This window comes from Vombatus ursinus, unplaced genomic scaffold (genome assembly GCF_900497805.2).
Source record: "Vombatus ursinus unplaced genomic scaffold, bare-nosed wombat genome assembly UNPS02014941.1, whole genome shotgun sequence".
In the NCBI taxonomy this organism is placed as follows: Eukaryota; Metazoa; Chordata; class Mammalia; order Diprotodontia; family Vombatidae; genus Vombatus; species Vombatus ursinus.
This window is the reverse complement of record NW_020954719.1, coordinates 5,435,722-5,505,848: the sequence shown is the minus strand read 5'-3', so window position 1 is coordinate 5,505,848 and position 70,127 is coordinate 5,435,722. Positions and strand designations below refer to the sequence as shown.

At 42.8% G+C, this 70,127-nt stretch overlaps 1 protein-coding gene and 1 pseudogene across 1 annotated transcript; both read left to right on the top strand.

The window, feature by feature from the left end:
- Positions 1-9,794: 9,794 nt before the first annotated feature.
- On the top strand, positions 9,795-56,728 carry COL2A1 (collagen type II alpha 1 chain). The gene is made up of 54 exons (XM_027844419.1): positions 9,795-9,888; positions 14,319-14,525; positions 16,062-16,078; positions 16,324-16,356; positions 16,474-16,506; positions 16,610-16,663; positions 16,818-16,919; positions 17,842-17,919; positions 18,640-18,684; positions 18,797-18,850; positions 19,951-20,004; positions 21,045-21,098; positions 21,554-21,607; positions 21,751-21,804; positions 22,169-22,213; positions 22,315-22,368; positions 28,282-28,326; positions 28,723-28,776; positions 32,939-33,037; positions 34,421-34,465; positions 35,072-35,170; positions 35,530-35,583; positions 37,312-37,419; positions 37,857-37,910; positions 38,058-38,156; positions 38,820-38,873; positions 39,412-39,510; positions 39,997-40,050; positions 40,774-40,827; positions 41,256-41,309; positions 41,594-41,647; positions 41,990-42,034; positions 42,474-42,572; positions 42,845-42,952; positions 44,044-44,097; positions 44,462-44,515; positions 44,866-44,919; positions 45,900-45,953; positions 46,686-46,793; positions 47,626-47,679; positions 48,445-48,498; positions 49,618-49,779; positions 50,117-50,224; positions 50,715-50,822; positions 51,538-51,591; positions 51,956-52,063; positions 52,420-52,473; positions 52,599-52,706; positions 52,984-53,037; positions 53,709-53,816; positions 54,194-54,482; positions 55,086-55,273; positions 55,619-55,861; positions 56,582-56,728. Exons 1-54 carry the CDS (start codon positions 9,795-9,797, stop codon positions 56,726-56,728), a joined length of 4,473 nt encoding a protein of 1,490 aa, XP_027700220.1.
- Positions 56,729-62,028: 5,300 nt separating this feature from the next.
- Positions 62,029-63,186, top strand: LOC114029706 (annotated as a pseudogene).
- The last annotated feature ends 6,941 nt before the right edge of the window (positions 63,187-70,127 follow it).

Below are 70,127 nucleotides of genomic sequence, written 5' to 3'. Positions count from 1 at the left end.
TGGCTCACTTTATCTGTTAAAAGGGGTAATAATAGCACCTACCTGACAGGGTTATTGTGAGGATCAAATGAGATAATGATTGTAAAGTGCTTAACATAGTGCCTGAAACATAGTAAATACCATAAGAATGTTAGCTATTATTATGACAGTTAGGCAGCACAGTGGATAGATTGCTGGATCTGGAGTCAGGAAGATCTAAGTTCAAATCCAGCCTCAGATATTTAATAGCTGTGGGACCCTGGACAAGTTACTTAACCTCTGTTTGCCATGTGTTCCTCAACTGTAAAATGGGAATTATAATAGCATCTTGGGTCAAATGAGACAACATTTGTAAAACATTTAGCACAATGCCTAGCACTTGGTAGGTGCCATATACGTGCTTCTTCTTCTTCTTCTTCTTCTTCTTTTTCTTTTTCTTCTTCTTCTTCTTCTTCTTCTTCTTCTTCTTCTTCTTTTCTTCTTCTCCTTCTCCTTCTTCTTCTATATATTTTTATTACTAATTTTATTATTTATTATTAAATTATTATTATTATTATTGTACTTCTCTCAAAGCCTATTGATATGGGGTTCTTCTTATTGGTGGAGATGAATGTCTTCCCCTGCATGAAGGTTGAGGCAGAGTTGGTTAGAAGGGAAGAGCTCCAAGCCTTCTTAAATTCTCTTCAGGACTCTTCAAGCTTCAAGTTGCTTTGGGTACTTCTGGCTTTCAGCTTCAAGAGGGAAGATAGAAGAGAGCAACCCCACTTCAGATTGTTGAAGAAAAAGACTCTGGGAAGACTGTGAGAAGAGTTAGCAGTCTCCATCCTTGTCCCTAGCTTGCTGCACTAGAGACTGCGGAGTTTTCTCTAGGGTAAGAGCTAGAACTCTCTTGATTGAGTTGAGTTACCTCACTCCCAATGCGAGAGCTCCTTCATTCTGTATTGTCTGTTATATTCTCCTATGTGTAACCTTCTTTGATTTCTGTTTTGCCATGAGTTGACCAAATAGATTTCTTTGCTATTTGCTATGTGTGTTCATCGTGCAACTGATATTTGTTGGAAAAGGGGCCAAGCTTTGAATATAGAGCTTGGGATCCCCAATTTCTCCCAATTATGATAAAGAGGTAACAACTTAGATTAAACCGTATCATATTCTCTACCAGCAGTGAGGAACATGGCCTTCTAGGTCCTTGGGTGTGGCCTTTTGGGTGAGTCCAAGTTTTACAGAACAAATCTTTTTATTAAGGGGATTTGTTCTGTGAAGTTTGGATTTAGTCAAAGAACTGCACTTGAAGACCTAGAGGGCCATATGTGGCCTTGAGGCCACAGGTTCCTCATATCTGTACCTAGACTGATAATATTTAAGGGAGCAGATAGATATAATTCTAGCCCAGTTACCTCTTCTCTCTGAGAAGAGCAAGATAGTGTCTGGCTCCTATTTCCACTCGTGATAAGAATTAAAGCCTCCCTTGTTAAAGAGGCTAGAGATGTCTATTCTGCCTTCCTTGGAACCACACAGCAATACTCCTGGCCACACATAGGGCCACTCCTGACATTATTATTATTGACAATCATAATAATAATTTAATTTATTTGGTATATAAGATAGTTGTGGAATCACTAGATTGCAGGGTATGAATAGTTTATTGAATTTTGGTCAATAGTTTCAAATTTGTTTCTAGAATGGTTGGACCATTTCACAGCTCTATCAAGAGTCATTATTTTATGTATATTTTTGCCATCTTTGCCAATCTAATGGATGTGATGTAAAACCTAATAGTTGTTTTAATTTGCATTTCTCTTATTACTAATGATTTGGGATATTTTTATTTGGTTGCTGATGTCTTGCATTTCTGCTTTTGAGAATGGTCTGTTTATATGCTTTGACTGTACTAATGGTAGATGGTTCTTATTCTTATATATTTATGGGAAATACTTCAAAAAATTTTCCAGTTAAATTAATTCTTACCACAAGCTCCCAATTAACTCTAGGATCAGATAAGAAAAATTTTGTTTGGCAAAGTCCTTCATAACCAAACCTCTCCTACCTTTCCGGTCTTTTTATGCCTTATTTCCCAACAAGTACTTTTCAATCTAGTGAAACTGGCCTCCTGGCTATTCTGTGAGTGATACATTCCATTTTTTGGCTTTGGGCATTTTCTTTGACTATCCCCCATGCCTGGAATTCTCTCCTTCCTCCTTTTGGACTATTGACCTCCCTTGTATCCTTTATGCCCCAACTAATATCTCATCTTTTAATGGATTCCCTAATCCCTCTTAATTCTAGTGCCTTCCCCTTTTAATTATTTCCTATTTACCTTATGTGTAGTTTTTTTGTATATATTTATGTGTTGTCTCTACCATCAGAATGTGAGCTCCTTGAGGGTAGGCATAGTCTTTTTCCTCTTTTCATATCTTGGATTCTTAGCACAGTGACCAGTACAAGGTAGGTATTTAATAAGTATTGATTGGTTGTTGGAGTAAATTTTTTAAAGAAATAATGTAGTCAAAACTGTCCCATTTTATCTCTTTTTATCTTATCCTTTATATGGCTATGAATTCTTTCCCTATCCATGGGCATGATAGCTTTCTCTTTCCCTGATCTTCTAACTTATTTACCACATGACCTTTGATATCGAGACCATATATTGATTTGCAGTTTATTTTGGTATATTGCAGTAGATGTCAGTTTAAACCTAATTTCTTTCAGACTGCTTTCTAGCTTTTCCAGCAGCTTTTGTCAAATGATGAGTCTTTATTTCATTAGTTGAAGTCTTTGAATTTATCAAACACTATGCTGCTATCAAACACTATGTTTGCTTCTGGACTTTGTAGTATAGTTTGAGATCTGGTAATGCCAAGTCCTATTTTATCCTATTTTTTTTTTTCATTTCCCTTGAGATTGTTGTTCTTTTCTTTCTAAAGATGAATTTTATTTTATTTTTCTACTCCCATGAAGCAGTTTGGTATGGCACAGCATCTATGAATTAAATAGGGATAATCACAGCACCTACCTTCCAGGGTTATTGTGAAGATCAAAGGAAATAATTTTTGTAAAGTGCTTTGTAAACCTCAAAGTGCAATATAGGTGCTATTATTGTTGTTATTATATATATGTAAATATACATATGCATATACATAAATGGACCAATCAACATTTCTCCATTTGTTTATGGCTGTTTTACTTCTGCAGAGGCAGCGTGACAGAGAGATAGCCTCAGCACCCGGAATGACTGGGTTCAAGTCCCACCTGTCACACATATCCACTGCATGACCTTATTCAAATCACTTAACACTTTAGTGCTCTAAATGTCTCTATAAATCTATAAGCTGCTGAGCAGATGCCAACATATACTGGTAGAGGGAATTTCCTTATTAGTGAGCTCCCTATATCAGTAAAATCATAGGTCCAGTCCCCAATCCAATCCCTTGTTCTATAAAGTGTTTTGTAGTTGTAGTCACAAAGTTCTTATGTGTGTCTTGGTAGAGGAATTATCAGATATTTTACATGTTCTTTAGCTATTTTAAATAGAATACTTTTTTCTGTTTTCTTTCTGCTGAGATTTACTGGTCATATACTGATGATTTTTATGAATTTATTTTATACCATCCTACTTTAGTGAAGTTATTATTTCAGTTAATTTTAGTTGGCTCTCTAGAAAAAGTGATGATTTTGTTTGTTTGTTTTTTTTGACAAATTGATTCCTTCAGTTTTTTTCTTATTTTTTTTGCTAAAAAATGAATACAATTTTAAAACATTTTTAAAGTGTTGAGTTCCAAATTCATCTCTCCTTTCTTCCTTCTCTTCCCCCCTCCCTGATATACGTGTGCAATCATGTGAAATATTTCCATATTAGTCATTTTGTACAAGAAGACTCAAATAAAAAAAGGATGAAAGACAGAGAGTGAAAAATAGCATTAAAGCTAGTATTTTTAGAACTATATCAAAAATGGTGCTAACAATGGACTTTCTTGCTTTATCCCTGATTTTATTGATGCTTCTCTAGCATTTCTCCATTATAGATAAAGCTAGTTCTTGATTTGATAGATAATGCTTACCATATAAATGAATTATCCATTTATTTTATGTTTTTAGTGTTTTTAACATAAAAGCACCATTTATTTTATTTTTTAGGCAATTGGGGTTAAGTGACTTGCCCAGGGTCACACAGCTAGTAGGTGTCAAGTGTTTGGTCTGAGGCCAGATTTGAACTCAGGTCCTCCTGACTTCAGGGCCAGTGCTCTATCCATTGTGCAACCTAGCTGCCCCCATTTATTTTATTAAAAAGTTTATTTTTTGACTCTATTAATACAAGCATGTGATTTTTATTGTCTTATTAATGTGGTTCATTCTGTTTATTATTTCTCAAACATTGAACTAACTATTCCTGTCAAAAATCTAATAAACCCCAAAACATAATCTTTTAAATATATTATTGTAATCTTTTTCCAATATTTTTATATTTGAATAATTTTGTGTTGATATGGTTTATAGTTTTATTTCTCTGTTTCATCTTTTCCTAGTTTAGATATCAGCATAACATCTGTCTCATAGAAAGAAGTTGGTAGGATCTTTTCATTACTATTGCAAAGAATTTTTGTGATATTGAAATTAGTTGTTCTTTCACAATTTGTAAGAATTCACTTCTAAATCCATCTCATCTTTTTATGAGGTGGAGAGGTGAAAAGTCCTTTATGGCTGGTGTGATAGAAGTGACATCCATCTTATTTCTTCTTAACTTATGAATTCTCCTTTAAAAATTTTTGATATTGGTAATTTGGTTTTCTTTTTTTAATCAAATTAGCTAATAGTTTATCAGTTTAATTAAAAAAACAGTTCCTACTTTTATTTATAAGTTCAATTATTTTAAATATCTCCAATTTTATTACTTCTTTGATTTTCATAATTTCTGTTTTTCTGTTTGGTTACAGTGTTTTGATTTATTCTTTTTTCCATCTTTTTAGTTGCATGCTCAGTTCATTAACTTGTTCTTTTCCTTCTTTCATGTATGTGTATTTAGAGATATCAGTTTTTCCAAAGATTAGCCTGAATTCCAAGGGTTTTGGTAGATTGCCTCATTGTTGTAGTTTTCTTTAATAAAATTATGTGTTGTTTGTATAATTTGTTATTTGATCCACCAATTCTTTAGGATTAATTTTTTTAGTCTCCATTTAAGCTTGCATCCTTTCTTTAACTGACCTTTGATTGTATTGATTATAAATAAATAGATTACATTTCTGAGTGATTATTATTTTATTAAATGGTGGTCAGTAATTTCTGTTGGGTTTTTTTGCATTTGTGTAAGATGTTTTTATGATATAGGACATGGTCATGAAAAGCTTATATCTATATCAAAATATGTGTGTGTACATATAATATACACACATACATATGTGTGTATATTATACACACATCTTATTTACATTGAGTAATTATATATCATATCTAGCTTTTCTAAAATTCTCATTTACTTTGTTAGATTTTCCTAAGTCTGAAAGAAGTATATTGAGATAACCAATTATTACAACTTAATTTTCTATTTTCTCCCATAATTTAGTTATATTTTCCTTCAAGTACTTAGATACTATACTATTCAGTGCATATGTGTGTATATATGTATATATACATATATGTATATGTGTGTGTATCATTGATCATATTATGGGGCCTTTAAGCATGATATAATTTTACTGCTTATTCACTGATTGATAGGTTCTTGAGCAAACACGATGAAAGTAGTATTTTAGGAAGGTCACAACTCTAAATGTAAATAATTCCACAGGGCACCTTGGCTCCCCTAGATTGTGAGCTCCTTGAAAGCAAGGACTGTCTTTTGTCTTTCTTTGTGGCCTTGGTACTTAGCACAGTGCTTGGCACTTAATAAGTTCTTAACAAATGGTGGCTGCTGGGGTCAATTTGTTCAATTTGTCCACAAGAACAGATTGTTAAATTTTCAGTGTGTGCATTTAAACCTTGGAAATTGGCAAGCACTACAAATCAAGGCTTTATTTGTTGGTTTGTTAATTGTCTAGACTTAAGAAAGTGATAGAGAAAATGTTAATAATGCAGATTCAGTTTAAAGTGTATTATGCATAGTCTTCTCTTCCCTGACCTCCCCTCCAAGTTGGTAGTTAAGCATTTATCAACATGCCTTTGCCTTTGATTCCTACCTAGTTCAGGGCCAGCTTTATACGTAGTTTTTGAATCAGTTCCTTCATAATGAGGTGATGCTGTTAAACTTTGCCTTTTCTTAATGAGAGCTTCATGTTTAATGTCAGAGTAAGGCTAAACACCCTCATTTCCTACAGATTCTGATTGGTTAGAGCCAAATACCTGAATGGCTAAGTGTGGGTGTGGCCTTCCCATTTCTTTTCTATAGCCGGTTACTGATCTAAAGACATAGTGGCCATGGATTGTATCTCCTCCCTGAGAGTCAGTGTAATATAGAAAAAAGTGTGGTAGGGCTAAAGGCAGAAGACCTTGAGGAAAAATGTTGGCTCCAATATCTATCAACTTTGTGAGTGACCATAAATGCATCATTTAATGTATCTGAATCTCTGTTTTGTCATCTCTAAAATGGGGATATTAATACTTGCATGAGCTACCTCATAGGGATTTTTTCAAGGAAGGCACTTTGTAAATATTAACATGCTACAAAAATGTGACTTGCTTGGTATTTTTTTCCTGTTATTTGGGGCTGTAGAGACTGGGGTGGGACTCATTACAGTTTTGCATTTGATCATATACAGTCATATATTTAAGTTTTTAAGGGGTGAATGGCATACTATAAATATAGAAATTTTACCTTAGTCATTCACGACTAGGACTACTAAAAAAAAAAAAAAGTCAGAGGAAAACACAAGTAGATCATTAAAGCATTCCTGAATTAAGTCTACTCAGAGGAAGCCGAGTAATGTCGAGTGAGTGCTGCCAGTCTATCCTTCAATTGCTACATTGTCTATTTTCAGTACAACCAGAGGTTTGAGAGAACTGTGGGTATTGACGAGCTGCCATATTTGGGGTGGGCTCACCTCTTGGAATGTCTTTCTTTCCTCACTTTATCACTATTTTTAAATTTGTGAAGTGGGAGGAAAGGAGAGTTTTTCCTTTATATCCTACCTGCACATCTGTTTTCCAAGAAGCCTGTGTCCACATGATGCTGAAACATCAAAAAAAAAAAAAAAAGAAAAGAAAATGAAAATCGTAAATCAAAAAGTAATTTCAGGACACCAAGCAACTACTTTGATCCATTTCATTGACTGGACCTTATTTCTATGCAATGTGCATGTGTTACATTTCTGTTTTTTATTTCTGCTGTTGGATCATAAATGAAGTAATATGTCTAAGTAGGATGCTTCAGTTATGAATATTCGCATTTTGCTGAAACAAAGGCTACTGTAAGTGCCTCTGAGACATGTTCAGAGTATAGTTCAATGCTTCTATTTTATTCCAACTGTAGAAGTTTTAGAAAATAGAGTGAACCCTCACTGAATCCACATTGTAAGGGAATAAAGCACTCCACATAATTTAATTTTCTAGATCAACTGAAGCATATTCCTTTAAGAACAAGCCTTTAACAATTTTAACCATTTTGAGGGAAAATCATAAGAGCTAGAGCTGACAAGACCTTAGAGATCATCTAGTCCAATCCCTCAGTTTGTAGATGAGGAAACGGAGACTCAGAGAAGTAATATAACTTGCCCAAGGTCATTGCAGATGTGGGATTAAAATCAAGGTCTTCTCATTCCAAAATTAGGGTTCCTTGCAGTTCACTGAGCTGTCTGAGATTTTTAAAAAATGGATTAAAGGCTTCTCTACCTTCTTAAACAGCTCAAACCAAACATAATTTAATCTTGATTACTTAGGTTCATCACTGTGAGTAGTAATTACTTAGCTGGTACTGTAACACAGTGATGCCCTTCGGGGCTATGGAAATGTATCGGGCTGTTTGTCTTTGCACTCAATGATCCTAGACTTCTCTGCTTTTTGAGTTCTTGTGACCTTCAGGCACTAAATAATTAACATTATCTCTCACTTACACTTAAGTGCAAGAGAGGGGCTCCACCTAAGCCCTTGGTCTCTGAGCAATTTCGCATCCTGACTTTTTCATACAGAGGAAATTCTGGCATACCTATTTCAATTTTTGATCATCCTTGTTCTTCCCTTGGTGGTCTGAGCCATAAAGGTGGCATTTGTGAATGTGTAAAGAGATTCTAGGTGAAAAGATCCTCAAAAATAGTTCATGGTGCTCTCATTAAGTCAAGCATCCCAGAGCTCTAGGAACATTACAAGGCTAAGGGGTTGTTGCTCTTTGGAAGTCCACATTTTCCCTTCAGCTTTTATACAAGAGATTCTAACAGGGCTCAGGCACAGATAACTCACTCACTTCAGCCCAAAATAAAAAATGAGAGAAGAAAAGGTGGTAAGTAGGGAGGCAGAGAGCTGAGGGAGTTGAAATATGGCAAGAATAGAAGGAATGGTAAGGAAAGCCTTTTTGGAAACTGAGACTCTTTTCCTCTGTTCTCCATACCTTATGGATCTGCCTCCATCATAACCTGGGCCAAGATTACAGTTGTGACCAACTGTGTCCCAAGACTTTGCATTTGGATAGCCTCCCACCTTCAGATTCCAGTTTTCAGAATCCTCCCAAATCTCCTGCCAAGTTGCGTTGACTTCATATCTGACAGAAGGGCACAAGATTCTTTCTAGAACAAAGGGACACTTGATTCCCCAACCTATCCAGCCTTCAGATTCAGAGCCTTTTCTTCTGGTCCAGGGCTCCTTGATTATCCGTCTACCTCTCTCTCTTCTCCGTAGTCACTACTCCTCACACTGGTCTCCTCTTTCAACAACACATCCTTTCTCTTTCCCTCCCTTTCTTGATGGAGGTACGTCTCTCTCATCTGCACCCAGTGATTTAAGCTTACTGTGCCCTTCCCATAGCCAGATCCATAAGCGAAGAAGCATTCTCTCTCACCCTCTGATTCACATAGTCAGATCCCACGGTTAGGGACCTCCAGCGGAGAGTGACATGGGAAAAGAATTTGGATAGAGGAAAGTCATAAGGATTTAACTCTGGTTTCCCTTGCCTCAGTGGCCTTGAATTCCAGATTTCCCTAACGGCTCCCCGCTGCCCCCTGCCTGCCCACACCTGAAGGTCCCTGTCTCTTTTCTGCTTGCTGTGCTTCCTCCCTGCTTCCCTCCTCCATCCAGGGCTCAGTGCCCTCTCCTCTGCAAACACTTCCCTCCCTCTCCTGCTCCCTGGGCAGAGCTCCGAGGGGAGGGGCCGGAGACACCCCCTCCTCCTGGCAACCTCTTCTCCTGCCTGTGGAGGTGGTGGTGGGGCGCTTTGCATTCCTGAGGGAGAACGGGGGTGGGGGGCGTCCAATGTGACTCTCCTCTTTCCTCAACTGGGGGCATCCTGGGAGAGGGAGGGAAATGGAGTGCTGGGAAGGAGAGGTGCTCTGGAGAGGGGCAGGTGTAAAATGAGGGGCAGGGTGGGAGGAAAGGTCTGGCCCAGAGCCTGGTATGGGGCAGGGGGAGGGGTCGGGGGAAGAAGCTCAGGTTACAGCGCTGCAGGGGGTAGGGGGTGGCCTGTGCTCTCGGCTTATCCGCTGGTTCCCGGGAAGGGCAGAGCGCATATAACGGGAGCCGCAAGCGGGTGCTAGGTGCAGAGTCCTGGAAGGCTGCTTGGGACTCCCTCCAGCTTGTCCTTTCCAGCGGGGCCGGCTGCATGAGGGCGCGGTAGAAACCGGGACCAGCACCTTCCTCCGCCGCCTCCTTCATCCTCCTCGGCAGAGGGTCCCGGGTTAGTCATGTTTCACCTGGGGGATCCAAGGACTCTGCTGCTTCTGGCCACTGCCCAGGTGCTGCTGATAGCTGCTGTCCGGTGTCAGGAAGTGGATGTCCGTAAGTTTCTCCTTTCCTTACCTTTTCTTGTAGCTTCGTCTCAGCTCGACGAGGGTCCTCCTGGAGCCCACTGGTCATTTCTCCCTACCAGCAGGTGATATAGTAGCAAGTGATACCCTTCCGGCGCCTGAAGGGGGATCAGGGACCCAGGTCTCTCTCACCAGACTGTTGCCTTCTCTTCCTCTCTCTTCCCGAAAGTTGGGGTGAATATACTCTGGAAGACTATTACAGCTAATGTCGGTGGACACTTTAGAGTTATTCAATGGGGAAAAAAGTTTTTTTTCTGAAAGCGTTTATAAATTCATATTCTTTCTCTTTCTCTCCCTCTCTCTGTTTCTGTCTCTGTCTCTTTCTTTCTCTCTGTGTCTCTGTCTCTCTCTCTCTTCTTCCCCTCAGATATCCACACTAACATTCGTTCAGGCGCCTCACACTTCTCGCCTGAACAGTCAGAGGTCAGTAGACGGGTCACAGCCCATCTATCTATGGAGGAGAAGGATGGTCTGTGTCTGTTGGTTAACAAAGCAGCCAGGAGCCAAGGGGTTAACTTCCATGGTCTGATGGGGGTGGGGGTTCAAAGGGGAGCTAGACAAAAGGAATACTCCGAGACAGACTTGCCCACAAAGATTTTTGTGCGGCTTTTAGAGACCTTACTCTTTTCCTTCCCACTACCGTTAACAAGGTGCAATGAGGGCTCAAAGGCACTCTTAAGCCACTCCTGCTGCATCCCAGAAGCTTTCACGGATTTCTCTGTCTCTCTCTCTCTCTCTCTCTCTCTCTCTCTGGGGGCTACCTGAAGGGTAGAAAGCATTCCAGACTCACCAGGCAATTTACTCCAAACACCCGTTAAAATAGCAAACCCCCCTTTCCTGGGCTAGAGGTGGGAGTGCAATACAAAGAACTACTTTGGTACAGTTCTAGAACTCTACACACCACAGTATCAGGAGGGGGTGGAAGGGGAGGCCAGTTGATTATGTCTATAAATCTTTCATCTCGATGCAACTGGGGGTCTTAAGGTTTACAGCCCAAATCTAAGCCCGGATTGCCCGCACCCTCCCTGCAACCGTCTTCGGAAAGGTTCCCCAGTCTGGGATTTTAGTCAGGACAAACGAAGCCTGGAAAGTTTATTAGGTAGAAAGGACTTTTTTTTTCTTTTCATACTTTTTTTCTCCACGTGTTTGGGCAGGTTTCCTATAGCTGGGATGTCTGCCCCCTTCTTTGTATGTTACAGATTGTAAATCAATCTTAGAGGGAAAACTTTAAAGGGGGAAAAAGTCACTCTCCTGACGAGGCGCTCTCCCTCTTCTCTGAAAGCAGGCGAGGATTCCAGAAACGATGTGGAATGCCGTCCCCCGGCACTCAGACGGAGTTTCCGTTCATTAGCTGGGCTGACTTGCCAGGGAGAGCTGGAGTGGCCAAAAAGTGCTCGCCATCAGGGGCACTTGGGAGGATAGATCAGGGGATATACAAGGCGGTCCAGTGATGTGGCATTTTCTACACGCAGTCTGAGTAAATTATGGTCTTATCTTTGTCTGGCCATCGAATTGACACTTTCCCAACCTCAAATTCTCTTTTCTCAAACCACTCTAACTGCCGGTCTCTGAATCAGTTGTGCATCTCATCCAACCTTTGAGGAACCCCCCCGCCCCCGCCAAAAAACAAAAATACAACCCCTTCCCCATCTAAAGTCCTCCATCCAGTGTCTTGAATCGCTTTCTAAAATGGCAAAGAGCTTTCACTGCTGCCTCTTGGTTCCAAGGAATTCATTTCGGAGGTGCCTGGTTGTGTCCAGAACTTCAGTGGCTCCTCCCAGAAGGCAGTTTAGGTAACGTTGCCCCAGAGAGGCTGCCCTGCCCGCGTGTCCTGGCTCATTTTCCGCTGCTCCCCCTGGTCCCAAAGATGTGACGTGGGGAACAGGGGCAGCCTAGAGAGACGTCAAAAAATGTTAGAAACCTAGAGATCGCTAATGCCTTCCCAAGGGATTGAAGTGTTTTTGGCTCGGGTGTCTGTGACCCACATCTGCATTTCAGAGTCTGCGCCTCTGAAAGCTCTCTTCAGTTCAAGCTAGAGACCTCAATCCCCTATTGTGAAGGTTTGTTTGCATTTGGGAGATTGGCAGCGATGGGTTCCAGATGGAGTTGAAATGCTGCCCGTATTTATTTTAAACTGGTTCCTCGCAGAGACCTGTGAATCGGGCTCTGTGTGAGCTCAGAAAAGGCTCATTCATGAGAGAAGAGGTCCGGTGGGCTCCCCCAGGCTCCCACCCTTAGCACAATGCCCTCCTCCCCCACCTCCCAGCCGCCACCATGGGGGCTCCAGCCCTTCTCTGGATGGCAAAGACAAACAATTCTCAGAAAGAGGTAGCTTTTTATAGGGCTCCCACAAAGGGTAACATACAGTACAGCCATAATTAGGGTAACCTTATAGGGGCCCATTGTGATGCTATCACCAGCCGTTTATTAACAGTAATTATGTCGATTAATGGTGCTGAGCTCCTCTGTCCACACCTAAGTTATCCAGTTACTACATTGGCTCGATTTTAAAGCAGCAGTGTTTGTACAGAAGCACACTTCCACAAGTTTCAGTCATAGATAATTACTCAGGCTTTTCTTTACATAATTTGCCTACGGTCACACCTGACTCAGTTGTCCAGTTTCTGGCTTCTGCTCAGCTCCTGACCCTTCCATGCTTCCTGAGGCCAGGTCCCAGTGATCCCAACGGGGAAAATATCAACCAGTAAATGGAGCTATTTCCCCTACAACTTTCCAGCTTTTCTTGTAGCTATCCAGCCAATCCTGTCCCCACCTGGGTCAAGTCCCTGGGTCGCCAAGGGTGAACCCATCAATACCAGTAAGCTGCATTCTAGTGTTCCCTTAGAAGCTACATTTTCACAAGCAGCTTCTGCATATCACCAAGATTTGCTTACTCTACCAATATTATACTTCTGGACCAGTAGCATTTTCCCTATGGAAAATGGAAAAATAAAAATCCCTTTATATTCAAAAGGTAACACCGTCTCTTCCAGAGCAGTGAGCAGGTCAATCTCCTTTCTCTCCTTTGGTTTAGAACTCTCTCTTATTATTCAGTCCTTGATGCCTCTACTTTCAGGTTTTTGATGAGAAAACCAGCTCTGAACTCTCCTGAGCACATGCTGCCAATGCAGCCAGCTCTTTGGCACAGTATGCTCAGTTCCCTTGTCAACAAAGAGCTCCTTTGCAACACAAATTCCAGATGGGATGGGACAGTAAGCAGGACTCATCTTTGCTCTGTTCCCTCAGCCTTTCTAGGTAGTCAGGGCTGGATTGTCTAGACTTGACATTACTAGTCAATCTGTGTCCCTTCTAACCATCAGGGAACCAAATGTCGTGGAAATGGAAGTTGGCTTTCTCTAAGAAGGCACAATTAAGTGAGACATTAGGGACACAGATGATTCTGTATTCATTCATTCATTTATTACACAAGACTTTGTAAAAGAAGCTATTATAATATACAAAGCATTATTCTAGCCACTGAGAGGAGAACACAAATATAAATAAGACACAATCCTTGCTGTTTGGGGAAGGTATGTGTGCCCAACCCCTTACATCATGTGTATCTTAACATGGGACTGAGAATTTTGGCTCTGCTATGACTCTTTAACTCCACACAGCTATCCTAATCCTAACACATTGCAAAGCAGTTCTGAGCATCTCCACTACCCAACCCCCCCTCCCATGTCCCTTAATAGGTATCATATTGGAAACTGTTAACTGTATTTTGTGGGTAAAAACTCTGACAGATTCAACAGAATGCCTTTGAGGTCATATGTGATTAGCCAACCCAGTAAAACCCAGGCAAAAGGTAGGATAAACCAAACGCTTCTCACTCTGTTTCTGTGAGAACTACCCACCTCTCTATCTCTCTGGTGTAAATCACTTCATCTTCAAAGAAATGCCAGTCTTGGAGGTCTCACTGGAGTTACAATTTCTTCCTCTTGCCTCTCCCACTCTGCCCTCTTTGTAGCTCAGCTACCAGAGAAGAGAGGAATTTAGGCTAGTATCCACTTGTGAACCTTCAGGGCCTACTCCCAACAGCAGCTATTCCCAAAGGGCCTGAGAGATTGCAGAAAACATTCAGTGTAGCCAACTCTACTAACTTCCCTTCTGTCAGCCATATTACTGGGTTTGGGCATTTCATTGGTGACAGTATCTTTGGGGGGAAAAATAAATCCTTTATGTTCTACTTGGTAGTAGCCCAAGAGGAAAAAGTGGTCTTTACTGACATTGAAATTATCTCTAAGACCTGAGATTTTATATTTGACTTTTTGAATTGTAATGACTGCCGCAACAATGCCAACATTATAACTCTATTTCTCTTTTTCTCTTCTGGCTTTCCTCTTTCTCACCCATTACTCTACTTTCTTGCATACTCTTACCCTCCTCCCTTTGGTACAGAAAATGCAAACAGCTGTGTTCATGAAGGGCAGAGGTATAATGATAAGGATGTATGGAAACCTGAGCCTTGCAGAATCTGTGTGTGTGACACTGGGACTGTCCTGTGTGATGAAGTAATCTGTGAAGACATGAAAGACTGTCTCCACCCTGAGATCTCCTTTGGAGAGTGCTGCCCTACCTGCCCAACTGACCCACCCACCGCCAGTGGTCGTAATTTATTTATTTCTTGTTTCATAAATAAATTACTTGCAGTCAGAGCAAAAGCTTTCCCATGGATGGGGACCAGAGCCAGAAAGTAGGGGAGGCTGGTCATCCATGGGACTCCAACAGCTGGAACTGAAAAGAAAGGCCACTTCTTGCTTACCCAAAACCCTTGGGACCATCCCTCTGGCTAGTTGATAGGGAATCTGAGACAGCAAAGGAGTTTTCTCTCTCCCTGCTCCTCTCTGCACTACCAGATAGTAAACTGGTGGCACTGAAGCTTAGTTTAGTCAGCTGGCAGTCCATCTAATACCCTCTCAAGAGATCTAGTAATTACCATATCCACAAAGAAGATCAAAAGTTCTTCAGCCAAGCCACAAATCATGTCCTCTTCAGTCACACACAACATTACTCAGAGAAGCCCCTTCAAATACACAGTCACCCTGTTTGGGGAAGAAATCATCTGTTGGACAGTGAGGAGACAGAAAGGGCAATTTTTTTCTTTTAAGTACAGAGCTTGGATGATTTTTTTCCCCTTTACATGTGGTTATCCCCCAATCAAGGACACTATTACTAGGTGAAGTATGAACCAGGTTACAGAAGCCCTATGTGTAGGGTGGAGAGATTAGTCTGGGACTCTAGATCATCTATATGTGGTGTGAAGGCTCAGTCGATCCTTTTTAGTGTCCAGGGATGATGTTGAGACATCTCCTTTCCCTCCCCTCTCCACTCATATTTACTCACTGATCTGCTCCATTTTTACAAGCGAAACAAGTCCAAGTTTCTTGATGTCCCCACCATTGTTTCCCCTACCTTAACTAGAGCAGCTTAGTTTGTAAGAAACGGAAGTGATGGAAAAGCAAGAAGTTGTCTTTCTGTAACACTTTACCTACACTGACTAAACTGAGGACTAATTTTAATGGCCCAAATTTTGAAATCGTTTTTGAGTTGTTCAGTGTAAGTGAAGTGTTGCTTGCTGGTTACTCATTTTACCGGGGAAAAATAATTGGGAGATTGTAATTTGGGATTATGCTGAAATGCTTTTGGTAACATTTGCATTTTGCTCTTTGCTGTGCTTGCTTGGAGGAGACAGGCACCTCTCTAAAGTAAGGCTTTCTAAGTAATCTTTAGCTTGGGAAGGTTGGGGGAGGGGGATGGGAAGGGGCTTTCTGACTGGAAGCAAAATTAGACTGAACAAATCCTCCTATCTTGAGTGTTTCCTTTCTTTGTGGCTGATTAACTCTTCTCTGTTGCTTCACCACTATCTCACTTTGCTCATTTTGTGTGAGAAACCTAGACAAATTTCCACTGCTCATAGGGCCACATAGTATCCAAAGTCTGAACAACCTGACAACTATGTCTATAGGAATCACACATAGTTACTCCCTCATCAGATTCCCCCTCCTCCATTTAATCCTTCTTGGTTGTATCTTCTTTCCTGTTTTGTGTCCTCTGAAGGGTAATCATGTGTTTAATAAGAAGTTTTATTCAGTCATCTCATGATGCTTATGTTCTGTTCCATTTTTTTCCCTTTCTAAATAGGGCATCTGGGGCCAAAGGTGAGTTTTTTGTTTTTATCAGCAATTTTACTTATATTTTCAGAGAGCTATTTGTACATCCTTTTGAAAGTATCTTCCACCTAGTACAGCAAGCTCCCACCTCTGAAATCAGAGGTGCTTTGATCACAGTAGACTTGCTTAGGTTCCCATTTGGTGGGGTCCCTGTAGTACAAGTGTCTATAGATTTACTTGGCTAGATAGACTTATTGGTAACTGTCTCACCTAGGGAATATTTTGCATTACAGGGACAGAAAGGGGAGCCTGGAGATATCAAAGATGTAAGTTGTCAGTTTTCCTCTACGTATAGGCCATGTTTCTCAGGATCAACTGTCTTAGGGGTGGCCTATTTGTGCTTTTCTCTAACCAATGACTCTGGGTTCCTTTCTTTTATACAGGTTGTAGGACCCAAAGGACCCCCTGGACCACAGGTGAGAAAAATAGAGAAATCAATGGTCTCTAACCCTTCCCTTAATTGAGCAGGAGTTACTTATAGGGTCTTGGATTCGATGTCACTGTTTCTTTCTCTTTCAGGGACCTGCAGGCGAACAAGGACCCCGAGGTGACCGTGGTGACAAAGGGGAAAAGGTAAGTAAATGAAGAACATCTATTGACCCTCATTGCCTCCCTGTTCCCTCTGTGGTCTCACCACATGCCTGGCTACTTCCCCAAGGGCAAGCTGTGGGTAAGTGGTTACTGGACCTATGTCACTGGACACTGATGCCTTTATCTTTATGCCAAGGGTGCTCCTGGACCTCGTGGTAGAGATGGTGAACCTGGTACCCCTGGTAATCCTGGACCCCCTGGTCCTCCAGGACCCCCTGGCCCTCCTGGCCTTGGTGGAGTGAGTATACTTACTTTTCTCTCTTTCAGAAAACTGACCCATACATGTATATTCTCATTGGTACACATATTGATCTGGCCGGCTCCCAGAAATTTCCAGTAGTAATTAGACTCATATACAACCTCTCTAGACCCTTCAGATTATAATTTAGCACACTATTGCCTTTATTCAGTGTGAGGCTGGGGAGCTAAAGGCTGCCTGATCTAACTAGGCACTAGGGTTTTTACTAGGGAAGAGCTTCAGTTGCCTAACTCACCACTCAGCCTCAAAGCCCTGTGATAGATTGATTCTGGATTTGGGAAAAGGTTGCCTGGATAGTTGTACTCATTGAAAAAAAGAGTGACCATTATCCTTGCAGGGTATCTGTCCCTGGCATATACTAAATACTTTCCCTGTTAGATGGTCCCATGTCACTGGGGGAAAAAATCTTGAAATTGACTAATTACATAAATTTCATAGTTTGGATATTTGCTACATTCAAGCAAAACTAACCTTAAATAAGTACATAGAGACCTAACACATCCATTACCAAAGTCTTTGGAGGCTGGTGATCTAGATTTTCCCAGGCACTGGTTGACTGTTAGACTCTGAAACCTTAAATCACATAAACAGTTTTTTTCTTATGTTTTGTAATGACTATTATTAAACACATAATTATTTGATACTTTAAAAAAATTTGGTTAACCATTTCATAAAATTGAGTGAACAAAGCAAATGGGTTGAATATCAAAAAGGCAAAGGGTATGGTGACAAGCAAGAACATTCAAAAATCATTTCCAACCCTTTCTGTTCTCAGCAGATATTGTCCAGTAGTTGGAGTTTAATCTAACAAATTTCCTCCCTTGTAAGAAATAATACACCTGATAAAATGAAGAAAATCCAGGTAAACTTGAGTCCCTAATGCTGTTGAGTTTGTTTGCAGAATTTTGCTGCTCAGATGGCAGGAGGGTTTGATGAGAAAGCTGGAGGCGCTCAGATGGGAGTGATGCAAGGACCAATGGTAAGGAAGGCAGAAGTTATCTCAAATGAAAGGGTCCATCAGTGAGGAATACTATCTTAGAACCAGGGAACCTGGCCACTTCCATCAGAAAAAAATTGCTCCTTACAGTAACGTCACTCTCCATTACTTAGCAGAGAGCTGACTTACATGCTTGGTCTTAAATGACTTAGTCTTTCTTCTTTGAGTGCACTCTTTGTCAAATGCCAAGTAGTTTAAATGAATTACCGCAGGGGGTTGGGAGGTGGTGTTGATGATGGTAGTGGTTTGATGGGGAGGAGGTGTTCATGTGGGGAGTCATATAGGCTGATTTGTTTAAGAGCTAACCTCTGTTGCTTTTGGAGGGGAGGCTGGAGAATGTAGACAGCAGCTACTGTTCCTCAGGATCCCACAAGATTTTCAGCAGGAAATTTCAACCCTGCGGCTTTACTTGGCACATGCTAAATGAAACTCAGAAACTTTAGTAAACAAGGCTGCTTTCCAGGAGAAAGTCAGGCTGGGTTCTCTTTCTGAATGGCCTCTATGAATAAAAATAGGTGGATGTGTAGGGAAGGAGGCCATATGAAAGAGGTGGCTGACAGTGGGCAGCTCCTGTAGGTCCTTCTTCCACTGTAGAATTACCCTGTTGTTTCTTGTCTGGGCTTCTTGGCTTGGATACAACACATTGGACTATGGTGGTTAGGCGTCTCCTGTTAAGGGCCCTTGTTTTGTGTTCCAATGCAGGGCCCCATGGGACCAAGAGGACCCCCTGGCCCCTCTGGCGCACCTGTGAGTATAGAGACAGCCCTGATTTTAAATGTTTTTCAAATGATTTTTCAATTCTTTCTGTAATCTTCATGCCTTAAGTGGCTAACCCAAACTTTCTGGCTTTCCATTTTAGGGCCCTCAAGGATTTCAAGGCAATCCTGGTGAACCAGGAGAACCCGGAGTCTCTGTAAGTATCCAAATGTGGTCATGTCCCTTCCCCTGGGAATATCCACACAAAATAGCCCTGTTACCCCAACCACCAACACCTTTGGGGCCTACACTCATTTCATTTCCATCAGGGAAGCCTAGCAGGGACCACCCAGGAATGCTATCACAGCATTATCTTTCTTGGGTCACTATTGCCGGGCTAAGAGCTCTCATTACAGTGACAAGACAAAATTGCCACATATTGCCTGGCAGGCTGAAACCTTTAGGCTTTTGGCATGAAATAAATTTTGGAAACCACTGAGCCACCTAGCTGCCTGAAAGAATCCCAGAGAGTAGATTTATAAAAGTACTACAGGATCACCAAAGTCAATAACTCATATTTGAAACTTTTGGGTTTCAAAGACACTCGAAGGCAAAAAGAGCATGGCACTTCTCTGATTGCCACCTCTAGAGCAGGAGATCTGTAATGAGGAAGCAGGACCAGTCCTTACTGCTGAGTGCAAATGCAGATGAAATTAATTACCTTAAAAATTACCAATTTTAATTACTTTTCAGAGGATTTGGGACTACTAAATGAGATAAGGGAAGGGCTAATTAAAAAACAGATGTGATCACATTTCTCTTTCCTGACTCTCAGGAATGAAATCTCAGTAACCTAGATTCTTCTTCGTATTCTTCTCTTTATGAAAGCGGCCCTTAAAAACCAGCTTCCTTGTGCACAGGCCCCATCACTTGACCAAAGGAGTTTGCAACCCTTCCTTACCCCACCCTCAACACCAGTATGATGGGGCTGCACCTCAGGGTCATACACCATAGGCACGGTCCCTACTCTTGGTAGGGTCTGTGGATTAGGTTTGTGATCATCCCCATAACCTTCCCAGAAGAGCCTTCACTCTTAGCAGCATCTGCCCATAGGGAGGCAATTTTGTACGGTTCTTCTCACCTACTGTTTTCCAAGACAATAACATTTGTTTAAGAGGGGAGGCAGGGGAACTTTTTTTAGGCCTTCTTCGTGACACTGGTAGTCAGACTATTTATCAGCCCTTTCTCTTGTCCATTGAAATGTGGGAAGTATCTGTCAACTAAGCTCAGGATATTGTTATCTCTCTTTGTTTCTAGGGTCCCATGGGTCCCCGAGGTCCTCCTGGTCCCCCTGGAAAACCTGGTGATGATGTGAGTATAAAATAAAGCTGCTATTTTAAGGGGAGAAGGTTGGAAGCCTGTGAAAAGTACAGAGATACTTGTTTGATGTGATCCTTAATATAAAAGAGCCACCATTTTGTTGAGTGTTAAATGCTTAGAAGTGAAAGAAATCTGCCTGCTTTAGGAAAGGAATCATTTGACCTCACCTCCAGTTACCTGGGGTGGGGGTAGTAAATACATTGAGGAGAAAAATTCAAATTGTGATGCCCTGGTCAGTGATGATTGTATTCTATGGGAGAATAAGCTCAGGAGTTCATGGGATGATGGAGTCATAGACTGAGGGCTAGAAAGGACCTTTGAGGTCATCCAGTCCCATCTCCTGATTTTACAGAGAAGGAAACTAAGGCTGTTGCTCCAGATACAGTGGAAAGAAAAATGCTGGCTAGTGGCTAAGAAATGATAGGAAATGATCTGAAAAATAAAAGCAGGGAAAAAAATACAAAGAAAAATATGTGGGGAAATATAAACAATAACACAAATGTCTGAGAGCTAAACTATTTTAATTTTAAATTAGTTAGAAAATAAATCAATTCATAATTTAGTCAACTAATGAAAAAGGAAAGAGTTGTGTATATATAAGCTATCGCTTAAGTCTGACTAGTGTTCATTACATAGAGTAGTTCCTAGTATATGTAATATTTCTTAAGGTTGAATTCATGTACCTGGGGAGACAGAGAGAGTGAAGTAGGCATGGTCTCTGCCCAGCTGGAATAGTTTAAGATAGATCTTATAGGTGACAGAGACATTGGAGGCAATGGCAGGATAAGGACATGGGGAATTTGCCCATTGGTGAAACAGCTGGCAAATGGAAAAAAATGGATGGATACAGAGGGACTCCCTAGAAGTAGTAAGTTCTAAAGAGGAGTTTGAGGGAGTCAGCAACTTCTCTAGTCTTTGAAGAGGTATGGAAAATGCACGAGATTGGAACGAAAAGGGGCCATTCTGAGAGTCCAAGAGCGGCAATGATAAAGTTCTGAATTGAACTTAGTGGTAATTCTTGTTCCCCTCAGGGTGAAGCTGGAAAACCAGGAAAATCTGGTGAACGTGGTCTTCCAGGTCCTCAGGTATGTCTGCTACCTTTCTGCATCCCCAATACCAGTCTTTTCCTTAGAATGGAGTGGGGATTCTCAAACCTAGGACCCCACTTCAGTTAATTTATTTATATAAAATGAGCATTCCAGATTTGTCAATTAGGAAGAATTGCTTAGAAATATTTATAATTCTCCCAATCCAGCAATGTGGCAGTACTTTTCCCTATGTTTCACTAAAACTCCTAGCAGTGGGAAATGCTACTGTCTCTTTTCAATAAACAGGGAAACTAAGGCATATAGTGGGGAAGGGACACATTCACAGTTATGGATCTGGAGTTACAAACCCCCAAAGTCCACGTTCTGGGCTTCCTTCATCCCGATTGCTTTCATGAGACTTTTCGTGATTTCATCAAAGTATTGTCCAAAAGATAGAGGTTGCACCACCTAGTCCCTCTGTGTTTCCTTTACATTTTATTTTTGGCTTGCAGGGAGCTCGTGGTTTCCCAGGTACTCCTGGTCTTCCTGGTGTCAAAGGTCATAGAGTAAGTATTTTTCATAACAGGCATAGTCCTAGGTCATGGTGGGGAGCTGGGAGGAAAGGAGGGACTGGGGTGAAGGAGGGATAGAGGTTGTAATGTTTCCTTGTTTTCCAGGAATGTGACTGATTTCTTCTCTCACTCTTTAGGGTTACCCAGGCTTAGATGGAGCCAAAGGAGAGGCTGGTGCTCCTGGTGCTAAGGTAAGGAAATCAGAAGACACACAGAACATAGGTGCTTTGAGAGGGAACTTCTCCTTCAGTAAGGGAAATTCTACCAATCTAGAAATTACTGCAAGGAAGAAACACTGATAAGTCATTTCATACTCTGTGGACAGCTTTGCTGACAGTCTGCATTAACTTAAGATAATTTCTCTTCCTCTTTGCTGGCAGGCATTCAGTAGGCCTGACTGCTCCCAGGAAAGGGCATAGGGAGTTTTCCCAATCCAGGATGTTAATCTGGGTGTACTGGTGGTCAGATGACAGGCTATGCTGAAAACGGTTTTCCTGCTTTTTGCTCCCCAGGGAGTAGGTTCACACATGCTAACTTGTTGCTTCTTTTTCCCAGGGTGAAGGTGGATCTCCCGGTGAAAATGGTTCTCCTGGTCCTATGGTGAGTATGAGTTTCATCTTTCTGGAGCTAGGCTTTTCCTGGCACCTGAACACACCTTGAGAAAAATCAAGCATTTTTACATTTGTCATTGTATGTCCCAGGGTCCCCGAGGTCTACCTGGTGAGAGAGGACGGAATGGCCCTCCTGGTGCTGCGGTAAGTGTAGAGCCACATCTCCTACCTCAGGGATATGGGGTGGGCAGTAGTACCTGGGCCCGGCTTTTGGTTGGCTACTACTCTGGAGGACAGAGCACCCCTCAGTCATTTCAGCTAGCCCTATTGCACCCCCCTATTCCAGTGAAACGGGTATGTTCATTCTGAGCTCAGGCAAGTGAAATCTCTGCTTTGACTAAATGCATCATGATAAAATTTTTCCAAATTCTAATTTCTAGAGAAATTCAGAAAGAAACCTTTTTCTTTGCTTTTTTTTTTCACCATTTGACATTCCTCACCCAGGTGACCCCTTCTTCTCTAATTCTATAGTTTCTTTTAAGCCCTCTCCTTTATTTATGCTACCTTGCTCCTTCCCCTGAGATTTTTAGGCAAAGGCTATAGTACTTCAGAGAACCTGAAAAAAATCACTTTGGTGTTGGCAGACACACACCAGCTGGTGGTGTAATCTTGCCACCCTGTGTTTCACTCTGCACAGACAGCTTCAGAGAACCATAAGGAATTCTAGTAGCAGCACAGATACTTTGGCAAGGAAGGGGAAAGATGTTTGGTAGCCCCAGGCTTAAATGGTTGATTCTACTCACAGAGTAGTATCTCCAGTTGAATGATACCATTAGCTGATGGATCACGTCTATGTGGTACTTTGAAGGTGTGCAAGACATTTTTACATATTCTCTCATCTGAATGTAGCTCTGCCCCCAGCTGCCTTGGGATCCATGGTTGGTTTTGTTTGCCTTGCCTTTTACTCCTTAAGTATTTCATAGGCTGCAGAGCTGGAAGAGATCTTAGTGATCACCTAGTCCAATCTTCTCACTTTATATATTATAATATTAGGTCATATTTATATAACAACTCCAGGTTTACAAAGCACTTTCCATGCAGCAACCCTGTGAGGTGTATAGTGCTATTATTGTCCTCATTTTACAGATCAGGAAACTGAGATTCAGATTATTGTGGACAGCACTGTAGAAAAAAGTGAAGAAGGCACCTCTGCCCATTCATTCAATAAGTAGTTAACGTGCTTGTTATTTTCATAGTATTCCTCAAGGAATTCCAATCTCTTTGCTTGGAAGGCAAATGAGATAATTATGTGATATGCCTTCTAGCTATATGTAAACTATGTAAACTATAACCATATTAACTATACAAAAGTGAGTTGTTATTGTTACAAAGATTAAGTGCATGAAAGAGCCAGAAAACAAAAGCCAGTGCATGATATTGAAATTCAACATGGAACACAAAAAGGTAGTATTCAGCAAAAAGTTCAATTACTGGCATAAGACAAACAAGGGTAGTGAAACTTGAATTAATGAATGAAAAAGCATTCATTAAGCATTTACTATGTGCCAGGCTTTGGGCTTTTGAGGGGATTTAAAAATTTGTATTTTAATAATTAAATATAGGCAAGAGAAAGCAGAGAATCATAAAGGCAAGAAAGCTCCCTTGGGTGTGCTGGAAAGTAAAGATTGGATAGATATGGGAGGATCAGTTGATGGAGGGCCTTGTATTCTAGGATGAGGGTCTCAGCTTTGATACAATACACAATAGAGGACCACCTTAAGTGTTTGCAATGGGTTTGTGGTATGATGAAAATAGTGCTTTAAAAAGATTGTCCTTTCAGCTGAGTATACTTCCATCACCCAAGCTAAGGTTTTTCTGCATCCTGAGCAGGAGAGGGATTGCTAGATTTCTCTGATCAGTGGCTAGAAGAGCCATCAGCACTTAATGGTGCTGCTAGCAGTACATTTGTATAAGGAAAATTGCCCCTTAAAAGAACATCAGTAAAATAACTAGGCGTGACCCTTGTTCATTAGCAAGGGCTGCCAAAGGGCGTGCTCTCTAGCAGTGTCACTTTGTGTGAGGAGGATTAGAGACTATTCCACCCTAGCCAAGAAACATTGCCATTCCTGCCAATTACCAGGATCCCAGCTTGTAGGTATTAAAGAATACAAGGAATTGGTTTTTAGAAGGCCTCATGTGACAATGGTATTATGCCCTGTGAATAGATGAAGAGGGTACTGTACATTTCCTCCCTCTTCTTTCCCTGTCTCCGCTGGCCCAGAAAAAGAGCCAGTCCCCTCTTTTTGTTTCCCATTCCTAAAGTCATCTTTGGATTCTGGCTTCTCTGACTGTACATCCATTGATGGACTTCACTCTGCTTCCCCATACTGACCATCTCACAAGCTCAGAGGCATTACTTCTGGTGGTGTGGGCCATATCACCCTTGCTCATGCTACAGCAGACTAGACAGGACTTCCCTAGAGCTAAGCTCTTATAATCATGTAGGCTCACACTTCCTTGAGCCTTGGGCCTCCAGCTCCAGGGCTATGCCAAGCTGAAGTACCTGACTCCCTGTGGTCACACACTCTTCTTGGAGCCAGACTGTGTGGCTGACCAGGCTTCATTCCTAGGAATATAAGTAAATAGAAGTCCCAGAACTGGGCTTTCCCAAGCAGGAGTTTAGCTTCCACGCACCAATTCCACAGCTACTGTCCTGATCTCTCTGAGCCCCCAGGCATCTGCTGTGGAGTTACTCAGGGCCATGGGAGGTTAGTAACCTTCCCAAGTGGCAAGGCAGGTTGAGCTGGGCTTCTCTGATCAGGCATTAGCAAAGTGTTGCTCTCCCCCAACCCTACTTTTACCCCAGCTTTCACGGATCCTATATTTCCCTCCTCCTTCATGCTTCAGCATTGAGCTCTTCTTGTTCAGGAAGTCTGGTCGAGCTTAAAATGTCCCAGGAAGCCGGTTATCCAGGAAGACCACTCCAATCTGACTTTGTTGCAAGGTTTATCTCTTCCCCACTTTGTCTTTACTATCATGGTCTCTAACCACTGCCTCCCCACCTTGTTTCCTCCTTTTAGTCACATTTGTCCTTTATTATTTGGCCCATTTCTCCCAGGTGAACCTTTGGGTTAGAGAATTTGGATAAGCTAGGTAGGAAACAGTGAAAAGGAAGGGGAATAGAGAAGGCATCTCTTTTGCTTTTGACCCTAAAATTTGCATGATAACCTCAACCTCATGCCCTGCCTACAATGCTTGGCATATTACATTTCTGATTTATACCCACTTCCCCCCTCCTCAGCGTGGTTCATCCTCAGTTCCGTTCTTTGGTCTGGTGATGCTTTTCTGATCTCTCACAATCACTACATTTCTTGTCTTCCATTTCCTTTTCCCTAATACTCCCTTGACATTGGCATTTTCCCCCATTGAATTTCCTCCTTGTTTCTTCTAGCCCCTTCCAGTTTAATTCAACAAATATTTTGTAAGTGCCTACTCTGTGCAAGGCACTGCTAGCTTTTGAGGACAAAAAGAAAAGTAAGTCTCTGTTTTCAAAGAGCTTGCATTCTATTCGGAGAGGTAATGGCAATTTAGTATAGTTGGAAGAGTGCTGACTGAGTCTAAGTTAGAGGACCTGGGTTCCAATCCTGCTTTTGATATTTGCCCCCTGTGACTTTGGGCAAGCCTCAGTTTCTTCATCTACAAAATGAAAGGATTGGACTAGATGTGATCTTATAAATCAGTGCTATCTATGGGTTAGTTTGAGGAAGGCAGGGACTCCACCAATAAGGGAAATCAGGAAAGGCTTTCCATAGGAGGTGGCACATGAATTCAACATTGAAGGAAGAGAGGGAGATGACAAGAGTAATCCTGAAGGTGAGGATGGAGTATATTCCAGGCACAACAGAGGAAAGAGGTAGAATGCTGAGCTTGGACAACAGCAAGGAGGCCAGTTTACCTGCCTGAGTATGTGAAAGGGAATAGCATGAGATATGAATGGAATGGTAGCCCAGAGCCAGACTTCTAGGACTGGTCCATTTGGGGATAATCTTTTTGCACTCCAAGTGCAGGAAATCCTTCGACTGCTGTAACTGGCACTCATAGTTGGCCCTGCAGATTCTGCCTAATCACTATTTTCCATGTAGATGCTTAGTTCCCCTAAGAACTAACTCTCACTAACACTTTTTTTGAATTAATCAAACATTTTGCAAGGAGGTATAGGTACCCAGAGAAAGAAACATAACATAGACTGCTTTTATGGCTGGAGGCACTGCAGAATCTCTAGAGCTAAGTTAGGGCCTGACACTTCAGGTCTAGACTTGTTTCCAGCATTCCCTATAGAAGCTTGCAGGTGTTTTCTTTGGTTAGTGGGTTAATGCAGCTATTTGAGCAAGTGCCATTCTTGTCTCAATTAGGATTAGACAAATCAAGATGCTGCTCAATTTTTTCTGTCTCCCATCCCTATTAGGTCTTAGTAGAGGTTTGTTTATTTATTTATTTATTTCAATTAACAAACATATATCTTCTCTTACATCCCTCTCACTAATTGAACAACAACAAAAAATAAATACAAGTAAAACCTTTGTCATAAATATGTGTAATCAAGCAAAGCAAATTCCCACATTGGCCATCTACAAAAATATAGGTCCCATTCTGCATCTTGAGTCCATGATCTTACTGTCAGGAGGTGAATAGCACACTTCAGCTTTGGTCCTCTAGAATCATAACTGGTCATTGAATTGATTAGAGTTCTTAAGTGTTTCAAAACTGCTTTTTTTAAAATAATGATATTGTTATTGAATAAATTGTTCTTCTGGTTCTGCTCACTTTACTCTGTATCAATTCATATAGGTCTTCCCAGGTTTCTCTGAAACCACACCTTTCATCATTTCTTTTGGAGCAATAATATTCCATTATATTCACATACTATAATTTGTTCAGTCATTGCCTGGTTGATGGGTACCCCCCCAGGAGAGGTTTATATAAACTTTGGGGTTCCCCTGAGAGAGGCAGAACCTCTTTTCTTTCCAATGAGCCCAGCCTAGAATCAGTGGCCCATCTCTATCTCATACAGGGACTTCCTCTGGTGTCTCCTTTAAACACCAGTTGGGTACTTCCCCCATGGAATCTCCTTTAGAATCTACTGTTTAATCCCAAAATATGAGCTTTATTATAAAAAGCACAAGTCATGGGCAAAGCTCTTCCTTTTGTGTTTAAGCCTCATTTGAAAGGTGAATTCCAATTAAGGAAGTTGTTTCTTGTTCAAAGTCATGCAACCAGGAGTCCTCTCCCCCATGTCAGTACTCTTTCCACCATGCAACATTGCCCTAGGAAGCACAGGCACATGTATGACTACTTCCGGGGTTCGATAATAGTAGGTAATGGAAGTGCTTTAGGAGCAGGGACAGCACCATATACCTCCCCTGATATGACTTCTGAGGCAATGAGGTGTCACAGGGTGAGTGAGGGTCAGGGTGCCCTTGGAGTCCTTTGGTGAATGTCAGTTGACAGCATAGGACGTAGCTGCCCAAGGGCCAGGAAGAGCTGGGACTGGCTTCTGCCTTGGATACTTAATGTGTGAACCTAGCCTTGGCTTTGAGCATCAGTTTTTTCATCTGTAAAATGGAGATAATAATAGCACCTACCCCACAGGGTTGCTGTGAGGGTCAAATAAGAGAGAAAGCACTATGGAAAGGTCAGTTTCTCTTATTATTTAATTCAGATAAGGTGTGATGAGAAGACACACAGCCCTGGTCCATTTATGAGCCAATGTCATGGATAGTTCCTGGGCATATTGGAAGTCGGGCTCCTGACTGCTTATATCTACAAACGGTATACTCTCAAACACAGGCAGGATGAATTCAAACGGTCCTTTGGTCTTTGAGTTCTCAAACCCAGATTGAGTGAAAACAGGCATTATTTTCAAATAATGTCCAGTTTCCTGTCTGGTTTCTAGGACACTCCAAACTTAGTAACTTCCTAAATTCTTGTGTGTATGTTTGTATGTATGTATGTATGTTTGAGTGTTAAGAGGGAAATCGTTTTTTAATTGGGGTTTGTAGGCGATTTAACAATAAACTTCTCTCATTGACTCCCTTTTCCTTCTATTTGTTTTCACAGGGTGCTCGAGGCAATGATGGTCAACCAGGCCCAGCCGGTCCCCCTGTAAGTTGACTCATGCTCATTTTTTGTTGTTGTTGGGAGTGATGGGGGAGGGGGAATGTTAGGGAATCACAGGCTTGGGAAAGCTCACTTTTTATCATGTTCAGAGTCAAATATTCATTTTGAGCTCTGGAGCTAGGCAAGTGGAGGCCGAGGTGTTTCAGAGGTTCCCTTTGACCTTAGAGTGGTGCCTTTAATGAGGACCTCTGTCTGGAGACCCCTGAGGGCATTGGCGCCTGAATGCCTGCTGTGTTCTCTTTAACTGGAGACTATAGCCAGAATTTTTGTAGAGCTCAGACAGTCTAATGTGGGGGAGGGGCGAGCTAGAGGCTCACTCTGAGTCTTTGGAGTTTTCTCCCTTTCCCAGCCAGAGACTCACTACTTTTCTTTTGTCCATAGGGCCCTGTTGGTCCTTCTGGTGGTCCTGGATTCCCAGGTGCTCCAGGAGCCAAGGTAAGTCTTTGCTGCCAGCACAACTATGAATTCCAAAAATGTCAATGAATCCTGGCTCCCCCCAACCCAGAAAAGAGGTGTTTTTGAGCCCCTCTTCCCTTCCAAGAAATCTCAATTCCCTGCCCCCACCCACTGCTACACTCCATCTAGGGAATGAATAAAGCCAAGAATTTCTCTAGGGGCACCTGCTGGAAGGAAAAGCAAAGATAGCGTGACAAGCAGCTGAAGGTAAAATTACAGACTCCAGCAAAGGAAAGGCAGACAGAGAAGTACTGGAGGGAGGGGAAAAGAGAGTGAGATCAGAGAGAAGATAGTCAACCAGGAGGGAAAGGTAAGAGATCTACTTTCTTTCCAACAATCTTAGGAGAGGAGTGTAGGAGAAGCATCAAAAAGTAAACCGGCCATTAAAAAAAAAAAAGTAAAGCAGCCAACAGGACCAGGTCAGAGTGGGAGGAAAAGGAGTGATAATTAGATGAGGAAACAACACTTCTTTCTTTCCTTCTTTCCTACCTTCCTCTCTACTTCTGGTTCTTCCGAAGTCTCATTTTTTTTTCTGCCTCAATTGGTATTCATGACTTTTATGGGACCCTGTTTGTTTTTAAAGATAAAATTCATTAAGAAAAAAAAAAACTATGAATCTGACAAATATGAACTCTTCTATATACTAAGAAGAAGAGAAAAAGAAGTTTATAGATGAAAACACATGTATCTATTACATACAGCTTGGTTAAAAAAAACACATAGAACAAATTCGTCAAGTTAGAAAATTACTTCCAAAACTGTCCTGTTTATCTCTGTCTTCTTTTGAACTTTGTTATCTTCTGTGCATTTTTAGAATGTTTATTGATGCTCTTAAAATTTCTCTCCTTTTTGTCTTTTGGCTCTCCTTATTCTAACCAATACCCCTGTCACTCAAAAAGCCATCTCCTGTTAACAAATAAGCCTCAAAGCCCCTCACACATTGGCCTGGTTTGGAAAAGTCTGTCTCTTTCCACACTTCTAGTGCTTGGAGTCTTGGTTGATCATAGAATCGATCAGACTTCTTAAATCTTTCATGATTGCTTTCTTTTGCAATGTTGTAGCCATTGTACAAATTGTTCTTCTGACTCTGCTTACTTTACTCTCCATGCAAGTCTTTCCCAGGTTTCCTTTTCTGACAGCACAACAATAGACCAATATAGTCATATACCTTAATTTGTTTGCCTATTTCCAATTGAGGGGCACCCCCTTAGTTTCTAGTTCTTTACTATAACAAAAAATTGCTCCTATAAATATTTTTATGCTTTTGGGTCTCTTGCCTCTTTCTTTGATCCTTATGGGTATATGCTAAAAAAATGATACAGCTAGGTGAAAGCATTTGCATGATTTAATGATTTTTTTTAAAATATAGTGCCAAATTGCTTTCCAGAATGACTGGTCCAATTCACAGCTCTACTAGCAAAACATTAGTGTCCTTATCTTCCATAAGGTCTCCAAAAAGCAGCCATTTTCTTTCTTTCTTTCTTTTTTTTTGTTGTCTTTGCCAATCTAATGGTTACGAGATGGAAACTTATGGTTGTATTAATTTATATTTCTCTTATTATTAGTGATTTGGAGAATTTGGATGTGGTTGTTGATGTCAAGCTCGAATTTTTTCTTTTGAGAATTGCCTGTTCATTTCCTTTGATGATTTATCTATTAGGGAATGGCTCTTATTCTTATAAAGTTGAGTCAATTCTTTGTATTTTTGGATAGCAGACCTTAATCAGAGAAATTTGTTGCAAAGATTTTTTTTCCTAGTTACCTTCTACTTCTAACTGCATCTATTTTGTTTGTGAAAAAATGTTTCATTTTTATGTAATGAAAATTGTCCATTTATTCTTCTGTGATGCCCTCTATCCCTTTTTTGGTCAATAACTCTTTCCTTAGCCACAGTTGTGAAAGTATCTTCTTTGCCCCTCAAATATGATTATGATATGACCCTTTCTATCTAGGACATGCATTCATTTGGGGCTTATTAAATATATAGTGGGAGATCTAGGTCTAAACTCAATTTTTGCTAGACTGCTTTCTGGCTTTACCAGCAGTTTTTGTCAAATAACGAGTCTCTACCCCACTAGTAGAAATTCTTGAATCTATCAAACAGTATGGCATTACGTCCTATTGTTTCTGGATTGTATGTACCTAATTTATTCTAATGATTAAATTTTTAATTTTTTTAACCAGTACCAAAGTAGTATTAATGCTTGTTGCATTGTATTATTGTTTGAGATCTGGTACTGCTAAACTCCTCTTCTTCTCACTTTTTTTTATTAATTCCTTTGAGATTCTTGACCTCTAGTTACTCCAGATGAATTTTGTTATTATTTTTCTGCTTATACAAACCTTGTTAGTTAGATTGATATGGCACTGAATCTGTTAATCATATTAATTTGGGTAATAATTTTTATTATATTGGCACAGTCCAAATGTGATCAATGAATATTTCTCCATTTATTTAGATCTGTCCATTTCTCTAAAGATTATTTTTTAATTGTATTCATATAACTCTTGTATGTATCTTGGTAGGTAGATCCCCAAATATTTTATGCATTCTCTATTTACTTTGAAAGCAATTGTTTTTTCCTATCTCTTCCTGATGGTTCTTTATATTTTTGAAATGTGTTATTGACACTTTTTTCTTTTTTTTTTTTGCATCACCTTCTCTACCCCATCCCCATGTCCTCCCCACCCCTCCCTACCAGCTCCCTGAAAAAACAAACAAACAAACCTTTCAAAGTCATTTTAATAGAGTTTTTCAGAGGATTAATAGAGGCTAGTGGGAGATTACAGCTCAGGGAAAGGCCTCTGTGACTCAGGAGAGAGTCTAGTGTGAAATTTCCTGGAAAATCTCTCTGAGTTTAGGCCAAGAGATGAATGCGGTCAACTGGAATCAGGTTGCTTTTCCCTCTTGGGGTTTCCATGGCAACCAGACAGTAGCTGAGGCCCTGGGAGCCAGGTGAAGGAAAGACACTGTGAAGAGGGACAGAAGAAGGTGAAGGCACTTGACCTTTACAAAATAATGATTGTAAATGGAAGACAAGAAAGTTCTGAGAAGAGGAAAAGCCAAATCCAGAAACTTGAGCAGCCCTCCCTTCAAGTTAATGCCCTGCCTCTCTCCCCAAATGACTTTGTTTTTAACAATACATGTTAAAAAATTATAATCTTCAGGAAAAAAATATAAGTCACAGAAAAAATAGGTTTGTTTTATATTGGATTGCCAGGGATTGACCTTGGCAGAAGCCTGAGAATCCACCCAGACTAGACTGCTCTAGGGTATGTGTAATCAGACCCTCTAAGCTGAGAGGGTCTTTACTTCAGCAGTCCGGCTTATCCCAAACCAGTTTCATCTAGGACTCTGAGCAGCACTGGAAACACTCTAACTCTACCTTGAGGAAATGGATTTTATGAGGTCAGCTGTGGCATTAGGAGAAGGCTAAATGACCTAGAAGGTCAACAGCCTTTTCAGCTTAAACTTTGATGATGATGATGATGATGTAGTAACTCAGTTACTATTGCCATAGCTTCTAGTTGTAGTACTCTCCTGTGGCTGTTCACAATGCAGAAGAATGACCGTATATGAGGTTGAGACCCACAGTTTAAGAAACGCCGAAAGGATCTCGAGTGGAAAAAGTTTAAGAAGCCCTGGTCTAGAATGACCAGGTTGTCTCAGAAAGAAGAAATTTGTCATGAAACAGCTGGAGTGGAAGAAGCAGGCATCCCACCTCTTGTGGCTTCAGCTTTTATGAATTTTTAAAAAATTTTTTGTCTCTTGAAAAATTATATATCTGAAGTCTATAGTTTCTGGCCTAATACGTCCTTTCAGAGCAGCAGAGAGCTCAATGTAGGTGAAAGCTAAGGAGGCCCACTATAAATTCAAGAATGTTAATTGGTGGTCACTTTTGTTTATAAGTGTATACATGCATGTGTAGACACATGTATAGGCACACAGATATGCATATGTGTGCATGGTTGGGTACACATTTGTGAACGTGTATGTGTGTATGTATTTGTATATACATAGGACCTAGAGTTTCTGTAATCTGCATGTAACTGGCATATAAACTTTACTTACTAACTTGGTGACCAGTTTCCTTCTCTTGTTTCCATCATTTTGCTAACGTCTGTATTCTTCACTTTTTAGGGAGAAGCTGGTCCTACTGGTGCCCGTGGTCCTGAAGGTGCTCAAGGTCCTAGAGGCGAATCTGGCACCCCTGGGTCTCCTGGGCCTGCAGGAGCCTCTGTAAGTGACAACTGCCCTCCAGCATAAATGGTCTTGGGAGGGATAAGGGGTTGGCCCTGTGGAGGAGGGGTGCAGAAGACAGTGAGGAGGCTGCGGGGAACAACCGGAAATCAAATTAGGACCTACTCATTCCCTAACTCCCTGAGGCTGATCCCCTATCCAGAAAATCCAGAAAACAGAATTCCATAACCCTTAGGAGTTATTGGAAAAGGTATTACCAAGTAGAAGAACATATAGGCAGGGGAAGGATAAAATTCTGCCTCCACAACATCTCTCACATTTATTCTATCCATCTTCATTTATCCATCCTAGTTCAGGCTCTTGTTACCTTTCCCCTGGACCATTGCAATAGCCCCCTAATTGATCTCTTTACTTTAAGTCTCTTCCTTTGCTAATTCATTCTCCACCTAGTTGCCAAACTGGTTTTCCTAAAGCATAGATATGACCACATCACCCCCCCTGTTCAATAAATGCCAATAACTCCCTAATACTATATAATAACTATATAATAATTCTGTAATAATCAAATGGAGACTCCTCTGTTTGACATTTATAACCTAGCCTCAACCTACCTTTCCAGTCATATTATTTATTATTCTCCTTCCTACATTCTTCATTTTGGCCAAACTAGTTGTTCGTCATACAATATTCCATCTCCCGTCTCTGCAGCAGACATGTTCCCCATGCCTGGAATGCACTCTTTCCTCATACCTGCCTCTTAGAACACCACTTTTTCTTGAAATCTTAGTTCAAACACTCCTAAATGAGACTTTCCCATACCTAGCTTTTAATGCCCTTCCCCCTTTATTTATATTGTACATATTTATATCTGCACATATTGCCTCTGGATAAAAAGTAATCTCTCTGGGCTCAGAAACTAGTTCATTTTATTTGGTATTCCCCTCCATCACTTAGTATAATGCTTACTACACAACATATACCTGATTGATAGATTACTTCAGTGGGTCTAAGGCTTCTGTTCCTCTTATTCCTTCCCCAGGTGAAGGCTCCTCAGGTTCTAAGATTTCATTGGCTTTCGTCCTTCATACTCCTACACTTCACTGCAAATGAGATGAAATTGGATTGCCTTTATTCCTTCACCCCCTAATGAGTCATAATCTCAGAAGTTTTCCTTCCATCCAAGCCCTCTAGATTCATTCTCCCCATTTTTGCTCCTGAGGCATCCTTATTTTAACCCTAGCCTTCTCTTGGAAGTAATCAGCAATTTAAAGTTATCTATTTTTTCAATTTAAAGTTATCTATAATGAAGTTATTTATTATTTTGAGGATAGCGCCAGTCCTCAGCCTAGCAATTAACCTACCAATGAATTGGAAAGTGAGGGGTTTTTTTCTGCTGCTCCAATAAAGCCTCTCTGTTTTTAGGGCAATCCTGGAGCTGATGGAATCCCTGGAGCCAAAGGATCTGCGGTAAGTGTTGCCCCTGGCCTTTCTACCTTCCAATATGGTTTCATTGCCTTGGGATGAGCATAGTCTAGCGATGTCTGAGTAGTGAAAAGAGACAGGAGGGACCAAGGAAAGGATCTCTCAGGGAAGGGATTCAGAGCTGAATACTTGCTTTCTTTAAAATTATCACCTAAGGAGATGAGATAGTTCTATTGCATATTGCTCACCCTATAAGAGACTTTCTTTATCTGATTTAATTTTTTGGAACTTGTGACTGTGATCACTGCTTTAAAAAAATTGAAAGCTTGGACAGTGATGAGTTAACCATGCCTGGAGGGTTATGAGTTCCTCATTTCTGCATCCTTTATTCATGGTGAATCTTCCAGAGAAGGTAACCTTTTAATGTTCCCTTCCAGAGAGCAGGGAGGTGAATTTGGTACATGAGTCCATATAGCTATTCCAATCTTAGGCAGTACTACAGGGGAGTGAGCAGAGGTGAAGAGGGAACAAGGCAAGAAGATGGCAGTCCTGCTCTCATTCACAAATTCCCTCCAATTTCCCACTCCAAAGCCCCCGGAGGGGAGCATATATCCCCCTTTCTCTTGACTACTCTTTGCTTGATATTGTCAGGGTGCTCCTGGAATCGCTGGTGCCCCAGGCTTTCCTGGTCCTCGTGGTCCTCCTGGTCCCCAAGGTGCAACTGGCCCTCTAGGTCCTAAAGGTCAAACGGTAAGTGCCTCAAGCTTACACTAAGTCTAAAGGGCTTCCCTTGTCGCTGGCTCACAGAGCATCCCATCCCAAATCAGTTTCTTCATCTGTAAAAAGTGAGGAGTTTGGGTTAGATGACCATTAAGATCCCTTACAGTCCTAAATTTACTGTCTTACAATCTTTAGTCAGACCTGACCTGCCTTTCAACATCACTGAATTGTGGGTCTTCTCTTCTTTGGGATCGCCAATGGTTTATACACACACAGACACACACACACAAACACACAGACACACACACACGTGCACATGCACGCACACACCGTTTTCATTTTATAGTAGACAGAGTTATGAATGAGAACCTTTCTTTCTCTTCCTTCAGGGAGAACCTGGCATTGCTGGCTTCAAAGGTGAACATGGCCCCAAGGGAGAAACTGTAAGTATCTGGCACTTTAGCCTTAGGTTCATTTTTTCTTTGCTGCTCTCCCTGTTTTAGAACTAGTCTATTCAGCTCAGAGCTCATATCCTTGGCCTTAGACAATCCAATCACCTGAGAGACATATTCCTTTTCTCGGGGCTATGTAGTAAGGTCATGAAGATGGTCCTTTACCACAGGCTAAGTTCTTAGGTGAATGGTGTTATTGATTGAAGTTTTTCCTGGTGCCAGGAGGAAAGGGCAAAGATAACATTATATGTCTTTGCCCTGTGCTTGAACTTTGGACGCATCCCTGCTATTTAGAGGGAAGATCAGGATGGTGAGGGGAGTAGAGAGTATTGCAAATAGAGATCAGAGGACTCAGGAGGGAAATGATAGCTGTCTTTAGGCTCCTGAAGGCCTGTTATGGAATAGAATAGAGGGTTTAAAGTTATTCTGCTTGGTCTTAGAAGGTAGAAATACAAGTTGCAGAAAGGCAGATTTAGGCTTGATATAAAGAAAAACTTAGCAACTAGTGCTATATCCAGGAGTAGAATTGATTATCTCAAGAGGTCATAACCTCTTCTGCCATTAGAGGTCTTCCTTTGGAGGCTACATGATTAGTTTGGAGCATGCTATAGAAGGAATTCTTCAATCAAGTTCAAGTTGGACAAACTCTGAGGTCTCTTCCTGAACGTAGATTCTTTGATCCCATTACCAAAATGTTTCCTGGAAATCTAGGAGTAGGGAACCCTAAACAAAATAGGGTAGATGGAGATTTTGAGTTCCATATCTGACCACCTAGAGCCATCTATATTCTAGATGATCTAGTCTAACTTATTCAAACTGGAGAGGAGAAATGAAGGTTTCCTGGAATGGAGGAATCAGCCTGTCTATGTAGATATCTATTACAGGAAACTCAATGCCCTGAATGTGTTTATCAGTGTCTTAGAATCACAAGACCTTTGTTCAAATCCCAACTGGAGGAAGGGGGATTTTTGATTTAGAAAACCACATATTAACATTATCTATGTTCTATCATATTTTTATTTATGTTGTTAAATATTTTCCAATTATGTTTTAATCTGGTTCAGGCTATACTCAGGAGTGTTGCTAGCTACAATACAGCCAGTGGGCAATCTGTTTGACACTTCTGAGCTACGGCACCTCACCTCATCTCTAGCCCAGATTTTGTACTGTAGCCCATGAACTGAGTAAATGGAATCAGAGACAATGTCTTATCTGTAGCACTTGGTCTTGACCTCCCACTGTGATACCCTTGTGTGGATGGGGCTAGTGCCATACAGGTTTCCTGTAATTTCTAGAGATCCTTTCGTAACTTTGGTTTATTGTTTTAATTTTTACTTTATGCCCTTGTTGTTAGATAAATTTACTTAGTAATTTTCTAAATGCTTTCTCTTCCTCTTTGATATCCAGGGTCAACAATGTCTTAATAGACTTTGACCTTGGCCTTCTTCAGCTCTGATATTCTATATAGATTGAACCTTTGGATTTGTTTCTGGCCCCCATGCATACCGTGGAACCATCCCATGTCCCTCTGTGTCAAGCCCCAATCCAGGAAAGGGTCTTCTTTGCTAGTTAAATCATCTTCTCCCAGGGATGAATTTCATCAGAACGTCTTCTGTTCCCAGGAAAGGATGTATGGGCTGCTTAGATTTACCAGGAGGCAATTGCCCCCAAGAAGCATCCAGATTCTTAGCAGACTTTTCTTTTGTGCTTTCTCCTCAGGGTCCTGCTGGACCCCAGGGACCTCCTGGTCCAGCTGGTGAAGAAGGCAAGAGAGGTGCCCGTGGAGAGCCTGGTGCTGCTGGACCTGTGGGTCCTCCTGGAGAGAGAGTAAGTAGATCTATCTTTCCTCAAGCTAATGGTGGAATGTAGCTAAAAAGCCATCCAACTGAGAGCTAGAAAGTTGGTTCCTAATACTGGCCTCAACAGAGACTTATTCTGTGTGTCCTTAGGCAAATCCCCTTGACCTCTTTGGTAATCAATCTCCCCTTTATTCCTTTTCCCATAACAAAAGCTGAAGATAATGATTCCTGCCCCATTCTATGTGCTTCCATGTGATTACACACATAAAACCCTTTGGACTCCTTCATAATGAGGTATAGGGAGTAGGTTCAGGGTGTTATTTTTAACATGTTACCCTACTCCATTCCTAATAAGACAGAAGTCCAAAGAACTTTGCTTGTGGGCAGGTAAAGGTGATACTTTCTAGTTTCCATGACCTAAGCAGGGTCTGTTCTTACTTTTTCACCTTTCTTCTTTCTTCCAAGGGTGCTCCTGGCAACCGTGGTTTCCCAGGTCAGGATGGTCTGGCAGGTCCCAAGGTAAATATATCTCATTTTATCCTGAAACTTATGGGTCTAGCCCTAGAGCTTATTTGCCCACTTAGGGCTCTCTGCTTTGGCCCCAGTCTGGATGTTATATGGGTCTCCTACTAATTTCCTCTCTTTTTTTAACCTCCCCTTGGACAGGGAGCCCCTGGTGAGCGTGGACCCAGTGGTCTAGGTGGTCCCAAAGGAGCCAATGGTGACCCCGGCCGTCCTGGAGAACCTGGCCTCCCTGGAGCTAGAGTAAGTTTACCAACCTCTTTGGACAGATGTTTCTGAGATACAGATATGACTTCCATACCCATGTATCAGAGATCATAGACCCCTGCAAAGAGAGCTTTGTTGGACACTTGTAAAACAAGCAAAGGCCAGAAAAGGTGACCAGTGCCATAGTAATTGTAGGAAGGACCCAGTAAAATGGAACAGTTTGCTTCTTTCAAATCTGTGATGTCACACATATAATACTAGAATTCCTTTCCCTGTCCACTTCCATATCCTTTTGCATGAAGAATCTGCTCTCCAAGGTCTCTGGGTGATGCTAAGCAATAGGGAGTAAGGAACACATAATCCTAGCATCAAGAGCTGGCATCCAGGGGTGACTCTGGATCTGACTCTAGGCTGTGGGCCCCTTCCATTCTAAGAAGGATATTAGAGTCAGGTGCTCATTCTTTGGGACTCTGGCCTTGCCACCTACTCCTTCTTTGTCCCATTTGGATCTTATGACTAATTACCTCAGAACCAGAAATCTTATCCTCATTGTCCTCTTGCACTTCTCCTCTTGCCCCTTATGACCATTCTCTCCCAAGAAGGTAGGAAGGACAGACCCTGAAGTAGCATGTGAGTTAATGAAGGGGAAACATCATCTCATTCAGGCCTCCTGATACCATTTTTCTTTCCTGTACACAGGGTCTAACTGGTCGCCCTGGTGATGCTGGCCCTCAAGGCAAAGTCGGTCCTTCTGTAAGTTAAATGTTCTTATTTTGGGGGGCTGATGACTGAAGGATAGGAAAGAAGAATGATGTATGTCAGGAGAAAATATGTTTGGAAATGTTGGTAGGACAAGGAATGACAAGTTAGGTATGGGTGATTTGGGGTGGGAAATGATACAGATTGTAATAGAGTACTATGACTGGTAAGACGCTTGTGGGTCGTATATTTGAGACTTATTTATTGGGATCTGGGAGCAAGGTATTGTGTATTGAATGGAGTATACGGGCCACGAAAAAGCTAACTAGCATTGAAAATATGCTGCTCCAAGAAAATTGTCCCTTTTCTTGGGGAAGGAAAAAGCCCAAGAGGTTTTCTTTCTAGATCAGGGTTTATGAAGCAAGCACTCCAGCACATGGTTAATATAATCATTTTGAAACTAGAAAAGTCTTATGCTGAGCCCTTTATGGTTAGATATTGCTAATGCAAGTTCTTGACTCTTACCTGCTGCTGTATGCATAGACTTGGAGTGACAATCTCTAGTGCCTGAAACTGATTTCCTTTCTTTCAGGGAGCCCCTGGTGAGGATGGTCGCCCTGGGCCTCCAGGACCTCAGGGAGCTCGTGGGCAGCCTGGTGTCATGGGATTCCCTGGTCCTAAAGGTGCCAATGTAAGTCATATCTTGCCTTTTCCCCTTCCCTATGTGATGTTAGCCCTCCCATCTTGTGTTCATTGCCATTTCTAATTCATGAGCTGCTAGTCTTAGGTTGATAGGAGACATCAGTCTCAGTGTTGTGTGTAATGCTAGCCTTCATGTTGTGCCTTCAATAAGCTCTATGCTACATGATGCTGAAGTACCCAAGGTCTGGTGAAACACAATTCTCCTTAGAACTACCTGCCCTCTAAGTCAGTTTTAATTTTCAATGGTCTTGGGCATGACACTGCAACATGGTGGGGAGTTTTTGGACAATCTCGATCTATTTCCTACCTCAAACTGAATATGGAATTGGCAATGTGTTTCATCCTCAACCTGCCACCTAATTGTCTTTTGAGGGAATATTGTTTCCCGATCAGTTTCCCAAGGACTCTACTTGTCCAGATTGCTTTGGCTTAACTCTGACCACTTAACCACAAAACTGTGTTTTCTTTCCACCAGGGAGAAGCTGGCAAGGCTGGTGAGAAGGGACTACCTGGTGCTCCTGGACTAAGGGTAATTATACTCCCTTTGATCACAGCTATCCCTATACCTCCACAGCAGCTGTGAGCCTAGGAAGGCAAAGAGGGAATATTGGAGAAAACATTTTAATAAACGTCACTCTCAAGAAAGGAACAGATTGAAATGGCATCTTTCACTCTAGTCATTGGTTGATTATTTTTTACTGAGCTCCCAATTGTGGTGGATCCCAGAGGAAACTGATGAAGGATACAGGCTTTAACCTTTGGCTACTTTGAGATGGTGAATTGGGTAGGCATTTATACATCTTCATGTTGGGAGAGGGATATGAAGATTAGGGAAAGATATTGAAAGCCCAGCAATGTGAAAAGAAATGAGTGTGGCATGAGAATTAATTCCAAAAATACGACAGAAGAAAGAGACAGAAGTGGAATTGGGAAGGACACCACATAGATACGTTGAAGTTCAAAGAAGGGGTGGAAGTAGAGGCAGAAAGAAATAGAGCTGAAAAATATGGGTTGATATAAGGGATGCTGAGAAACCAGGACGTTTAGGGATGAATGTATTTCTATGCTATTGGAAAGTGGAATATTAATGGAATTGTAAAAAAAAAAATAAAGACTTGTGGAGAGAATGGAGATGGCGAAGACATCCTGGAACCTGAAATTAGAATGCTAAATAAACAGAAGAGGGAATGTTTCTTGAAGTCACCTGAGCTCACTATACTGGTTTTTCTTTCTTTCTTTTTTTTTCTTTTAGGGTCTTCCTGGCAAAGATGGTGAAACAGGTGCCTCAGGACCCCCTGGACCAGCGGTAAGCACTTGCCTAATCTCTCATGGACTTGGGTATTGGGTTTGATGCCCAGAGGCAGAGAGTGCCTCAGTCCGTCTAGAAATGTTAGCAGATTTTGACCTGGACAGTTCCAAAACATTTAAGTTCTAAGTTAACATCAATCACACCACACATGGCCATTGGGGAGTGGATAGAGCATGAACTATCAGCCTTCTCTGAATTCCTATCAAGGTTGCCAGTGGTATAAGCTACTAAATAGGGAGAATTGCAGCTTCCTCTTGGTGTGTGGTATTCATACCATACATATATGTACCCCCAGTATTGGAAAGTCTAGGAATTTCCTGATTTCCGTAGTTTCTTGCTATGTTCTTTACTTGAGGACCCTTTCTTTTGTGACTCCCAGCTGTTTACTGGTGCATTCTATTTACTATTTCTCTTATCTCCTTCAGGGTCCTGCTGGTGAGAGGGGTGAGCAGGGTGCTCCTGGACCATCTGGCTTCCAGGTAAGTGCCAGATTCATTCTTTTTCCCAAGGAAAGAATGGATTAGATAAGGGTTGTTTCTGTACCACAATGTACACTGTCAGAGGGAGAAAGCACCTACTGGCTGCTAAGTGGGAGGAATGGAGGATAAGGCTGTCTATCCTAGGCTCTTAGAATATTTGTCCTTTGTTACTTCTTTCTGAGACTAAGTCTGAGGCAAGGATGCAGGTGGAGAGACCACTTATTGCTGTTAGGGCCAAGTCACTCCTTCATCCTGTATTTAATATGTATCTTTTTGGCTTCTAGGGACTTCCTGGCCCTCCTGGCCCTCCAGGTGAAGGTGGAAAACCAGGTGATCAGGTGAGTGTCTACAACCTACTCATCTGGAGGGAAATGACTCTTTTGATATTCTTTGTACTCCCACCAAGACATATAGAATGGAGATATGTGCCCTAAAGGTGCTCTGTACTGAGAATTCTATCAAAAACATTAATTGATTAAGACATGCTAGCATCCCTTCCATACAGAGGCAAGCAATATAGCCTGAGGTTCCCAGGCTAAGAATACTTCCCCAGTTTCCCTGAGCTCACCACACTGTTGGAGACTGCCTCTTTGGGCCCCAAAGCAAACTATTGCCTGGGCACCCACCCCTTATGACTTCTGGAAACATCCTCCCCATCTTACATCCTTCTGTTTTCCCAGGGTGTTCCTGGTGAAGCTGGTGCTCCTGGCCTTGTGGGTCCCAGAGTAAGTATGATTTCTAGTTGGGTTACATTATAGCATAGCCCTGGCCATTTCTGGACTATCTCCCTGGGACTTGCCCTTTCTTTTATCCTACTCTGAATCAGAAATTCTTCTCAGTCCCTCCAAGTCTGTTCTTCTTTCTTGATTAGTGCTATATTGGTTAAGTGCTCCTGATCTCCCCCATCCTTATCTCTGCTCCTAACCCTCCTTCACCCCTTTTAATGGAGGTGATGTCCCTAATTCTTTTCCTTGTTTTTGGTGAGGCAATTGGGGTTAAGTGATTTGCCCAGAGTCACACACCTAGTGAGTGTTATGTGTCTGAGGCTGGATTTGAACTCTTCCTGAATCCAGGGCCAGTGTTCTATCACTGCTCCACCTACCTGCCCTGATGTCACAAATTCTGTTCTACCCCTTGATCTTTCTTTGATTTCCTCTACCACAGGGTGAACGTGGTTTCCCAGGTGAACGTGGCTCTCCTGGTGCTCAAGGTCTACAAGGTGCCCGAGGTCTCCCTGGGACTCCCGGCACTGATGGTCCTAAAGTAAGTGGGTCCTGAAGATTTGGGGGCAGGATCTCGTCATGTTGCCCTGAGATGTTGCAAAGACTCTGCTTCTACCTTCTAGAGGAAATGATGGAGAAGAGTCCATAAAGGATAGAGAGCTGGAAAGAGTAGGAAGGGATAGATGGGGAAGAAGTAGTATGGACAGAGAAGACTGTATGGATGCACGTGGGAGAAAGGGAAGGAAAAGACCTCCCTGCCCTTGGAGCCTGATTATTGATGTTTTGCATCACAAACTCTTTCTCTTCAATTAGGGTGCTACTGGTCCAGCTGGCCCTAATGGTGCTCAAGGTCCCCCAGGTCTACAAGGAATGCCTGGTGAGAGAGGTGCAGCTGGTATTGCTGGACCAAAGGGAGACAGAGTAAGTACCAGTTCTCAAGCCCCCACTATATTGCCCCACTCTCCACCCATCCCACTACATTCTAGATCATGTCTCTGCATTGTTCTTAAATATACTCAGGGAAGCCCATTATTGGGAAATGTAGGGAGTTGTCATGGTCTAGAATGGCAGCTTCCTAACATCACACCTTGGTGAATGGCTCAGTGGCCCCAGAGTGGATCTGGTGACTAGGATAGGAGTCTAGAAGTCAGGACATTTGGCTTATCATGCCCACTTGAACACGGATCTGTATTGAATGTGTGAGTGTATGGGTACATGGATGTATGGGTGTATGAGCTCAGACCAATTTCTTTGGCTTTGGGATCCAAGTAATGATGCTCCTGCCCCTTTGAAGGCCCTGGAGATCCTCTAGGGGCTATATAATTAGAACTTCCCTGAATGGAAGTACTTTCCCTCTCCTCTTGTTGTTGACCATGATCTAGATTATTATGTGGTGCCCTTGGTTTCCAGCTTTCCCTTTGCTGCTCTTCCCCATCTTCTTGATGAATTAAGGATAAGGCCCTGCGCCCCCGTAATAACCTGTCCCTTTCTACTTCCACACCTTCTTTCCTCCTTGAGGCACACGTGGTGCTCATATACATCTTTCTGGTGCTCCATGCTTCATGATACTACTTCCCTCTGCCCCAAATAAACATCCTCCTCATCGTTGCCTCTACCCTAAAAATAGTCCCTTTCCTTTGCTCCCTAGATTTACTTTGCAGATTACTGCTCATGGTTTTTAAGAGGTTCTCAACCTCTTCTCTCCTATCTTCTTTCCGTTTCACTGCATTCTTTCCAATTAACCAAAGGACAGGGCTCCCTTATCAGCTGGAAATAAAGCTCTTCCTGGACAGGCTAACCCAGCCCTGCTTGTTGGTGTGAACAGTCTCCTTGACCCTTTGACCTCCTCCATGAGTGCTTGGTCCCTTCTCCAAACTTGGTCATCTCCATAGCTAGAAGTTGGGCCTGGGCATTGCAGGGGAGTACTCAGGCTTTACCTAACTTAAAACATTTGCAATGAAGTAGTGGGTGGGGTCCAGAATCCCCATTAAATCTTGTCTTTATCCTCTCAGGGTGATGTTGGTGAAAAAGGCCCCGAGGGAGCTCCTGGCAAAGATGGCGGCAGAGTAAGTAAAGGGAATTGTGTCATATGGCAGATTGCAGGGACAATCAGAAGGTATGACTGACACTTTCCCTGGGGGCTCAGTCTCTTGTACTTAACCCCAGAGTATGAGGACAGAAATCCAAAAGCTTTTGAGGTGGATAGGCCTGGTTATGGGTCAAGTAGAGGCAGAAACATTCTAGCTGAGAACTGGGATGGAGAAGAAGGGCAGAGTGGAGCAAATGGGAAAGTTGATGAAATTCAGGGAGTTCAGGAGAATTAACTGGTTCAGTGGCTGAATCTTTATGGAGGGTCTCTGTTGTGTCCCAGATACTGTCCCAATACCCCAGAAAGTCTCACTTCCCTTACCTTATCTTCCTTTTCCCTAGGGTCTGACTGGTCCCATTGGCCCCCCTGGCCCTGCTGGCCCTAATGGCGAGAAGGTGAGTTGTTATTAATTTCTCTCCCTCAGGTAACAGTTGTCAACGTCCACAGATAACACTCTAAATCAGGAGATTCCCCTCTGTATTTCCTCATTTTAAGCTTCCTAGATATTTATATTTTTTCTTCTTGCCCATCACCTAGGATCCTTCTCTCCCATTGTGGACTGAGGGCACCTCCAAGGAGGGGATACTATTAGGCAGGGGCTATTGGACTGAATGATTGGGTTATGTTATGGGGGTTTCTACTGTTTTGGGGTCTTGTGTTTGTTGGTATCACAGGGTTCCCCTAAGTACCAAGGTCACTGTAGATTCCCCACTTCTCTTTATCTGGTTCTTTATCTTCTCTCTAGGGTGAATCTGGTCCCCCTGGTCCTGCTGGAACTGCTGGTGCCCGTGGTGCCCCTGTAAGTTCTTATTTCTATTATTAAGAAGAACCCCTTCCTGATCTCCTGCTCACTTTGAACCCAGAATAGCACCCCTACTTCCCTGGGTGCCCTGGAATCTATTTCTATCTAGCTGGTGCTTGGGTCTTTGAAGGCTGTCTAGGGAATGTACACCTTTCCTTCCCTCTGGGCTTGGGTGGGAACATGGAGGACAAGGAATATGATAAAACTGGATACTTGAGTTTCATTGGCCATGGTACTATTTGTTGCTTAGGACCATTGTGCTGAAAAGTAGATTCCTGAAGCTGGATTTATTCTTTTGTCAAAGGACTCTGGAATCTTCAGTTATTTTCTGATGCCCTTTAAAAGAGACCCTAGACCAGGAGTTCTTAACTTTTGTGTGTGTCATGGATCCCTTTGAAAGTCTGATGAAACCTATGCCCCCCTTCTCTGAATAATGTTTTTTTAAATGCATAAAATAAAATAGATCAGATTACAAAGGAAACCAACCATAGTGAAATAGAGTAATCAAAATATTAAAATTTCCAAGTTCATGGACCCCTTGGATCTGTCCACAGATCCCTTGGGGATCTATGGACCCCTGGTTAAGAACCCCTGCCCTAGACCTAGTCCTTAGGGCATGTCAGTGAAATATGGAGATCATTACTTTAACATAAATGCAAACAGGAACTGGTCAGAAGAATTTTTATATTCAAGAAGTCTTAGTCAAAAATGGAATTTTGTGCCAGGGAGCATCATGACCAACAGATTACAGGACCTGACACTTCAGGTTTCTAATTTTGACAGCTACTTATTAGGACTGGGGCGGGGATGCTGTATCCAAATTAGCAGTCTCCCCTTTTTGTGGGTTCCCCTCATTGGCTAGCCTAGGCTTCAAGATGACCACAGCCTCTCCTTGTCTTTGGGTCCTAGGGTGGAAACTAAGGTAGTCAAATAACATGAGGCTTATCTACTGCTCACTGGGATTCCTTGCATTGTAGGGTGAACGTGGAGAGAGTGGACCCCCTGGCCCAGCTGGATTTGCAGGACCTCCTGTAAGTAACTTCATCTACCCATTGAATCATTGGACCTATGTGTTTGCCATTCAGTTCACTATGGCTTCCAGAATGGGATGTTGATCAACTTTCCAGGGCCTTTCTAAATTCTTCTCTGTTAGATTAACTTTTCTCAGGCCCAGAGAATAGCTCTGGTTCCATGGAGTGACCCAGGGAGTATTTCTGAGGACACAGAATCACCAACCAAGACCATGTACCAAAGCCAGGAAAACCAGAGCAAGCCTCTTTGTCTCTCTCTCTATCTCTCTCAACCCTGAGCTTTCACAGAGCTCTTCCTATCTTTCTGTCTAGATAGCTTAGCCTTTCAGAAGGATTTTTATGCAGTTTCTTGGATTGATCCATAGAGATAATTATATAATGAAATAAGATCTTCTCATTTCAATGGAGCCCAAAGACTATGAACCCTCATGGCGTCATTCCTCTATAGTTAACTTTCTCTCTGTTATGGATGTGGTGTGGTGGGTGGTCTAGTAGGCCTGTGTATCCTGGGACTTTGTCTTAACCTGTAAGGGATGAGGAGGTAGGATAATGATGCAAAGATTTGGAGAAAACTTTAGCCCTCTCTCTAACTCTCTCCTAATGTTTATTGGGGCTATGGTATGCTTTCCAGTACAATACAACACAACACACAAACACATTTTTATCACCCTGGAGAAGGGGTATCAACTATTTTCCTCATCTCTCACTCATGTTTATTCTTTTGTGAAACAGGGTGCTGATGGTCAGCCTGGTGCCAAGGGTGAACAAGGAGAATCTGGTCAGAAGGGAGATGCTGGTGCCCCTGGTCCCCAGGGTCCATCTGGAGCACCTGGACCTCAGGTGAGTGGCACTAAGTTCTCCCAAGAATTTATTCTAGGAGCCGGGATTCACCACCAAGGTAGAAAGACGTATCTGGCCTGGGCTAGGGTAAGCTGGCCATAACAGGTCAAGGTCATGACCTTTGAGGGGAAGGTTAATGCTATGAAGTAGCTGCTACCTCCAGGACCTCAGTTGGTCTAGCTGTGCCTTCATAGGGCCCTCTCTGGGTTTGAGCTAGGCTTCCATTCAAGAACCAGCTTTCTAGGAATAGTTTGAGAGGCATCAAAAACCAATACCTTAGTATCTGTATTTCTGAATCTAAGGGAGAAGCTACTGGAAAAATCAATGGGAATTCAGAGAGGAAGGCTCAGAGTGACTAACTCATCCCTGGAGCAAGGGGAATTGTGTTTGTAGTGTGTGTGTGTATGTGTGTGTGTGTGTGTGTGTGTGTGTGTGTGTGTGTGTGTGTGTGTGTACAGAACCAAGCAGAAACCAACTATTTTCAATGTCCATAATAGATAGAACCAATTACTGCATCTTCACAGGAATGGGAGTTGGGGTGGTATATCAGGAAAAACTTCCAGTAGTATTGGCTCTGAGAGATACTGCAGCAGTCTTCCAGGGAAAGTTGGGCATCTTCATCCCCAGAGATTTCCCAAAATAAGAGAGATGCATTATCTGTCTGGCCTTTCTGGATGGATTCTAATGCTGAACATTCAACACTTATGGGTCTGTTATCTGCATCTAGAATCTTCCCTTTTCTGATTTCTGGTCCCCCAAATAAGGATTCTTTAAGATAGTATGCCACTCTTATCTTCCCCAACTCACTCAACTCTTTCTTTTCCCATCCTAGGGTCCAACTGGAGTGACTGGTCCTAAAGGAGCCCGTGGTGCCCAGGGTCCTCCTGTGAGTGTCATCCTATCCCTTTTCCTTCCTTTCCCAACCCATTTTGTTAGGGATCAGAGGGAGCTCCAAGGTAGCTTGGAGAAGATTATAGGAAGTGAGGTAGTAAGGTGTGTGAGAGTACAGGGCCCTTTCTCAGCTCCTCAGTGCTACTTACAGAAGCTCTCAGTCTCAGAGGGGTCTCTGTTAGGTTTTCAAGTTATGTGCAGAGCCCCCGAAAGTGTTCAGAAGAGATGGAAAGGAGGGGATAAGCCTTGTGTGCTTATCCTAGGGACAGAACAGTTCTGTTATTCTCATTCCTGTTCTATTTGTGTTAGTCTGTTTTGTTCTTTCTCCTTGGGTCCTGCCAATTCCACAAAAGCAGGGCAGCTGTTTCATGGTGGGGGTGGGGGTCGGGCTTGTGCCCATGCAATAGCACATGGTGTGTTTTGGAAACCTGCTCTACCTTGCTCCAGACTGCCTTTTCCTTCCTTTATTCACCCCACTCCTTCCCCAGGTGGGCATTACTTTTGGGGAGTGGGCTGAGAATCAGAGCCCAGTGCCTGGGCTCAGTCGGGCATCTCTATGTTAGCACTTGGGCTAGCCAGTCCTTGAGATCTATGGACATAAAACTTCCCATGTTTACCTTCCTCCCTCACAGCCCCAGTACCCTAACCATAGGAGCTTCTTAGACCCCCAGAATCCAAGACTTAGAGATTAGTCCTCTAAGCTTGCTCTAAGAGCTTCTTGCTAGGTCACAAGTTCAATGACTTCTCTTCTCTTACTCAGGGAGCCACTGGATTCCCAGGAGCTGCTGGCCGCGTTGGACCCCCAGGTGCCAATGTGAGTGATGGATCCTGGTTGGTTTTTCTCTCTGCTTCCCGGGATGAGATGTGTATATGTAGGCATTGGGGGTAGGGAGGAGGGTGGCAGGACCGAGCATCTTGGCACTACAGGCTGGGATAGGCCACCCAAACCAGGCAATTAGAGGACTCACATTGAATCACCTCTGTTCCTTCTTGAGCACATGAATGGACTTGGGAGAATAGAATAGGCAGGGGATACCTTGGGCATGAAGACCAAAGCCAACCCAACATAAGCAGCTATTGGAAGGGAGAGGAACTGGCCCTTAAGTGGGGGCACATTTGTCCTTGAACCCCATCTTCTCTAGCACTCTCTTGTGGGTTTAGGACTAAATACCCTATATGGAATCCACAAGTTCCTGACTCAGAGAAGAGAATGGTGGGGCTCAACTGCCTTTAGTTAATAACAGAAGAGAAAGTTCATTCTTCAGGGATTGAACCAGATGCACTAGACCAGAGAGATCTTTTCCTAACTCAGATTCTTTGACTTATTGACATTGACTGTGTACCCAGCACTATACTAGGCACTGTGGGAATATGGAAACAAAAACAAAATCATAAGATGTGGTCCCTACCCATAAAAATGCTTATTATCCAGCCAGGAGAGAAGCACAATTGATAAAAAGAGAACTAATCCTACAAAGCAGTAACTGAAAAAGTCTCATATTGTAAGTATTTCTTGACAGTAAGAACTCTTAAGAAGTCCGTAGGAGCCTCTATAGGGGAGAGAGCTCCCTCTGATGGGCTGAGTGCTCATGGCCAATTTCACAGGAGCTGTGGATTTTGGTTGGGCCTTGAGGGGATTGGTAGGATTTAGGTAGTTGGAGAGGAAGGTGGAGGGCATTCCAGGAATGAGTAAAGTCTTAGAGGCAGGTTAGACCATTCAGATGAAGGGATAGTAGAAGATAAGACAGGGGCTAGGTTACCTTATATAGAGGAAACAAAGAAGGCTCCAGGAAGGCAGAGATGGTTTTTGCAGGTCCTCTAGAGCCCCCTGCCCAGGGAGCTGAAGGCATATGTACATTCTTCCCAGGTCGCCGATGGGTTGAAGTGGGAAATTGTGGAGACCAGGTCCTCATTGCCTATGTTTCTTCTTCAGGGTAATCCTGGCCCCCCCGGTCCTCCTGGAGCTTCCGGAAAAGATGGTCCCAAAGGCGCTAGGGGAGACAGTGGTCCCCCAGGTCGGGCTGGTGATCCTGGGCTCCAAGGTCCTGCTGGAGCCCCTGGCGAGAAGGGAGAACCAGGAGATGATGGTCCCTCAGTAAGTCTTGTGGCCCAGCCTTCCCCTTCCCTCTTGGGGCACCCCATGAATATGGCCAGTGCCTAGTTCCCAAGGACTCAGTTCAAAGCTGAGCGCTCTGAGCACTCAACCCATCAGAGGGAGCTCTCAAACCTTCCTGTTTCCTCTCCCACTCACTTTCTATGGCCAGTAAATGGGGTCACTTTTGGACTAAAGTTGGGGAAGGAAGTGGGAGGGAGAGAAAAGAACCGTAATATTGGAACATGATGAATACTAGCTCCTTGGGAAGTAATCCTGTGGGAATAGGTATGGATTGGCTTCCCTGGATCAGATTTAATTTTGTTTCATCTTCCTCCAGGGTCCTGATGGTCCTCCAGGTCCCCAGGGTCTGGCTGGTCAAAGAGGAATTGTTGGATTGCCTGGTCAACGTGGTGAAAGAGGCTTCCCTGGTCTTCCTGGCCCTTCAGTAAGCATTCATCCATCTTGGTTATTGAATTAGACAATGGCCTAGATGTTGGTCTGGAGCACTAACTAGAACTGACCACGTTGTCACTGAGGTCCCCTGAACCAACCTCCCTCCCTACATAGAAACTATTTCCAGGGTCTCCTCCCCCCTCCCCCCCACCAACTGAGGGGATTCTTGATATATCCCTTCATTATCCTTTCCACTGAAGGGAGTATTGGAATTACAGATAAGGATGGCTAACTCAAGTTCCAGGGTCTACAACAGATGATAGGGAAGAACAGTAAGCCCGGAGGTAGCTTCTGTTCAGGGCCCAACTCTGAAGATTGACTAAGACTTTAACAACATGGCCTGGCTATCTGTCTGATGGCATCAGTTGGCTATTAGCTTCCCAGGTCTCTCACAACAGCTGTAATGAAAGACCATAGTCCTCTTGCAGAAAGCTATTAGGGGGACTGTGATTTCAATATCCATATTCTTGGCCTTTCTCTAGGGCGAGCCTGGCAAACAGGGAGCTCCTGGAAGTTCTGGAGATCGTGGCCCTCCTGGTCCTGTGGGGCCTCCTGGCTTGACTGGTCCTTCTGGTGAACCTGGGCGTGAGGTGAGTGATGGAGCTCTACTACAGGAGAACACTCACACTGTGGAGGAGGCAGAATTCCAAGAGCTGTTTCATTCTGGCCTCTCCAGTAAACACTATCACCATTGTAACAGGAGGGGCTGTTAGGATGAATTGCTGGTTCATAAGCAGCCAAGAATATAGGTGGGATGGGAGGATAGTAGTAGTAGAAGGTGACTGAGTTGGGTGGGACTAAGGGGCAGAGGGTGTCCAAGTGCTCAGGACTAGATGCTGCGGAAGGAGACAAAAGGAAAATGAATGAGAGGAGGAAGGGAAACTTGAGAAGAAATGGGTCGACAGGGCAAGCCAGCCTTGAAAATGTCGGGAGGATGGGGCAGGTAGGTAGTGCAGTGGATAGAGCACCGGCCCTGAAGTCAGGAGGACCTGAGTTCAAATCCGGCCTCAGACCAAACACTTGACATTTACTAGCTGTGTGACCCTGGGCAAGTCACTTAACCCCAATTGCCTAAAAACCAAAACAAAAACAAAAATGTCCGGAGGAACTTGCTGACTAAAGATCCTTGAATGGGTCTGGGGAAGGACCAGCTCCATCCACAAAGAACAGACGTGTTTCAAAACATTTTCCACCAGAGGACAGTTAAAGGGTTATCTAAATGACAGTGCCAGGCCTGGGGAAGACAAAACAGGAGGAGGAGGAGAGAGAGCAGCTCTGAACTCATTTCTGTTTTCCTTTGCACAGGGAAGTCCTGGTGCTGATGGCCCTCCAGGCAGAGATGGTGCAGCAGGAGCCAAGGTGAGTATGACCGCTTTCCATGAGGGTCATAGGAAGACAGGTGCACACATCTTCTTGCCATCAATAACCACTTCTTAGGCACTTTTCCTTCACTGGGGCTCAAAGTATCTGCTTCTTGGTTGCAGGAGAACAAATTAAAGTCAAACCCTGCACTGGTCCTAAGAAAATTATCTCCTCATCTTTGCTGGGAGGAGGTGGGAAATGATATAGGGAGAGGCAGATACATCTCCCTTAGCCTTGGGAGAAGGTTTTGGCTCCCCTTTGGCTTGGTTAGGCCGACAGCAAGTGTCCTTTGAAGTCTTGAATGAAAGGAGGGAGGGGCATCACCTCAAAGGGCCTGAGTGTGTTATTTCTCTCCCAACAGGGTGATCGTGGTGAAACAGGTCCTGTAGGTGGTCCTGGCGCCCCCGGACCCCCTGGCTCTCCTGGACCCGCTGGACCAATAGGCAAACAAGGAGACAGAGGAGAAGCTGTGAGTGTCTTTCTGTCAAAGCATGTCTAGGTTTGTCTATGGGGAACCAGTTAAGTCCTCATCCAAGCCACCAGGGTGTAGGTATAGGTGGCAAAACAAGGATGGGGACTATATTTATTGATGTGCCCTGTCCTGAACTCTCAGCTCTGGTTCTAGGGACAAAGATGTCTCTGGGCAGGGTAGGGACTGAAAAGTAGCTCCAAGTTACCTCAGCTCATCTGGGTCAAGCTGAATGGGGCTGTGATGAGTCTCAGGCTTGCTTGACACCTTTGCTCAGAGTTGCAGGTGGGAGGTGATGGACTAGAATGTTCTAGCTGCTGGGCTTCTCTTTGATGCCGTTCTGTTTTTCTCCCCAGGGTGCACAAGGACCCATGGGCCCTGCAGGACCAGCTGGAGCAAGAGGAATTGCAGTAAGTGCCTGAGAATCCTGTAACGGGGCTTGTCAGTGACATAAGAGGACAAAAATTGCCCTTCAACTTTGCCCTTTTGTCCAGCTTTGGCTCACACTCGTTTGTTCTGTCTATCTGCCTTCTAGGGTCCTCAAGGTCCCCGTGGTGACAAAGGAGAAACTGGAGAGGCTGGTGAGAGAGGACTGAAGGGACACCGTGGTTTCACTGGTCTCCAAGGTCTCCCTGGCCCCCCTGTAAGTACTGCTACTAATGGCTGTCTACCCATGGTCTACTTACCTTCTCAGTACCCACTTTGATTTTTTAATGCCCTGTAAAAGGAACTTGGGATCATCCTGGGTCAGAACCAGAGTTTTCCTAAGGTTTGGGGGAGAGATAGAAGAAAAAGAGCATGCATGGGATATTATTGACGTAGGATAGTTATTCTTACCTCCCTCTTTGGGGTCAGAGAGGGCTGCTCACCTAAGGACAGAGACCTGTCTGTGTGCTGACCTTTGACTCTCTCCAATACAGGGTCCTTCTGGAGATCAAGGTGCTTCTGGTCCTGCTGGTCCTTCTGGTCCCCGAGTAAGTACATTGGGGTTACAGGGATGGGGGGAGAAAGTGGGCTCTTTGCCAGGTCTGTAAAAAAGAATCCCAAACATGGAGTCAAGCCATGGATTGGGAGTTCATATTTTGACGATAGATATTTCTGGGGTCCTTGGCATGTGGGACTCAATTGGATCTTACCTCTTTCCCCTGGTCAGTGAGCGACTATTGCCCCATGATTATTTGCCTTTTCTCTACACGACAGATGACAACTCTCTGTCATGTCCCCAAAGTACATTCCTATATTGCTTCCACTTCTAATGCTTTTTTTTACCCTTTGGATCATTGTGACATCAAGCTAGATACAGATTAGAGGCATCTAGGGCTATGTGTGAAGTTAGTCACCCAAAGAAGCAAAATAAGCCTCATTAACACAGTCTGAGACACCACTGACTAGGTATAATTATAACCAAAAAGGGTCAAATGGTTCACCAAGTGAACTTGAGGTAGTAGCTCAGTTGTGATTTTTAAATCCCTGATCTAGGATCCACATTATAGTAGGATTATCCGTGTGTGTGTGTGTGTGTGTGTGTGTGTATGGGTATGTGTGTGCCTGCTCCAGATCTTTATCATTTGCAGGACAGTCTCCCAGCAATTGCAGTGAGACCCAATCTTGAGGCTTCTCACCATTTTTCTTCTTTGGTCTTCAGGGTCCACCTGGCCCAGTGGGCCCTTCTGGCAAAGATGGCTCCAATGGAATCCCTGGCCCTATTGGTCCTCCTGGTCCTCGAGGTCGCTCTGGTGAAACTGGCCCCGCTGTAAGTGTCCCATCTCTATCACTATGCCCCTCTATCTAACCCAGGGAGTTTTCTGGAACCGTAGCAACCAATGAGTCCCTAGTCACCTGCTACCATAAGTAACTATGTAGGTGACAGGATCCCCTTATCTTTCCTACCTCTGGTTTCCCAGGACCTTGGAAGGGCTCATAGTTGCTGGAGGTGTGAGCAACAGGGTAGTCTAGATCCTGGCCCAGGGCTGGCTACCATTCCCCTTTCTGGAGATGAGCACTCCCAGAACTTGGAAGAAGACCCTTTTCTCCTGTGTCCCTAGCTAGTAAGGATGGGCACAAAATGGGCACGCTCTCCCAACTCACACAGCTGATTTTTTCCCTGGGGTTCTTTGTTTTCTACCATAGGGTCCTCCTGGCAACCCTGGACCCCCTGGACCTCCAGGTCCCCCTGGCCCTGGCATCGACATGTCTGCCTTTGCTGGCTTGGGCCAGAGAGAGAAAGGCCCTGACCCCCTGCAATACATGCGAGCTGACGAAGCAGCTGGCAACCTGCGGCAGCATGACACTGAGGTGGATGCCACCCTCAAGTCCCTCAACAACCAGATTGAAAGCATCCGAAGCCCTGAGGGCTCTCGCAAGAACCCAGCTCGCACTTGCCGAGACCTGAAACTCTGTCACCCTGAGTGGAAGAGCGGTAAGGAAGGAAGGCAGGGACTGTATGAAGCTCAGAAAGGGCCAGATTCAAGTTCTTTGGCCCTGTGGCTCTATGTAAAGTGAGAAGCTACTTAGATCAGGACTCAATATGAGGCCTCAAAAGTTCCAGAGTTCCACTAAGCCCCTGATGTTTTCTTCCTGCCCCATCTGCAGGACCTTAGTAGGTGCTGCTCTAACAGCCAGGCCCACACTTCCCTTATGTGGCCCTCTGCATACTGATCTCTGCTGGGGTCAATTCTGTGAAAGATTAGGATCCACGCAGACCAATTCCTCCTACTAGGTCACCAGCTCCCTAACATTCTTTCCCTATGACTTGTTCTTTCTCATGTACCCTATATGCCTGCCTTCCCCCAGGTCCTCCAACAGCCACTTTTTCTTTCTCTTCCTTGACCTCCTCATATCTTGCTTTGTTCCCTACCTTCTCCTCATGGTCTTTGTGTTCCCTGCCTCTTAGCCTTAGTCCAGCTATCCAAACTTCCTTCTGCCCCATGGTCCCTATAGTATTGCAAACTGCTCTGCCTACTCTGAGCTCTTCAGGTTAACAGGTGCCCAGTTCTGATCCAGGAGCCTTCTCTCCCTGTAGGAGACTACTGGATTGACCCCAACCAGGGCTGCACCTTGGATGCCATGAAAGTTTTCTGCAACATGGAGACTGGTGAGACTTGTGTCTACCCCAACCCATCCAGCATCCCCAAGAAGAACTGGTGGAGCAGCAAGGGCAAAGAAAAGAAGCACATCTGGTTTGGAGAAACCATCAATGGCGGCTTTCACGTGAGTGCCCCCCTCCTCTCCCGAGACTGAGATGATCTAGCAGAGTCTTGTTTTCTTATTTGTTTCGCCCTTCTGTTGGTCTAGGCCTAGCAGCCAGGGAAAGGCAGGAATGATTGTCTCCAATTATAGAAGAAAGAACAGAAGGGTCACAGGGACCCTCTGGGAGAATCAGGCCTTCAAAACACATGTTTTACTGAATGTCTCATTTATCCTGAAACCAGAATGCCTATTTCCACACACAAAGACTTCCCTAAGCCATGAGGAGTCTCTGGTGTCTAGAACCCTACAATCCCTCCCCATATGATGGGCCTCCCAGCCTCCTGACCCTACTTTCTGCCCTAACAGTTCAGTTATGGAGATGACAACTTGGCTCCCAATACTGCCAACATCCAGATGACCTTCCTACGCTTGTTGTCCACTGAGGGTTCTCAGAACATCACCTACCACTGTAAGAACAGCATTGCCTACTTGGATGAGGCAGCTGGTAACCTCAAGAAGGCCTTGCTGATCCAGGGCTCTAACGACGTTGAGATCCGGGCTGAGGGCAACAGCAGATTCACATACAGCGTGCTGAAGGATGACTGCACGGTGAGGGTCCCCCAGACAAAAAGAGTCAGATTGGACCTTAGATCTCCCATTGATGATCCTCTCTCCATTAGGGATAGAAACAAAAAGGTCTAAGGCTAAGTATGGAGAAAGGCAGGGACATGACCTATAGACAAACTGTGTTTGTGGCCCAGAGTATCTGACCAAGAATTCCTAGCCTGAGAGAGAGTATAGTTAAAAAATAAATAAATAAGTTTAAATTTATTTAAATTAAAATAAATTAAATAATTTAAAAATATTTAAATTTAAATTAATTTGAAAAATAAAAATAATAAAATACCGCACCCCTCTGAAAGGATTAAATCTTAAATGGGGCAAAAAAAAAAAGAGGGCTGGAGCAAGGAGGTAAGAGAAGGGTCTCCTCCCTGTGGACAGGGAATTTAAATGTGGAAGGTTTTCAGCAAGCTAGAAAAAGGAGATTTGGGTTTAGCTCATGAGTCCTTGCCCAGGGCAAGAGGTCCTTCTTCTTCCTCTTTTTTTTTTTGTGAGGCAATCAGGGTTAGGTGAACTTGCTCAGGGTCACACAGCTAGCAAGTGTCAAGTGTCTGAGGCTGGATTTGAACTCAGGTCCTCCTGACTCCAAGGCCGGAGCTCTTTCTACTGTGCCACCTAGCTGCCCCACAAGAGGTCCTTCTGATAGAATCTTGTTCTGTGAGTAGTTAATACACCTACTGAACATTATCTTTTCTCCCTCTCTTCTAGAAACACACTGGTAAGTGGGGCAAGACAGTCATCGAGTACCGATCACAGAAGACCTCCCGTCTCCCCATCATTGACATTGCACCTATGGACATTGGGGGTGCTGATCAGGAATTTGGTGTGGACATCGGCCCCGTCTGCTTCTTATAAAAACCCAAACCCAGAAACAATCCAACACATTATGTACCAAATCCGAAGGACCTGAGTACTTTACAATCTCCAGTCACTCTAGGACTTCTGCACTGAATGGCTGACCCCAACGGATGCCCATTCATCCACATGCTTACATTTTGGACATTTCCCCCCCTCCTATTCCAAGAGGCCAGAACTGGGCAGACCTCAAAGTAAAACCTCGGTGATCTATTTATTTATTGTCTTCCTGTAAGACCTTTTGGTCAAGGCAGAGGCGGGAAACTAACTGGTGTGAGCTAAAGCCCCCCAAGTGGCTGCCCCCAGACTAAGCATGAACCCTTCAGGTGCCGGGCAGATGCAGGAGTTGTGTGTGTCATACACAATGGTGCTATTCTGTGTCAAACACCTCTGTATTTTTTAAAACATCAATTGATATAAAAAAAACCTTGTTGGAAAGTACAAGTTGATCTGAGCTTTGTTCTTTTGTTTATGTTCCTTCAATCCCTCTCTCTGGAGGGATGGCCAACAGTCTTTCTAACCTAAGACCTGCCCCCCTCTTGTGTGGTAGGTTTTTGTTTTTCAACCAAGATGAAGGAAACTGAGGCCACACCAGCCTCATGCTTCCCTTGTTCAAGCTACCTCACACTAAAACGAAGCCTGTTTCTTCTTGTCAGCCTTGGAGCCAAACAGAACCAGTAGCAGAAACACACATTTAACTGGGATTTGGGGAGAGCCCTGTTTTTGAGGATGACAGTACAGAACCCCCAAATTCTGGGTTTTCCCTCTTGGGGAAGGTTTAGTTGGAAAGGAGTGGCAGATACAGCCTATGCTTTGGGGGTGAGAACCATGTGTGGGCCACTGACCACTCACTGGGTAGGAGACATCAGGGAAACTTTCAAGAGAAGGGCAAGGATGGAGGCAGGAAAGAAGCCAGGGGCAATTAATGCTTGACATATAAGTGGAAAAGCTGCATGAGACAGACTTGGGTAAGGGGTAGGAGTCCCTGCCTTTCTACTCCTGTTTTCCCTAGCCAGGCTTGTGGATCAAACCCCTTCCTCTCTCCTTGGCCTTTCTCCTCCCCAGCACCATCAGGTGCTCCTTGCTTTCCAATGACATTTTTTTGGGTTAACTAGAGAGTAAAAGTTGTCGGCCCTGGGGGTAGAGAGGGAGGCAAGGCAATGTCAAGAAGAGCCGGGACCAAGGACTCTGCACTATTTTGTAAAATAAATTTCTAAAGATATTCGACAATGCCAATTTTAAGTGTCCTAGACTAGGAGCCTCAAACACACACATAACACCCTCTCCATGGGTAGTTCTTGTCCTGTCTCTGCCCTTTCTCCATTCCCTCTCCCTACTCCCTTCCTCTACAGTTAAAAAGTAGACCAATTTTCTTTCAAAAATAAAAACTAAAAAGACACCTTTGTTGGATTTGTTTGTGTGTTATTTTCCACTCTATGATGTAATCTTTGTTGAATGTTTATCTTACCTGGGATATTCCGTGACAAACCAAATAAGACAAATAAAAATGTTCATTAAAAACCAATAACTACATGACTCTTATTTTATGATAAGTAATCCATTGCAACAAAGGCAACTAAAGAGGAGGAGGGGCAGGGCCCCTACAAAAGCCTATAGGGGAAAAAAAACCCTAATTGGACCAGAAAAGCCTATATTGGACTAAACTAGACAAACAAATTAAAGGAGTTCATGACCTCCCCTCCTACCACACTTCCAACAATTCTGTCACACCTATTTTAGAATCAAGTTCACAGGATCAAAAGACCTTGCATTTTACTGATGAGAAGTGACCAGAGTTGGTATTTGAGCCCAGGTCCTCTGATTCTAGTTTATTGCCATCCTCTCATTTCTCAGTGGAAAAGGTGATTCATTTCAACACCCACCTCACTCCAGCCTGTGGTTGAACTGTGGTTGAACCAATTCTGTTCACTTTCTAGACGCATAGTACAACAAAGAACACCTTCCATGTGGGACTGAGGAGTGAAATAGAGGATGAAGTGAACAATTATCTATCAATAAGCGTTTATTAAGCACCTGCTATGGGCCAGGCAGTGTGCTAACTGATGGGGTTACAAAGAAGGGAAAAGATAATCCCCGCTCTAAGGAACTCACAATCTAGTAGAAGAGACAATATGCTAAGATCTACGTACCAACAAAACACATACAGAATAAATTTGAAATAACCAATGGAAGGAAGGCACTAGAATTAAGAGGAATAAGGAAAAGCATCTCTTAGACGTTGCAATTTTTGCTGAGACTTGAAGGAAGCCAAGAAAGCCAAGAGGTGGAGATGAGGAGTGAGACAATTACTGGCATGGGAGACCGCCAGTGAAAATGCCAAAGATGGAGCGCCTTAGTGGAGGATCACCAAGGAGGGAATTGTCACTGGATTGCAAAGAATGTGGAGCAGGGTAGTGTAAGATACAAGAAGACTGGAAAGGTTGTGAAGGAAAGTTACGAAGGGTTTTGAACACCAAACATAAGATTTTATATTTGATCCTGGAGGTGATAGGGAGCCACTGGAATTTATCGACTAGAGGGGTGACATAGTCAGACCTAAGTTTTAGGAAGATCAGTTTGACAACTGAGTGGAGAATGGATTTGAGTGGGGAGAATCTTGAGGCAGGCAGACCCTCCAGCAGGCTATGGCAAAATCCAATTGTGAGGTGATGAGTCCTGTGCTAGAGGGGTGTTAGTGTCAGAGGAAAGAAGGGATTTTAAGAGATGTTGCAAAAGTAAAACGGACAGGCCTTAGCAACGGATTGGATACAGGACGTGAGATAGAGTGAGGCATCAAGGATGACACTTAAGTTGGACCTGTGATTTCATCAACATCGGCACTGACCATCAAAATATGTATCACAATCCATGCCTTCCTACTTATCCTGTGCAACTATGGTGCTGTGGATGACATGTTGGACCAGGAGCCAGAAGACCCAAGTTCAAATCTTAACTGATACTTAATAACTGTATGATCATGGGGAAATCACTTAACCTCTTTATGCTTCAGTTTCCTGATCTGTAAAATGAAGAGATTGGATTAAATGGTTTTTTGAGGCCCCTTTTATCTCTAAGTCTATGATCCTATGTACGGTGGATAGAGTGCCAGGCCTGGAGTCAGGAAGACTTATCTTCCGGAGTTCATATCTGGCCTCAGACACTTAGTAACTGCGTGACCCTAGACGAGTCACTTAACCTTGTTTGCCTCAGTTCCTCATTTGTAAAATGAGCTGCAGAAGGAAATGGCAAACCACTCCAGCATCTTTGCCAAGAAAACCCTAAATGGGGTTACAGAGTCAGATGTGACTGAAACAACAACACCATGATTCTCCTACAAATCCCCCAGAGGATATCACTCTCCTCCAACACGCTAGAAACTTCCTGGACAAAAGCTTCTGCATAAACAGAAGTGAAAACCATCTTTACCAAAATCTCTTAAAAATCATAAGAAGGATGTTTCCTACTCATTTCTAATGGAGAAGTTTTCACTCAATTGGGACCTAGACTAAGAAGAAGTCCTCTTGGATGCAAAAGTAGAGAACTTTTTTTTTAAAGCTCCAAGAATGATAGGTTCTGGAGGCAGAATCAAGATAGTGGAGTGATAGTATTTTTGCTTAGCTCACACAACACATCTCCTCCCCAACAACCTGGAAAATGTGCTATAATGAATTTGGTGAAGGAATAAAAACTTGAGAGTGATTTTTCCAGCCCCAGACAGTCTAGGAAGATAGAGAGAAAGATGTACAAACACTGTAATGGGCCCTGAAAACTTGCAGGCTGTCAGGTGGAGCTGTGAAAAGAGCAGAAGGACATAAAAAGATAGAAGTTCAGATCAGACACCACCCCACCCCCCACCCCAAGTGCATCGAGCCCCAAACTAACAAGGTCCAAAGTCAAGATATAGGAGGGAAGAATAAGCAAACAAAAAACTTGATCACAAAGAGTTCCTATGATGACAGAGAAGCTGAAGGCTCAAACACAGAAGAAAATGACTTGAAAATATCTACAAGCAAAACCTCAAAAAAATACAGATTGGACACAAGCCCAAAAAGAATTTTTGGAAGAGTTTTTAAAATTAAAAAAAATTTTTTTTTATGAGGCAATTGAGGTTAAGTGACTAGCCTAGGGTCACATAGCTAGTGTCAAGTGTCTGAGGCTGGATTTGAACTCAGGTCCTCCTGACTCCAAGGCTGGCACTCTATCCACTGCACCACCTAGAGATTTTTTTTTTAAACTAGCAATAATTTAAAAAACCAAATAAATGTGGAAGAAGAAAAATTGGAAAAGAAATGAGAATTATACAAGAAAATTATGAAAAGAGAACAGCTTGGAAAAAGAAGTACAACACATAACTGAAGAAAATAACTCTTTGAAAACTAGAGTTGGCTAAATTGAAGCTAACTTCATGAAACATCAGGAAATAATAAAACAAAGTCTAAAGAATGAAAAATGGAAGAAAATGTGAACTATCTCAATGGGAAAAGCAACTGACTTGGAAAATAGATGGAGAGATAATTTAAGAATTATTGGTTTCCTGAAAATCAAGAACAACAACAAAAAGAACCTAAGGATCACATTTCAAGAAATTATCAAGGAAAACTGCCCAGATATCTCAGAACCAAAGGACAAAATAGAAATAGAAAGAATTCACTAAACATCTGAAAGAAAACCTAAATTGAAAACACCCGGGGATATTGTAGCCAAAATCCAGAACTCTCACATTGAAGATGGCATCTTTGAAGTCACGTCCATAGCTGGGGACACCCAGTTTTTGGTGGACACAGGACATAGTTTTTTATGCCAAACATCTGATTGGTCACAGATTTGATGATACAGTTGTACAGTCAAACATGAAGCACTGGCCTTTCATGGCAATGAATGACACAGGTAGGCCTAAGGTCCAAGTGGAGCACAAAGGGAAGACCAAAAGTTTATATCCAGAAGAAGTATCTTCTATGGTCTTGACCAAGAGGAAAGAAATTGCTAAAGCTTACCTTGGGAAGACTGTCACAAATGCTGTTATCCCAATGCCAGCCTAGTTCAACAATTCCTGACATCAGACCACCAAAGATGCTGGAACCATTACTGGTCTCAATATGCTACAAATCATCAATAAGCCAATTGCTACTGCTATTGCTTATGGATTGGACAAAAAAGATTGGTGCCAAGAGAAATGTGTTGATCTTTGACCTTGGAGGGGGTACTTTCAATGTCTCCATTCTTACCATTGAAGATGGCATCTTTGAGGTCAAGTCCACAGCTGGGAACACCCACTTGGGTGGGAGGACTTTGACAACCGCATGGTCAACCATTTCAATGCCAAGTTCAAGCAAAAGCGCTGGAAAGACATCAGTGAGAAAAAAAAAGGACTGCTCATTGCGCACTGCTTGTGAATATGCAAAGTGTACCCTCTCTTCCAGTACCCAGGCCAGTATGGAGACTGACTCCCTCTATGAAGGTATTGACTTCTATCCATCAATCATCTGAGCCTGTTTCAAAGAGCTGAATGCTAATCTCTTCCATGGCGTATTGGACCCTGTGAAAAAGGCCTTGAGAGATGCTAAACTGGATAAATCACAGATTCATGACATCGTCCTGGTGGGTGGTTCCACTCACATTCCAAAAATCCAGAAGCATCTGCAAGACTTCTTCAATGGCAAGGAGCTCAACAAGAGTATCAGTCCTGATGAGGCTGTTGCCTATGGTGCAGCTGTCCAGGCTGCCATTTTGTCTGGAGATAAATCTGAGAACATGCAGGACTTGCTGCTGTTGGATGTCACTCTTCTTTCCCTTGGACTTGAAACTGCTGGTAGAATTAAGACAATTCTGATCAAACATAATACCACCATCCCCACCAAGCACACATAGACCTTTACCACCTATTCAGACAACCAGCCTGGTGTGCTTATTCAGGTTTATGAAGGGGTGTTCCTCACATTGAAGTAACATTTGACATTGATTCAAATGACATCCTCAATGTTTCTGCTGTAGATAACAGCACAGGCAACGAGAACAAGATCACCATCACCAATGATAAAGGTTGTCTTAGCAAAGAAGACGTTAAACATATGGTCCAGGAGGCTGGGAAATACAAGGCTGAGGATGAGAAGCAGACAGACAAGGTGTCTTCCAAGAATTCTCTTGAATCTTATGCTTTCAACGTGAAAGCTACCATAGAGAATGAAAAACTGCAAGGCAAAATTGGTGGTGAAGACAAACAGAAGATACTTGACAAAGGTAATGAAATAATCAACCAGCTGGATAAGAACCAGAATGCTGAGAAGGAAAAATTTGAGCACCAGCAGAAAGAATTGGAGAAGGTCTGTAACCCCATCATTAGTAAGCTGTACCAGAGTGCAGAGGGCATGCCAGGAGTCATACCTGGTGGATGCCCAGGGAGTGGAACAGCCCTATCTGGAGGTGCTTCTTCTGGACCTACCATTAAACAACTTGACTAAACACACCAGAAGAAAGAGCATTCAACACAGCTTTCCAAAAATTGAAGTACTCAAATTTGTAGCCAAGGCAGCAGTGGTTTAAAAGCAAACATTTAAGCTACTGTGTAAATCTGGGCACTCTGAATACTTGAATGTGTGGAGAGGGAGAGAAGTGAACAACATTGCAGTTTATCAGTACTGTAAACAAGTGGAAATGCAATTCTTGTCCTGGAGAATAAAATCTATTTAAAATTGGCACCATAAAAAAGAGAGATAAACAGGGATTAAAAATTTTGCTAAAAGGTACCATGGACATGAATTAATATCAATGCTAAGCATATGTGCACCAAATGGCTTAGCATCCAAGTTCCTTTATAAAAATTAAATGAATTTCAGGATGAAAAAAAATAAAACTAGTGGAGGACCTGAATTTATTCCTCTAAGACCTAGATAAATGTAACCTTAAAATAAACAAAAAAGAAGTTAAAGAGATGAATAGAATTTTAGAAAAGTTAGATGTAAAAGACTTTGGAAAATATTAAAGGGAAATACAAAGAAGTACTCTTATTTCTCAGTTGTGTGTGGCACTTTCACAAAAACTGATCATATTTTAGTTCATAAATGCAGACAAGCTGACATATTTAATGTATTTTTTCTGACCATAATGCAATAAAAATTACATTCAGTAAAGTGCCTTTGAAGTATAAATCTAAAATTTAATTGGAAACTAATCCTTTAAAAATGAATGAGTAGAAGAACAAATCATAGAAACAATCAACAGTTTCATTAAAGATAATGACAACCATAAGACAACATACTAATATTTGTGGTAAATTCAGTATTCACATTAATGCCCTTTGAACACCCTGGACCCTCAGTTCCTCAACTCTTATTGGTATGACAATCCATCTCCACTTTACTTCAACCACCCACAGGGATGATATTACCTTAGATCCCACCATCACCCAAGACTGTTCCACCTCTATGATCTTGAACTCTGAAATTCCCCTCTCTAATCATAATCCACTGTCCTTATACTTCTTTCATTCCCTTACTCCTAAATATGATCTTTATCCTTAGTATGACTACTTGTTCTTCCATCCCCCTCTGTATCAATTGAAATAATCATGATTTTTGTTGTTCTTATTATCAATATGATAAATTCATCTGGTTGTTTTTGTTATTGATGTAGTCAATTACACTTACAGTTTTCCTAAACTGTGTGGAGAAAAATGCTATGAAACAAGCATTGAATTTGTTGAGAAAAGGTGAGTAGACTAGATGCTGGTAGGTGGCAGCAACAAGGATCTGGCCATGGTGATATAAACAGATGACATAAACTTCAAAAGAGGAAAGGTTTCTGAATGATGGTGAAAGAAACAACATCTGAAAGTAGAAGGGGGGGAGGCAGGTTAAAGGTGACAAAGATTATGCCAACTCAGAGGCAATGTGGTAGCATGGGAAGAATTGGATTTGCTGACTGCACTTGCTGACTGATTTGAAGTCAGAGGTTCATGGTTCTAATCCCAGCTCTGCTGCATGTTACCTGTCAATGTCTCATAACCTCTGTCTTCTCATCTCTAAAAATGAAGAGATTGGACTAGATGGTATCTAAGCTCCTGTACATCTTTGAATCTATGATCCTATGATACTCCTTGGGCTCAATTTGTGGTCCTGCCTTCTTCACATCATTCCTATAACTCAAGTGGTATCACAGAAATCCAAATCCCATTTTTTAGACATTATCATCTATCCAGCTTCACAAATTCATCTTTCTCTTCTGAAGTCTGCCCCCTTTTCAATAAGCAGCAAAAATTCAAACACTACCTAGACCCGGTATGTGTGTGTGAGGTATGTTTCTATGCATCTATGTATATATGTAATTCCTTCCACTATTCAGTGAGTAGTGCCATGGAGAAGAAGAGCTTAGGCCAGGCCCGGAAAGAGTGGTAAGGGGAGAGCTGTCCTCATGACAAAATCAGGTTTCTATGAGCACCAGAGGATGGAAAGAGAATGAAAGGAAGAGATGAGTTTATTAACAATAAAGTCAGAGTTAAAGGACAAAGTAGAAGAATTCAGTAGGGAAAAGGGTCTGGGAAGGAATTGGGCTGAGTTGAATAGGAAAGACCTTTTTTACATCTCTAGAAGGTGACTTTACTCATAGTGTTTAAGGGAGCAAGAAGTAATTTAAGATTATCTGAAGCCAGCTGAGGTTTTTTCCACTTTCTCTTTCCTCCCAAGGCCTCCCTTTTCCCTAACTTTTCTTATTACTGTCAAGGGTACCACTATCCTCCCAGTCACCCAGGCTCATGAACCAAGCATCATCTTTGACTCCTTGCTCCTCTCACCCTCTGTTTCTAATCCGTTGCTGAGTCCCGTCTATTCTACTCTTGTAACGTCACTTGTATATGCCTCCCTTCTCATCTCTGATGCTGTCACTATCCTGGTGCCGGTCCTCATGATCTCATGCCTGTATTATTGCAGTAGTCTGATGGTTGATCTCCCTACCTCACGTCTCTCCCCACTCCAGCCCATTCTCCACTCAGCTGTTAAAGTGATCTTCCTAAAGCTCTTTACTTCCTTGGCTTCCTTCAGGTCCCTGCTAAAATAGGACCTTCTACAGAAAGCCTTTCCTAATCCCTTTTCATTCTAGTATTTTTCATCTGTTGAGTATTTCCTATTTATCCTTCATTTAACTTGTACGCACATTGTTTGTTTGTTTGTTTTTGCATATCTTCTCCTCCTTTAGATTGCAAGCTCCTCAAGGCACTGTCTTCAGCCTTTCTTTGTATCCCCAAAAGTGCCTGTTACATAATAGGCACTTAATAAATGTTAATCGACTGACCAGCTGTCTCACATTACACTGAAGCATGTGTTAGGCCTTTGACGCTAAGCCACAAATAAAATCAGTCACTGCAGCTATGCAGAAGATAGTCTATATGTTAGTCAGTGTCTAGAACTGAGTTACACCTTATTCTGGTAGCTTCATGTCTTTGGCTAGGGAATCTCCAAATATGTGGTTATTGCATAGAATGAAGTTCAATATCACTAGTAGTAATAGTACCTGCATTACTGGATCCAAAGTAATCCATGTGAGCCATTCTTGGGGATCTCCTTAATATCAGTATCAATGGCTCCATGCCACCTTCATCCCCCTTAGTGTCAGGGAACATCAAAATCTGGCTTTCTCAAAAGTTCCTCAGTTCCAATTGCAAACAGGCCTGCAAAGACAAAATTGCTTTTTTTTTTTTTCAAAACTCAATAGTGAACACAGAATTTGTATTGTAACTCTTGGTTTTGCCTTTAGCAAAGCTTGGGTAGTGCTCCATTGAAAGAGGAAAGACTCCAAGTAGATCCTTGTTACTTACATTTTCCTCCCAAGAATAATTCACATCCTCTCGCTAGATGGTGCAATTGGGCCTCAGTGGAAAGACAATGACTTCATATTAAAGCAGTAACTTGTATCAAAAGGCACTCTATTCAAGTGGTGAATAGCCTACCTTGAGGACTGCTTTTCACCAGCAATGAATTACTGTCCCTAGCCTTGGTTTAGGACACAATAAAGGGCACCAAACACATTTTCTTCACCCACAGCAGGCACTTACAAGCATGCTATTTACTGACTCCTGGACAGTAAGAAGGGTACATCCAACATGTATGTGTACCCTTTTTACCTAAAAAACTTTCTTCAATAACTCCTTAGAAGAATTTCCTAGAGTCCAGTCCTCACAAATCTATCTTCAGGTTGTATTTTTCCATCTCTACGCCTGGCCTTTACCCAGCCAGGCCACTTTCTATGACACTCCGTAAATTCTCACAAAGAAAGAATTGAATTTCGAGTCAGAAAATCTATGTTGAAACCTCAACTCTGCTACTTACTATGTGACCTTGGGCAAGTCACCTTCGGTTTCAGTTTCCTCATAGGCAAAATGTGGGGCAATTGACCAAAAAGTCTCCTAGTTCCCTTCCAGTATATTCTCTGATATGGTGAACCTTGATTTCTACCCACAATGATCACCCTTTACCTCACTCTGCCCCCAAACCACAGCCCTAAAGGCATGGTCAAGCTTATTATTCCAAATCTAATCCCTGAAAGGTTTGGGAATGAAGAAGGGAGGGAATGAGAGGGGCAAGGCTCACTGCAACCCCTACCTTCAAGTATCCAGCCCCAACAGGATCCTTCCACCATTCCTAAATTCCCAGGGACCTCAAGCCAGGGGGTGTGGTATGGAATCCAGGTGTCTCTTTGTCCACTGTGGTCCTGAAGTTGGAGCCAACGTCAGGGTATGTGTAAAGCACTTTGCATACCTGTATAAGTATCAGTTATCATTATTATTAACCTAAAGTCACTAGGCCTCCAGTCTGGTGATTCAACCCTTCGAGGAACCTTCTTAGGCACTCCTGCAGAGCTCAAACAAGGTTTAGAGAGCAATACAAAAAGTGTGCTGGCAAATGTTTAACAATTGAGCTCCCTGGGGGGAAAACATATGCACACACTTCTAAGTTTATGTGCATTATCAACACTTTCTTAAGTGGAGGCAATCAACAAAACAATAAATCAAGCCCTCCTCTGTGGTGATTGCCGGTAAGATAAGAGCTACCTCTGGTTTACCTCCACCTCTGTACAACGGTTAGCTCACGCTCACTCACCAATCCTTCTGTCCCAGCCAGTATTGCTCCATCTGTTCTAGCCGAGGGCTCCCTGGCAGGCGTTCCTAATAATCCTGGGGTGCTAAGAAGATAAGGAAGATGTATTCTGCTGGAAGGCTGGGTAGGAACAGATTATAGACAGAGCAGGAAGACACCTTGGAGATGGAATTTGGAGGCAGAGGACTTGGGGTCGAGTCTGGTCTCCTCTCTCTACCTGTGAGGCCTTGGTCAGAATACTTACTTAACCTTTGTTCTTCTCACTTTCTTCATCCGTAAAATGAGGGACTAGGAACAAAGGATTTTGGGCTGCAAGGGACTTTGGATCTCATTTAGCCAACCGCCTCATTTTACAGATTGATGAAACTAAGATCAGGAGAGATTAAAGTGATTTGCTCAAGGTCACAAGCAGTAAGTAGGAGCAGAGATCGAAAGCCACCTCCTTGGACTCAGGCCAGTATTATTTGTACCTGGTTGGTGAGAACCTTGTAATGAGTTAGCTCCTTTACAAAATTTACTCGCAAGGCAGGGAGCAATTGGGCTTGATATTTCTTTCAGTTGGCCTTTGTGCAGAGTACGTGATAAAAGTTGAATTGAAATGCAGCAGGAGAAATTGAGATTGGACTTGGAAAAGATCTTACTGACCATGAAGGACTGTGAAATCTGTCTTCTCTACCCTTGAAGTATTCACCTTAGGAAGATTTGAGAATCAGATAATAAATACTCTGGACTAAATAAAGGATTTGCCTGGAAGCTCAAAGACTGGCAGGCAGCCCTAGGGTTTCCACTATGGTTATAACTTCTTGCTAACATAGTGTATATAAAATATACATATATTTTTATGTCATATATAAAATCTATTTTACTTGAAATATATCATATTCAACTCTATTTTGTTGAGAGTCATAAGGCTCTGACCTCCTGTGAGATTCTCTTGATTAGGTTACCTTGCTAAGATTAACAAGGACTTCTTTCTGGCATTCTTAACAGCAGCACTACCCCTGCTGGTGGTGTGGTGGACAGAGCTCTGGGCCTGGAGTCAAGAAGACCCAAGTTCAAATCTGGCCTTAGACATCTACTAGCTGTGTGACCCTGGGCAAGTGACTTAAACTCTATTTGCCTCAGTTTCCTCAACTGTAAGATGGAGATAATAATAAACACCTACTTTGCAGTTGTGAATATCTAACGACGTGACTGGCATATAGGTGATATGTAAATGCTTATTCTCTTTCCTTTTCCTGCTAAGTTGTGAACTCGCGTTGTTTTAGGTACTCCTTGGCTACTTGTAATGCCCCATTTGAGGATAAATGACTAGTTCGTAGCCATTGGAATTGGCCTTTAAAAGGAGATCTGGAGGGAGCAAGTAATGAACACAAAGAGCGATAGACGCGGAGAGACTCTAGCTCCCTGAAGGGAAGCTTGTGTATCAGGTAAGAGAAGGACAATAGGATTCTAGAGATATCAGTGGGCAGAGAACCTGGCAGGGTTCCTAACCAGTCACAATGCAGTGACAGCGGAAGAATCAAGTCAGCAAGAGTTTTTAAAGTGCCCACTATGTGTCAGGCACTATGCTAAGCACTGGGGATACAAAGAAAGGCAAAAGATAGTCCCTGCTCTTCAGGAGCTCACAGTCTAATAGAGAAGACAACACGTAAACAGCCACATACAAACAAGATATAAATATGTGTGTGTGTCACATGCATATTATATACGCACACACAACACATGCATATTATATGGGTGTAACATGCATATTCTATATGTGTATATACAACCTACGTATTATATGTGTATATATAACACACATGTGTATATGTATATGTATGTGTGAATTGTGTATGTATGTATTTGGAGATACTCCACAGAGGGAAGGCACTATGCTTAAGGGGAATTGGGAAAGACCTGTAGAAGGGGGCGATTTTAGTCTGAAGGGAGTCAGAGACTGGGAGATGGGAAGAGAGAGGATTCCCAGTATGGGACATTCAGTGAAAATGCAAAGAGTCAAGGAAGCCAGTGTTGCTGGATCACAGAGTATGTGGATGAGAGCAAGGTTTAAGAAGACTGATAAAGTAGGAAGGGGCCAGGTTTTGAAGGACTTCACAAGCCAAAGAAGAAATAAGGAGCCACTGGAGTTTATTGAATATGGAGACGGATGGTAACATGGTCAGACTTCCACTTTAGGAAGAACAATGTGACGGCTAAGCGGAGGATGGACTGGAGTGGGGAGAGACTTGAGGCAGGGACAATAACCAGGAGGCTATTGCAATAGTCTAGGCATGAGGCGATGACAGTCTGCCTCCAGGGGGTGGTAGTGA

Bases quoted from the DNA above. Each gene is read 5' to 3' on its own strand.
- COL2A1 (XM_027844419.1), top strand. From the start codon at position 9,795: ATGTTTCACCTGGGGGATCCAAGGACTCTGCTGCTTCTGGCCACTGCC. The intron at 41,310-41,593 runs GTAAGTGCCAGA...TTTGGCTTCTAG, and splicing joins CTGGACCATCTGGCTTCCAG to GGACTTCCTGGCCCTCCTGG. The intron at 41,648-41,989 runs GTGAGTGTCTAC...CTGTTTTCCCAG, and splicing joins GTGGAAAACCAGGTGATCAG to GGTGTTCCTGGTGAAGCTGG.